General features: G+C 43.3%; 3 protein-coding genes across 5 annotated transcripts in view; all 3 read right to left on the minus strand.

Moving 5' to 3' along the window:
• The window catches only part of LOC124035291, a 13,715-nt gene extending 6,916 nt beyond the window's left edge, over window positions 1-6,799 (minus strand). Inside the window, exon 1 of the mRNA XM_046348752.1 lies at window positions 6,477-6,799. The gene's annotated coding sequence lies outside the window, so the exon portion shown is untranslated. The remainder of the gene's footprint in view (window positions 1-6,476) is intronic.
• Window positions 6,800-9,828: 3,029 nt separating this feature from the next.
• ckap2l (cytoskeleton associated protein 2-like) lies at window positions 9,829-50,230 on the minus strand. 3 transcript variants are annotated; one of them, XM_046351401.1, is made up of 9 exons: window positions 50,045-50,230; window positions 49,468-49,534; window positions 46,224-46,284; window positions 44,356-45,893; window positions 43,723-43,921; window positions 32,455-32,610; window positions 32,042-32,102; window positions 26,102-26,255; window positions 9,829-10,663 (listed from the first exon to the last, which is right to left on the minus strand). In XM_046351401.1, the coding sequence occupies exons 1-9, from the start codon at window positions 50,112-50,114 to the stop codon at window positions 10,327-10,329; spliced, it is 2,643 nt and encodes an 880-aa protein (XP_046207357.1). In that variant the 5' UTR covers window positions 50,115-50,230; the 3' UTR covers window positions 9,829-10,326. The 3 variants fall into 3 exon arrangements, 2 of the variants coding, with proteins under 2 accessions (XP_046207357.1, XP_046207358.1); XR_006838931.1 differs by lacking the exon at window positions 9,829-10,663 and adding an exon at window positions 38,629-38,728 and having other exon boundaries at window positions 26,174-26,255; XM_046351402.1 differs by lacking the exons at window positions 9,829-10,663; window positions 26,102-26,255 and adding an exon at window positions 38,629-38,728 and having other exon boundaries at window positions 31,963-32,102.
• Window positions 50,231-51,384: 1,154 nt separating this feature from the next.
• LOC124035292 (interleukin-1 beta-like) lies at window positions 51,385-54,745 on the minus strand. The gene is made up of 6 exons (XM_046348753.1): window positions 54,592-54,745; window positions 54,258-54,309; window positions 53,878-54,070; window positions 53,315-53,488; window positions 52,850-52,986; window positions 51,385-52,307 (listed from the first exon to the last, which is right to left on the minus strand). The coding sequence occupies exons 2-6, from the start codon at window positions 54,288-54,290 to the stop codon at window positions 52,077-52,079; spliced, it is 768 nt and encodes a 255-aa protein (XP_046204709.1). The 5' UTR covers window positions 54,291-54,309; window positions 54,592-54,745; the 3' UTR covers window positions 51,385-52,076.
• Between the last annotated feature and the right edge of the window lie 4,117 nt (window positions 54,746-58,862).

The following is a 58,862-nucleotide window of genomic DNA, read 5'->3' on the forward strand; positions in this document are numbered from 1 at the left end:
CACTGTGGATCCAAAGGGGCTAAATGAGGATTTTTCACTGTTCTTGTTTCTATAATGTTGTTGCCTTGTTCTTTGGGGTCTCTGTCTCTCCGGATTCACAGACACCCAAATATCAGCTATGTATAATTACAATAATTATAATTATTATTATAAATAATAATTTGACCTGTTGATTAACGAGACACACAATTTATTTTATTAAGTTGTGTAATAATTTACCCGAACGTATTATAATGATGTATTTCTTTACATGGTTGTGTCTCAATGAGCCACTAGGCTATAAATAGGAGCTATGTGCAATGGTCAGGTCGCTTTGAGGAAGACGTCAGCTTGACTTCGAGACGCCAGTCACCTGTTCGCATCCTGTACAATGGGTTAACGTGAGCAAAAATACATGAATCTCTTCCTTGTTTTTGTTGAGTGCTCCAACTCCATTTGAACTGGAATTAGTCATTTCCTTTGCTTGTTGACGCAGGAAAGCCCACCTGAATCTATTTCAATCCCACTTTGTAATGCAACAAAATGGGTGAATTTTTTTTTTGTGGGTCTCAGTAGGTTCTTGCATTACCCATAACACAATTACAAACTACTATCTCAACACTTTGTTTATGAACTCAGCAGTACATACATACTCTCCACATTATCTTCATTTTAAGATGGAATCAACAGTAGTGGGAAACAGCGTCACTGTCTACTCTGTCTACTGTCTGTTACTGTCTACTGTCTGTTACTATCTGTCACTGTCTACTGTCTGTTACTGTCTGTTCCTGTCTACTGTCTGTTACTGTCTACTGTCTGTTACTGTCTGTCTGTTACTGTCTGTCACTGTCTACTGTCTGTTACTATCTGTCACTGTCTACTGTCTGTTCCTGTCTACTGTCTGTCACTGTCTGTCACTGTCTACTGTCTGTCACTGTCTACTGTCTGTCACTGTCTACTGTCTGTTACTATCTACTGTCTGTCACTGTCTGTTACTGTCTGTTACTGTCTACTGTCTGTCACTATCTGTCACTGTCTGTTACTGTCTACTGTCTGTCACTGTCTGTCTGTTACTATCGTCACTGTCTACTGTCTGTTCCTGTCTACTGTCTGTCACTGTCTGTCTGTTACTGTCTGTCTACTGTCTGTTCCTGTCTACTGTCTGTCTGTCTGTCACTGTCTACTGTCTGTCACTGTCTACTGTCTGTCTACTGTCTGTCTACTGTCTGTCACTGTCTACTGTCTGTCACTGTCTACTGTCTGTTCCTGTCTACTGTCTGTCACTGTCTGTTACTGTCTGTTACTGTCTACTGTCTGTCACTGTCTGTCTGTTCCTGTCTACTGTCTGTTACTGTCTACTGTCTGTTACTGTACTGTCTGTCTGTCACTGTCTACTGTCTGTTCCTGTCTACTGTCTGTCACTGTCTGTTCCACTGTCTACTGTCTGTCACTGTCTGTCTGTCACTGTCTACTGTCTGTTCCTGTCTACTGTCTGTTACTGTCTGTTACTGTCTACTGTCTGTCACTGTCTACTGTCTGTCACTGTCTACTGTCTGTTCCTGTCTACTGTCTGTCACTGTCTGTCACTGTCTACTGTCTGTCACTGTCTACTGTCTGTCACTGTCTGTTCCTGTCTACTGTCTGTCACTGTCTGTTACTGTCTGTTACTGTCTACTGTCTGTTCCTGTCTACTGTCTGTCACTGTCTACTGTCTGTTCCTGTCTACTGTCTGTTACTGTCTACTGTCTTTCACTGTCTACTATCTGTCACTGTCTACTGTCTGCTACTGTCTACTGTCTGTCACTGTCTACTGTCTGTTACTGTCTGTCACTGTCTACTGTCTGTTACTGTCTGTCACTGTCTACTGTCTGTTCCTGTCTGTCACTGTTTAACTGTCTGTTACTGTCTATCACTGTCTGTTACTGTGTGTTACTGTCTACTGTCTGTTACTGTCTACTGTCTGTCACTGTCTGATACTGTCTACTGTCTGTTACTGTCTGTCACTGTCTATCACTGTCTGATACTGTCTGTCACTGTCTACTGTCTGTCACTGTCTACTGTCTGTCGCGGTCTACTGTCTGTTGCGGTCTACTGTCTGTCGCGGTCTACTGTCTGTTCCTGTCTGTCACTGTCTACTGTCTACTGTCTGTTCCTGTCTACTGTCTGTTCCTGTCTGTCACTGTCTGATACTGTCTGTCACTGTCTCCCGTCTGTTCCTGTCTACTGTCTGTTCCTGTCTGTCACTGTCTACTGTCTGTTCCTGTCTGTCACTGTCTGTTACTATCTGTCACTGTCTACTGTCTGTTACTGTCTGTCTACTGTCTGTTGCTGTCTACTATCTGTTACTGTCTACTGTCTGTCACTGTCTGTTACTATCTGTCACTGTCTACTGTCTGTTACTGTCTGTCACTGTCTACTGTCTGTTACTGTCTGTCACTGTCTACTGTCTGTTCCTGTCTGTCACTGTTTAACTGTCTGTTACTGTCTGTTACTGTGTGTTACTGTCTACTGTATGTTACTGTCTACTGTCTGTCACTGTCTGATACTGTCTACTGTCTGTTACTGTCTGTCACTGTCTATCACTGTCTGTTACTGTGTGTTACTGTCTACTGTCTGTTACTGTCTACTGTCTGTCACTGTCTGATACTGTCTGTCACTGTCTACTGTCTGTCACTGTCTACTGTCTGTCGCGGTCTACTGTCTGTTCCTGTCTGTCACTGTCAACTGTCTACTGTCTGTTCCTGTCTACTGTCTGTTCCTGTCTGTCACTGTCTGATACTGTCTGTCACTGTCTCCTGTCTGTCACTGTCTGATACTGTCTGTCACTGTCTGTCTGTTACTGTCTCCTGTCTGTTACTGTCTCCTGTCTGTTACTCTCTGTCTGTCTGTCACTGTCTGTCTGTCACTGTCTCCTGTCTGTTCCTGTCTACTGTCTGTTCCTGTCTGTCACTGTCTGTTCCTGTCTACTGTCTGTTCCTGTCTGTCACTGTCTGATACTGTCTGTCACTGTCTGTCTGTTACTGTCTCCTGTCTGTTACTGTCTCCTGTCTGTTACTCTCTGTTACTGTCTGTCACTGTCTGATACTGTCTGTCACTGTCTCCTGTCTGTTCCTGTCTACTGTCTGTTCCTGTCTGTCACTGTCTGATACTGTCTGTTCCTGTCTACTGTCTGTTCCTGTCTGTCACTGTCTGATACTGTCTGTCACTGTCTGTCTGTTACTGTCTCCTGTCTGTTACTGTCTCCTGTCTGTTACTCTCTGTTACTGTCTACTGTCTGTTACTGTCTACTGTCTGTTACTCTCTGTTACTGTCTCCTGTCTGTTACTGTCTCCTGTCTGTTACTGTCTCCTGTCTGTTACTGTGTCCTGTCTGTTACTGTCTCCTGTCTGTTACTCTCTGTTACTGTCTCCTGTCTGTTACTGTCTCCTGTCTGTTACTGTCTCCTGTCTGTTACTGTCTCCTGTCTGTTACTGTCTCCTGTCCGTTACTGTCTGTTACTGTCTCCTGTCTGTTACTGTCTCCTGTCTGTTACTGTCTCCTGTCTGTTACTGTCTCCTGTCTGTTACTGTCTGTTACTCTCTGTTACTGTCTCCTGTCTGTTACTGTCTCCTGTCTGTCACTGTTGTTGTAGTTATTGTTACATATAGAGACAGATATGACACTATTGAGCAAAGATAGGTGTACATTAGACCACAAACAGAAAGCGGACAGGAAACCACAGATTAAACAGACATAAGTGTAATGGCTGAAGCCATACGTGCTTTACTGTGCATAAGGGCTTAGGGCAAAGAGGAGGAGGTGACCCTTAAATACATGATCTATTATGGAAAGAGCAGGACATCATTATAAAGATTAGATAGAGAGGAACAAACATAAGTGCTTAGGGTAAAGGACATAAGTGCTTAGGTTAAAGGACATAAGTGCTTAGGGTAAAGGACATAAGTGCTTAGGTTAAAGGACATAAGTGCTTAGGGTAAAGGACATAAGTGCTTAGGGTAAAGGACATAAGTGCTTAGGGTAAAGGACATAAGTGCTTAGGGTAAAGGACATAAGTGCTTAGGGTAAAGGACATAAGTGCGTAGGGTAAAGGACATAAGTGCTTAGGGTAAAGGACATAAGTGCTTAGGGTAAAGGACATAAGTGCTTAGGGTAAAGGACATAAGTGCTTAGGTTAAAGGACATAAGTGCTTAGGGTAAAGGACATAAGTGCTTAGGGTAAGATAGACATATATTAATTAACTCCAACACCATCACTAAGTTTGCCGATGACACAAGATTGGTATGCCTGATCACCGACCACGATGAGACAGCCTATAGGGATGAGGTCACACCTTGCTGTGTGATGCCTGGACAACAACCTCTCCCTCAATGTGATCAAGACAAAGGAGAGGATTGTGGACTACAGGAAAAGGAGGACCGAGCACGCTCCCATTCTCATCAACATTGCTGTAGTGGATCAGGTTGAGAGCTTCAAGTTCCTTGGCGTCCACATCACCAACAAACTATCATGGTCCAAGCACACCAAGACTGTCGTGAAGAGGGCACGACAAAGCCTATTCCCCCTCAGGAATCTGAAAAGATTTGGCATGGGTCCTCAGATCCTCAAATTCTACAGCTGCACCATTGAGAGCATCCTGACTGGTTGCATCACTGCCTGGTATGGCAACTGCTTGGCCTCCGACCGCAAGGCACTAGAGTGTAGTGCGTACGGCCCAGTACATCACTGGTGCCAATCTTCCTGTGATCCAGGACCTCTATACCAGGTGGTGTCAGATGAAGGCCCTAAAAAATGTCAGACTCCAGTCACCCCAGTCATAGACTGTTCTACTGCAGTTTCTACCCCCAAGCCGTAAGACTACTGATCAGCTAATCAAATTGCTACCCAGACTATTTGCATTGCCCCCGCCCCCCCATCTTTTACGCTGCTGCTACTCTCTGTTATTATCTATGTAGTCACTTTAATAACTCTACCTGCATGTACATATTACCTCAATTACCTTGACTAACCGGTGCCCCCGCACATTGACTCTATACCGGTACCCCTTGTATTTAGCCTCCACCTTGACTCTATACCGGTACCCCCTGTATATAGCCTCCACATTGACTCTATACCGGTACCCCTTGTATATAGCCTCTCTATTGTTATTTTACTGCTGCTCTTTAAATATTTGTTACTTTCATTTGTTTTTATTTTTTAAATGTACTTGTCTATTTTAGTCTTAACACATATTTTTTTCTTACAACTGCATTGTTGGTTAAGGGCTTGTAAGTAACCATTTCACTGTCAGGTCTACAGCCTTTGTATTCCACGCATTTTTTAATTTTTAATTTAACCTTTATTTAACAAGGCAAGTCAGTTAAGAACATATTCTTATTTTCAATGACGGCCTAGGAACAGTGGGTTAACTGCCTGTTCAGGGGCAGAACGACAGATTTGTACCTTGTCAGCTCGGGGGTTTGAACTCACAACCTTCCGGTTACTAGTCCAACGCTCTAACCACTAGGCCACGCTGCCGCCCCAATTTGACAAATAAAGTGTGATTTGATTTGGTCATTCATGCTGAAAGGTTAAGCCCAGTGTAGCAATCTGCCAACCTCCTTAAAGGCAGGCATAAATACTCTTTAAAAAAAAAGTACATGCAAACACGCATCTGCCAGCTTAAAAACATTGTGAAGTTGGAATTCCCACCCAGTTGCCAAAATGAAATAAAAAATGGACGTCCTTAATGGCACTGCCCATGCTAATGAGTCACTTTGGCCACTATAGCTCTCTATCATTCTCTATGGTCTATTGTTTGTCTTTTAAACCATAATTTCCTCTCTTTGGTTTCAGCATTTTAAACACCTTGAGCAAATAATGTACTCACAGCATTCTATATTTTCGTGAAGCTTGCATTCAATGGCCTCTCCCTGTTGCACACATGAACCTTCCATTCCCTCCTGTCCCAAGGGGATTTATGCCTGATTTAAGATGAAATCAACAACCCTGATACTTTATATGGCACTTAATAGGCATTTACTACAGTACTTATTTATTTATTTAACCTCTTGAAATGAGAGAACGTGTTTTTTTAAAAATTAAGTTCAACATGAGCGCTTTATGACAGAATGTTATACTTCTCAAACGGCAGAGGTGGAACAACTCAACCAAGTTGTATTCTCCAGTAATCAATGTGTAAACTATATCATTAATAAAAATAACTCTGAACAGCAGGAAATATTGCAACTTGCACCTTTACATTTGATAACCTTTATAAACGTATATGATTAAATAACACGTTTCTTCATTTACACAAATGGCAATGAATCCAATCCATTAAATAAAATAATTGATAAAGAAAATACGTCTAGAAATGGTTAGTATTTCATTGGGATTCCTGGGGTCCAAAACAGGACAATGCTATGCTGCAAATATCACATTCTGTAGAATAAAAACAAAATCATTCTAAACGAATAAAATACACTTGTTAAAAAATAAGTTCGAGAAATTTACATACTTTCTCCGTTGCCTCGTCTTGTGGATGCTGAGTTGTAAAAGTTTGGTGCTGGAATGCTGTTGTGCTTTCTTGGTTATAGGATCTGCAATGTCTGTACGCTCACGGCGCACCCCAACAATTTTATAGAGCGCACACCGGAATGCGAAAGCATTCGCAAGCAAATGGCACCCAAAAAGATTGGTGAGTATCGACGGTAACAAGCAAATGGCACCCAGATTGGTGAATATCGACGGTTAAATCAACAAGTTAAACCAGAAACATAATTTATAGAAACTATATTGAGCATTCCAGGTACATTTTATATGGAAGGGTGGGACGGCAGTTTGGCATGTAAATGAGAGTATGTAGAGATGTCTTGTTTTGCCAGTCTTGGGTTAGAGTCAAACAGTTGCAACACACACATATATGATTGTCTTCTAGAATGACATTCACGGGTAAAACAGAATCTGGAATATGATGTATTTAGTGTGTCCTAAATGTATCAGCTCTGTAATTAACTTTGGAATGTAAAATGTGTATGTTAGTTTGTGAGAACTCACTAATTCCCCATCATTCATTCTGTTTGCTTCAGCACATCCAATTAATTGATTTCAATAGTTTGACAATTAGTCTGGTTCGGACAAGCCTCCTTCCGAGGCTTCGTTCATGGTGAGGTGTAAACACAAGTCTGGTTAGGACTAACAAAATGCTTTCACTTATAAAATAGACGGACACTGAAATTACCAAAGTTAATTATTTATTATACTTAAATACAGACATCATTCATGCCTCTAAATTACAAAAAAAACGACATTAAAAAATAAAGCAGGTACAGTTGAAGTCGGAAGTTTACATACACCTTTGCCAAATACATTTATACTCAGTTTTTCACAATTACAGACATTTAATCCAGTAAAAACCCCATTTTAGGTCAGTTAGGATCACCACTTTATTTTAAGAATGTGAAACGTCAGAATAATAGCAGAGGGAATTATGTATTTCAGCTTTTATTTCTTTCATCACATTCCCACTGGGTCAGAAGTTTACATACACTCAATTAGTATTTGGTAGCATTGGCTTTAAATTGTTTAACTTGGGTCAAATGTTTCTGGTAGCCTACCACAAGCTTCCCACAATCAGTTGGGTGAATTTTGTCCCATTCGTTAGGCAAGGGTAATTTCAGTGTAGGAAATGATGAAACAGCGTTACTGCCACCAGTAAGTACACAGTGATATATATCCCCTCGCACGGTCCCCGCAGCCAGACAACTTTTTCATGGCTTCTGGAGGGAAATGCTGTAGGAACGCTCAACCGGTGTCACTCATTCAGCAGACAGAAACTTTCAACCGGTTCTCGCCATTAAGCAGCGAGTCGGAGTCAGAAGCCGAGCCTTCTCTGGCCTCCACTCCTCCCAGTACGGGGTCAGACGCCGAAGCCTCCCACCATTATCTCTGACAAATTGAAAACCCTAGTCATTGGTGACTCCATTACCCGCAGTATTAGACTTAAAACGAATCATCCAGCGATCATACAGTATATTGTTTACCAGGGTGCAGGGCTACTGACGTTGAGGCTAATCTGAAGATGGTGCTGGCTAAAGCTAAAACTGGCGAGTGTAGAGAGTATAGAAATATTGTTATCCACGTCGGCAACAACGATGTTAGGACGAAACAGTCAGAGGTCACCAAGCGCAACACAGCTTCATTGTGTAAATTAGCTAGAAAGCCGTGTCGGCATCGAGTAATTGTCTCTGGCCCCCTCCCAGTTAGGGGGAGTGATGAGCTCTACAGCAGAGTCTCACAAATCAATTGTGAGGTTGAAAACTGTTTTCTGCCCCTCCCAAAAGATACACATTGTAGATAATTGTCCCCCTTTCTGGGACTCACCCACAAACAGGACCAAGCCTGACCTGCTGAGGAGTGACGGACTCCATCCTAGCTGGAGGGGTGCTCTCATCTTATCTACCAACATAGACAGGGCTTTAACTCCTCTAGCTCCACAATGAAATAGGGTGCAGGTCAGGCAGCAGGCTGTTAGCCAGCCTGTCAGCTTACTGGCGTCTGCCACTAGCACAGTCAGTGTAGTCAGCTCAGCTATCCCCTTAGCTATTCCTCATAATCCTGGACTATCGGACCACCGTTTTATTACTTTTGCAATCGCAACAAAAAAGCTGCTCAGACCCCAACCAAGGAGCATCAAAAGTCGTGCTATAAATTCTCAGATAACCCAAAGATTCCTTGATGCCCTTCCAGACTCCCTCTGCCTACCCAAGGACGTCAGAGGACATAAATCAGTTAACCACCTAACTGAGGAACTCAATTTAACCTTGCCCAATACCCTAGAGGCAGTTGCACCCCTAAAAACATTTGTCATAAGAAACTAGCTCCCTGGTACATAAATACCCAAGCTCTGAAGCAAGCTTCCAGAAAATTGGAACGGAAATGGCGCCACACCAAACTGGAAGTCGTCCGACTAGCTTGGAAAGACAGTACCGTGCAGTATCGAAGAGCCCTCACTGCTGCTCGATCATCCTATTTTTTCCCAACTTAATTGAGGAAAATAAGAACAATCCGAAATGTATTTTTGATACTGTGGTAAAGCTAACTAAAAAGCAGAGGATGGCTTTTACTTCAGCAGTGATAAATTCAAGAACTTCTTTGAGGAAAAGAACAATCATTAGAAAGCAAATTACAGACTCCTCTTTAAATCTGCATATTCCTCCAAAGCTCAGTTGCTTTTTGTTGCAAACCGTAGTCTGACTTTCTTATGGTGGTTTTGGAGCAGTGGCTTCTTCCTTGCTGAGCGGCCTTTCAGGTTATATTGTACACGTTTTACTGTGGATATAGATATTTTGAACCTGTTTCCTCCAGCATCAGTGTCCTTTGCTGTTGTTCTGGGATTGATTACACTTCTCGCACCAAAGTACGTTCATCTCTAGGAGACAGAATGCGTCTCCTTCCTGAGCGGTATGACGGCTGCGTGGTCCCATGGTGTTTATACTTGCATACTATCATTTGTACATATGAACGTGGTACCTTCAGGCGTTTGGAAATTGCTCAAAAGGATGAATTGTGGAGTTCTACAATTTTTATTTTATTTGTACAATTTTCCCATGATGTCAAGCGGAGGCAGAGTTTGAAGGTAGGCCTTGAAATACATCCACAGGTGCACCTCCAATTGACTCAAACAATGTCAATTAGCCTATCAGAAGCTCCTAAAGCCATCATCATTTTCTGGAATTTTCCAAGCTTTTTAAAGGCACAGTTAACTTAGTGTATGTAAACTTCTGACACAGTGAATTATAAGTGAAATAATATGTCTGTAAACAATTGTTGGAAAAATGACTTGTGTCATGTACAAAGTAGATGTCCTAACTGACTTGCCAAAACTATAGTTTGTTAACAAGAATTTTGTGGAGTGGCTGAAAAACATTTTTTTTTGACTCCAACTTACACTTAAGTAAACTTCCCACTTCAACTGTATGTACAATCTTTAAAAAAAACCTTACCACAGTTTGCATTAAAAAACAAAAGTCCATCTAAAAAGTCAATGGATGCTTTTGGTTTGACATACAAATGAGTAACTGTTGAGTTGGAAACCCATCTATGCATGACCCCCAGACAGATGGATCGACATGCTCTTCCTGCACGATTCTGTACAGAAAAGTTTAGATTGACAAACTCACCCTTGTTTTACTGCAGCTCGCCACTAAGAAATGTGACCATGCACTGAAGGACATACAACTGGACAGGTGTAAGCTACATTCCCAGATGGTGAGTGGGCATCATATCCAGCACCTCCCTATACCTGTACTGGTAGATCAGGCTAAAGCAGGAGAGGAAGCCACTTTACACTACTTGGACACAGCCCGTTAGTCTTCTTCCTCAGCGTAGACCAGCTGGATGTTGACCTTGTCTCTCAGCGCACCGTTCTCTCTGTACACGTACAGATGACCGTTTGGGACGGGCCCGGCGCTGCCTCCCCCCTCTTTGTCTCCCTCCCTCTCTCCTTCCCCCTCTCTCTCATCCTGCTGGGCCATCAGGTCATTGAAGGAGGCCACACATAGGTCGTGCTCCTGCAGGGAGGCGGGGTAGAAGAGCGCGGACCTCTCGATCCTCACCGAGCGCCTGACGGGCGTGAAGAATCTCAGCTCCTGTCCGTCCAACACGCGGGCCACCGCCGACTCCCTCTTCTGGCTCCTGAAACCACTGTGGGTGGGAGAGATCAGAGAGAACCGGTTACAGTATGAACAGTACATAAACATGGCGATGGCTTACAAGCCCAGAGCACACCTTAAATACAGTACATACACATGGATGGCTTACAAGCCCAGAGCACACCTTAAATACAGTACATACACATGGCGATGGCTTACAAGCCCAGAGCACACCTTAAATACAGTACATACACATGGCGATGGCTTACAAGCCCAGAGCACACCTTAAATACAGTACACACACAGTGATGGGTTTGAATCCCAGAACACGGGTTAAATAACAGTACACATGGTGATGGGACTGAAATGGCAGCTCTTGTCAATAGTTGTGCACTATATGGGGTAGGACTGCCCCCAATTAGTCGACAGGTCAATTGTTTGGTCGTAACGCTGTTGGTCGACCAAGATGTTTTTTTTTTTTAGTCCAGCAGTAACAAATATCTCTATACATTTGCACCCATCTCAGTGAACTAATCCATTGTGGAGGCCTAGACTAAAATGTGGTCGGAGGCTCCATATGGGAGGGTGGGACAATGCAGAGGGCTCTGTATATCTCCGTAATTGACATGATTAGTTGACGGCTAGGTGGGGGCGGTACATCCTGTAGAAAACACTCACTTCCTTGACGACAGCCCTGACTTCTGAGGCCGTTTCACTGTAAATGCTGCATGGCCGAAGCAGATGTCAGATTGACCATGTGTCCAGATGCACAATGCACTTGCCTCTCCAGAATGTCTCTCCTGCCAATATGTGCACATTCATTGTTTTATAACTTCATTGTGTGAATTGTTTGTGTTGATTGTTAGCGTCTATCAATTCCCCATTACACACATCCCCAGTTAATTCCTATAATATATCTAAATCTACAATGTTTGTTACTTTTCTGTTAATGCAATCGATATTATTATTCCAGTCTTCCAGCTATCATTGTCAGAGTGCACAACCTATGCTACACTTGTCATTAACACATTTAGGCTTATTTCCATTTACCAGTTTTGTCAATTTAGTCAGTGTCCTTTGAGGGGCCTCCTGTCAATGTTGAGTAGAAGTGGGCCTATAGACTACCTGGCCAGCAGGCAAACGTGGGCATATAAACTGTGCCCATTTGAGGATCTGATATTTCTTATTGGCTTAACGCACCACCACTAATGACCTGTGGAGATCAATGTAATGTCTTCACCACCACTAATGACCTAATGACCTGTGGAGATCGACGTAATGTCTTCACCACCACTAATGACCTGTGGAGATCAACGTAATGTCTTCACCACCACTAATGACCTAATGACCTGTGGAGATCGACGTAATGTCTTCACCACCACTAATGACCTGTGGAGATCGACGTAATATCTTCACCACCACTAATGACCTGTGGAGATCAACGTAATGTCTTCACCACCACTAATGACCTGTGGAGATCGACGTAATGTCTTCACCACCACTAATGACCTGTGGAGATCGACGTAATGTCTTCACCACCACTAATGACCTGTGGAGATCAACGTAATGTCTTCACCACCACTAATGACCTGTGGAGATCGACGTAATATCTTCACCACCACTAATGACCTGTGGAGATCAACGTAATGTCTTCACCACCACTAATGACCTAATGACCTGTGGAGATCGACGTAATGTCTTCACCACCACTAATGACCTAATGACCTGTGGAGATCGACGTAATGTCTTCACCACCACTAATGACCTGTGGAGATCGACGTAATATCTTCACCACCACTAATGACCTGTGGAGATCATAATGTCTTCACCACCACTAATGACCTGTGGAGATCGACCACCACTAATGACCTGGAGATCATAATGTCTTCACCACCACTAATGACCTGTGGAGATCAACGTAATGTCTTCACCACCACTAATGACCTGTGGAGATCGACGTAATATCTTCACCACCACTAATGACCTGTGGAGATCAACGTAATGTCTTCACCACCACTAATGACCTAATGACCTGTGGAGATCAACGTAATGTCTTCACCACCACTAATGACCTGTGGAGATCAACGTAATGTCTTCACCACCACTAATGACCTAATGACCTGTGGAGATCGACGTAATGTCTTCACCACCACTAATGACCTGTGGAGATCAATGTAATGTCTTCACCACCACTAATGACCTAATGACCTGTGGAGATCGGTAATGTCTTCACCACCACTAATGACCTGTGGAGATCAATAATGTCTTCACCACCACTAATGACCTAATGACCTGTGGAGATCCAATGTCTTCACCACCACTAATGACCTGTGGAGATCAATGTAATGTCTTCACCACCACTAATGACCTAATGACCTGTGGAGATCACGTAATGTCTTCACCACCACTAATGACCTGTGGAGATCAACGTAATGTCTTCACCACCACTAATGACTTATCTTCTTCACCACCACTAATGACCTAATGACCTGTGGAGATCGAGCGTAATGTCTTCACCACCACTAATGACTAATTGTGGAGATCAGTAATGTCTTCACCACCACTAATGACCTGTGGAGATCCACCACCACTAATGACCTGACCTGGAGATCTGTCTTCACCACCACTAATGACCTGTGGAGATCAATGTAATGTCTTCACCACCACTAATGACCTGTGGAGATCAATGTAATGTCTTCACCACCACTAATGACCTGTGGAGATCAATGTAATGTCTTCACCACCACTAATGACCTGTGGAGATCGACGTAATGTCTTCACCACCACTAATGACCTGTGGAGATCAACGTAATGTCTTCACCACCACTAATGACCTGTGGAGATCATGTCTTCACCACCACTAATGACCTGTGGAGATCCGTAATGTCTTCACCACCACTAATGACCTGTGGAGATCTGTAATATCTTCACCACCACTAATGACCTGTGGAGATCAACGTAATGTCTTCACCACCACTAATGACCTGTGGAGATCACGTAATGTCTTCACCACCACTAATGACCTAATGACCTGTGGAGATCAATGTCTTCACCAATGTCTACCACTAATGACCTGTGGAGATCACGTAATGTCTTCACCACCACTAATGACCTAATGACCTGTGGAGATCAACCTTCACCACCACTAATGACCTGTGGAGATCGACGTAATGTCTTCACCACCACTAATGACCTAATGACCTGTGGAGATCAACGTAATGTCTTCACCACCACTAATGACCTGTGGAGATCTTCTTCACCACCACTAATGACCTGTGGAGATCAATGTAATGTCTTCACCACCACTAATGACCTGTGGAGATCACGTAATGTCTTCACCACCACTAATGACCTGTGGAGATCAACGTAATGTCTTCACCACCACTAATGACCTGTGGAGATCAACGTAATGTCTTCACCACCACTAATGACCTGTGGAGATCCTAATGTCTTCACCACCACTAATGACCTGTGGAGATCAATGTAATGTCTTCACCACCACTAATGACCTGTGGAGATCGACCTTCACCACCACTAATGACCTGTGGAGATCGACATAATGTCTTCACCACCACTAATGACCTGTGGAGATCAATGTAATGTCTTCACCACCACTAATGACCTGTGGAGATCAATGTAATGTCTTCACCACCACTAATGACCTGTGGAGATCAAGGTAATGTCTTCACCACCACTAATGACCTGTGGAGATCAATGTAATGTCTTCACCACCACTAATGACCTGTGGAGATCCTGTGACCTGAGATCATGGTAATGTCTTCACCACCACTAATGACCTGTGGAGATCGACGTAATGTCTTCACCACCACTAATGACCTGTGGAGATCAATGTAATGTCTTCACCACCACTAATGACCTGTGGAGATCAATGTAATGTCTTCACCACCACTAATGACCTGTGGAGATCGACGTAATGTCTTCACCACCACTAATGACCTGTGGAGATCGACGTAATGTCTTCACCACCACTAATGACCTGTGGAGATCGACGTAATGTCTTCACCACCACTAATGACCTGTGGAGATCAACGTAATGTCTTCACCACCACTAATGACCTGTGGAGATCGACGTAATGTCTTCACCACCACTAATGACCTGTGGAGATCGACATAATGTCTTCACCACCACTAATGACCTGTGGAGATCAATGTAATGTCTTCACCACCACTAATGACCTGTGGAGATCAATGTAATGTCTTCACCACCACTAATGACCTGTGGAGATCAAGGTAATGTCTTCACCACCACTAATGACCTGTGGAGATCAATGTAATGTCTTCACCACCACTAATGACCTGTGGAGATCATGGTAATGTCTTCACCACCACTAATGACCTGTGGAGATCGACGTAATGTCTTCACCACCACTAATGACCTGTGGAGATCAATGTAATGTCTTCACCACCACTAATGACCTGTGGAGATCAATGTAATGTCTTCACCACCTCAAACAGCAGGCAAACAAAGTCTGTTTTTACATCCATTGAGAATGACAATAGTTCCTCAATATATTTCAAGCTCTTTCCCTTTCAATAACCACTCAGCTTGAAAGGGAAAAATGTAATGCTCTGAAACGTCATAAAATAGGCCGACTTAATTACTTGTTATCAGTGCAGGACTTGAACTGAAATAGGTTCCGGTATGGATTTTGGGTGCCGGTACTGTTTATATTTAGGTGCAGTTTATATTTAGTGTAATAATTTATAAAAAGAGGAAGAGGAGGTCAAGCAGTAGAACATTTAACGTTTCTCAGCTCTGGTGAGTTCCTGTTCCCTCTTCCTTGTTCGGGAGGCGTTCGGCGGTCGACGTCACCGGCTTTCTAGCCACCGCCGATCCACTTTTCACGTATGTGCCTATTCACACCTGGCTTCACTCAACCAATTACTCGTTATTATTTAACCCTCTGTTCCCCATGTTGTGTTCGTGAGTGATTGTTTATTTGTGATACGGGGCTTTCATGTTTGCCTTGTATATTTGTATTTTATGAGTAAAATACTTTGATTACTCATATCTGCTGTCCTGCGCCGGACTCCAACACCAGCTACACATAGGACCCCTTACACGAGCACATATAGCCAACAGCTGTGTCTGTCCCGAGCTCACTGGTGCAAGAAACCGAGGGTCCAGAATATATTATGCAACGTTGCATGTTCACGAGCCAAGCTTCAGGACAGACCCAAGAAAGCCAGCAGGAAGAGAATAGTTGTCGGGTTACGTTTTAATTGTTCTTTGTCTTATTAAAACACATAGGGTGTGTCTGTACGGAAAATACACGTTTAAAATGTAGACTATTCGATTTGGTCGAAAGAACAGACTACTTTCGGCCAACCAAGATGTTTGCTAGTCGGGGACAGCCCTAATATAGCGAATAGGATGCCAATCGGAACATAGACAAGGTGATTGGGGCGACAGGAAGCTTAGCGGGGCGGCAGGCAGCCTAGTGGTTAGAGCGTTGGGCCAGTATCCGAAAGGTTGCTAGATCAAATCCCTGTAAAAAAGCTGTAATTCTGCCCCTAAACAAGGCAGTCAACCCACTGTTCCTAGACCAGTCAACCCACTGTTCCTAGACCAGTCAACCCACTGTTCCTAGACCAGTCAACCCACTGTTCCTAGACCAGTCAACCCACTGTTCCTAGGCTGTCATTGTCAATAAGAATTTGTTCTTAACTGACTTGCCTAATTCAATAAAGGTTCAATAAAAATGGATGGGAATACGGGACATGGCCGAACCGGACCACCTGTTGCCAATGGCAGTGTTAGTGTCTGGGTACAAAGATGTGGTAAAATGAAGCCCTATTCAGTGTGGTAGCCCTTTACACTTGGATCCATATAAGAGTTGAAACATTTGGACACTGATAAGCACTTCAATTAAGCACAGTAACATATACATGACCACAGCGCAGTATTGTTTTTGACTAACAACAGTTGTGAATTGAAGTCAGAAGTTTACATACACTTCGGTTGGAGTCATTAAAACTACTTTTTTGAACCACTGCACACATGTCTTGTTAACAAACTGTCGTTTTTGCAAGTCGTTTAGGACATCTACTTTGTGCATGACACAAGCCATTTTTCCAACAATTGTTTACAGACAGATTATTTCACTGGATCACAATTCCAGTAAGTCAGTTTACATACAGTAAGTCAGAAGTTTACATACACTAAGTTGACTGTGCCTTTAAACAGCTTGGAAAATTCCAGAAAATGACATCATGGCTTTCAAGGCCAACCTTCAAACTCAGTGCCCTTTTGCTTGGCATCATGGGAACATCCAAATAAATCAGCCAAGACCTCAGAAAAAAAGTCTGATTCATTCTTGGGAAAAATTTCCAAACGCCTGAAGGTACCGCGTTCATCTGTACAAACACCATGGGACCACGCAGCCGTCATACCGCTCAGGAAGGAGACGTACTTTGGAAACGTACTTTCAATCCCAGAACAGCAGCAAAGGATCTTGTCAAGTCGCTGGAGGAAACAGCAAAACAAGTCCTATATCGAAATAACCTGAAAGGCCACTCAGCAATGAAAAAGCCACTGTTCTAGAACCGCCATAAAAAAAAGCCAGACTACGGTTTGCAACTGCACATGGGGACAAAGCTTGTACTTTTTGGAGAAATGTCCTCTGGTCTGATGAAATAACAATAGAACTGTTTGGCCATAATGACCAACGTTATATTTGGAGGAAAAAGGGGGAGGCTTGCAAGTCGAAGAACTCCATCCCAACCGTGAAGCACAGGGGTAGCAGCATCATGTTGTGGGGGTGCTTTGCTGCAGGAGGGACTGGTGCACTTCACAAAATAGATGGCATCACAAGGAGAGAAAATGATGTGGATGTATTGAAGCAACAACTCAAGACGTCAGTCAGGAAGTTAAACCTTGGTCGCAAATGGGTCTTCCAAATGGACAATTACCCCAAGCATACTTCCAAAGTTGTGGCAAAATGGCTTAAGGACAACAAAGTCAAGGTATTGGCGTGGCCATCAAAGCCCTGACCTCAATCCCATAGAAAATGTGTGGGCAGAACTGAAAAAGCGTGTGCGAACAAGGAGGCCTAGAAACCAGACTCAGTTACAAAAGCACAGTAAGGAGGTATGTGACAAATTCACCCAACTTATTGTGGGAAGCTTGTGGAAGGCAACCTGAAACGTTTAACCCAAGTTAAACAATTTAAATGGCAATGCTACCAAATACTAATTGAGTGTATGTACACTTCTGACCCACTGGGAATGTGATAAGACATAACTATTTATTTCAGATTTTTTCCTTTACTATTATTCTGAAAATAAAGTGGAGATCCTAACTGACCTAAAACGGGGCATTTTAACTAGGATTAAATGTCAGGAATCGTGAAACTGAATTAATGTATTTGGCTAAGGTGTATGCAAACTTCCGACTAACTGTGTGACGGCCGGCCGCCCAACAACCTGCCCGCTTGACCCTATCCCCTCTCTTCTCCAGACCATTTCCGGAGACCTTCTCCCTTACCTCACCCCGCTCATCAACTCATCCCTGACCGCTGGCTACGTCCCTTCCGTCTTCAAGAGAGCGAGAGTTGCACCCCTTCTGAAAAAACCTACACTCGATCCCTCCGATGTCAACAATTACAGACCAGTATCCCTTCTTTCTTTTCTCTCAAACTCTTGAACGTGCCGTCCTTGGCCAGCTCTCCCGCTATCTCTCTCTGAATGACCTTCTTGATCCAAATCAGTCAGGTTTCAAGACTAGTCATTCAACTGAGACTGCTCTCCTCTGTATCACGGAGGCGCTCCGCACTGCTAAAGCTAACTCTCTCTCCTCTGCTCTCATCCTTCTAGAGCTATCGGCTGCCTTCGATACTGTCAGATCCTCCTCTCCACCCTCTCCGAGTTGGGCATCTCCGGCGCGGCCCACGCTTGGATTGCGTCCTACCTGACAGGTCGCTCCTACCAGGTGGCGTGGCGAGAATCTGTCTCCTCACCACGCGCTCTCACCACTGGTGTCCCCCAGGGCTCTGTTCTAGGCCCTCTCCTATTCTCGCTATACACCAAGTCACTTGGCTCTGTCATAACCTCACATGGTCTCTCCTATCATTGCTATGCAGACGACACACAATTAATCTTCTCCTTTCCCCCTTCTGATGACCAGGTGTCGAATCGCATCTCTGCATGTCTTGCAGACATATCAGTGTGGATGACGGATCACCACCTCAAGCTGAACCTCGGCAAGACGGAGCTGCTCTTCCTCCCGGGGAAGGACTGCCCGTTCCATGATCTCGCCATCACGGTTGACAACTCCATTGTGTCCTCCTCCCAGAGCGCCAAGAACCTTGGCATGATCCTGGACAACACCCTGTCGTTCTCAACTAACATCAAGGCGGTGGCCCGTTCCTGTAGGTTCATGCTCTACAACATCCGCAGAGTACGACCCTGCCTCACACAGGAAGCGGCGCAGGTCCTAATCCAGGCACTTGTCATCTCCCGTCTGGATTACTGCAACTCGCTGTTGGCTGGGCTCCCTGCCTGTGCCATTAAACCCCTGCAATTCATCCAGAACGCCGCAGCCCGTCTGGTGTTCAACCTTCCCAAGTTCTCTCACGTCACCCCGCTCCTCCGCTCTCTCCACTGGCTTCCAGTTGAAGCTCGCATCCGCTACAAGACCATGGTGCTTGCCTACGGAGCTGTGAGGGGAACGGCACCTCAGTACCTCCAGGCTCTGATCAGGCCCTACACCCAAACAAGGGCACTGCGTTCATCCACCTCTGGCCTGCTCGCCTCCCTACCACTGAGGAAGTACAGTTCCCGCTCAGCCCAGTCAAAACTGTTTGCTGCTCTGGCCCCCCAATGGTGGAACAAACTCCCTCACGACGCCAGGACAGCGGAGTCAATCACCACCTTCCGGAGACACCTGAAACCCCACCTCTTTAAGGAATACCTAGGATAGGATAAAGTAATCCTTCTCACCCCCCCCTTTAAGATTTAGATGCACTATTGTAAAGTGACTGTTCCACTGGATGTCATAAGGTGAATGCACCAATTTGTGCATAAGAGCGTCTGCTAAATGACTTAAATGTAAATGTACACACACACACCCTTTTTCAGGACCGTCTTTCAAAGATAATCAAACATCCAAATAGCTTCACAGATCTTCATTGTAAAGGATTTAAACATGGTTTCTCATGCTTGTTCAATGAAACAAACAGCTTACAGACGGTAGGAAATTAAGGTCACAGTTATGAAAACTTAGGACAGTAAAGAGGCCGTTCTAGTGACTCTGAAAAACACCAAAATAACGATTCCCAGTGTCCCTGCTCATCTGTGTGAACGTGCCTTGGCATGCTGTAAGGAGGAATGCACATGTGCCTTGGCATGCTGTAAGGAGGAATGCACATGTTAGCAGGGTAATAAATTGCAATATCCGTACTGAGAGACACCTAAGACAGTGCTACAGGGAGACAGGACGGACAGCTGATTGTCCTCACAGTGGCAGAGCACGTGTAACAACACCTGCACAGGATTGGTACATCCGAACACCACACCCACGGGGCAGGTACAGGATGGCAACAACAACTGCCTGAGTTACACCATGAACGCACAATCCCTCCATCAGTGCTCAGACTGTCTGCAATAGGCTGAGAGGCTGGATTGAGGGCTTGTAGGCCTGTTGTAAGGCAGGTCCTCACCAGACATCACCGGCAATAAAGTCGCCTATGGGCACAAACCCACCGTCGCTGGACCAGACAGGACTGGCAAAAAGTGCTCTTCACTGACAAGTCGCGGTTTTGTCTCACCAGGGGTGATGGTCGGATTCACGTTTATCGTCGAAGGAATTAGCATTACACCAAGGCCTGTACTCTGGAGTGGGATCGATTTGGAGGTGGAGGGTCCATCGTGGTCTGAGGCAGTGTCATCGGATTGAGCTTGTTGTCATTACTTGCAATCTCAACGCTGTGCATTACAGGGAAGACATCCTCCTCTCTCATGTGGTACCCTTCCTGCAGGCTCATCCTGACCCTCCAGCATGACAATGCCACCAGCCATACTGCTCGTTCTGTGAGTGATTTCCTGCAAGACAGGAATGTCAGTGTTCTGCCATAGCCAGCAAAGACCTCTGGGACCTGTTGGATAGGAGGGTGAGGGCTGGGGCCATTCCCCCCAGAAATGTCCAGAAACTTGCAGGTGCCTTGGTGGAAGAGTGGGGTAACATCTCACAGCAAGAACTGGAAAATGTGGTGCAGTCCATGAGGAGGAGATGCACTGTAGTACTTAATGCAGCTTGGTGGCCACACCAGATACTGACTGTTACTTTTGATTTTGACCCTCCCTGTGTTCAGGGACACATTCTATTTCTGTTTGTCACATGTCTGTGGAACTTGTTCAGTTTATGTCTGTTGTTGAATCTTATGTTCATACAAATATTTACACATGTCAAGTTTCCTGAAAATAAAAGCAGTTGACAGTGAGAGGATGTTTCTTCTTTTGCTGAGTTTATATAGAAATATAGGCCTAAGTAAGTTACTGTTTGAAGACTTAACAGGACGCATTCTTAGGTCTACAGCTCCATGGCGGTTATACAAGGCCTACTAATGATAACGACATTACTTATTAATAATCATAATGATGATAATAATAAGAACGAGAACAAGAAAAAGGAGGGTATAGGAGCTAGAGCTGTGTACATGTGATAAACAGGTGCAGTTAGATTACAATCATATTTTTCTTCCTGTTTGGAACAGTGTAAACACTAAATAAATAACAAATACCAGGCTGTGTTAGTGGGGAGAAAAAATGGTCAAGCTCAACCATGATTAAAAACAGCCAAATCTGTGAAAATATCTTTATCCGACATTTTGCCGTTGCAAAACACTCAAACAGGCAACAGAAGCAAGATTGGTACTGTATATCTACAAAAATAAGACAATCGAAAGTTGGGACACAATCCTACTCATTCAAGAATAATAGTGAAGACATCCAAACTATGAAATAACACATATGGAATCATGTAATAACCAAAGAAATGTTAAACAAATCAAAATATTATATATTTGAGATTCTTCAAGGTAGCCACCCTTTGCCATGACAGCTTTGCAAACTCTTGGCATTCCCTCAACCAGCGTCACCTGGAATGATTTCCCAACAGTCTTGAAGGAGTTCCCACATATGCTGAACATTTGTTTGCTGCTTTTCCTTCCCTCTGTGGTTCAACTCATCCCAAATCATCTCAATTGGGTTGATGTTGGGTGATTTGTGGGGCCAGGTCATCTGATGCAGCACTCCATCATTCTTGGTCAAATAGCCATTACACAGCCTGGAGGTGTGTTTTGGGTCATTGTCCTGCTGAAAAACAAATGATCGTCCCACTAAGGTGGGATGGCGTATCGCTGCAGAATGCTGTGGTAGCCATGCTGGTTAAGTGTGCCTTGAATTTTAAATAAATCCCTGGCAGTGTCACCAGCAAAGCGCCATCACACCACCTCCTCCATGCTTCACGGTGGGAACACACGAGGAGAGATCATCCGTTCACTGACTCTGCGTCTCACAAAGACATGGCAGTTAGAACCAAAAATATACAATTTGCACTCATCAGACCAAAGGACAGATTTCCACCGGTCTAATGTCCATTGCTCGTGTTTCTTGGCCCATGCAAATCTTTTCTTATTGCTGTCCTTTAGTAGTGGTTTCTCTTTGCAGCAATTTGACCACAAAGACTTGATTCAGGCAGTCTCCTCTGAACAGTTGATGTTGAGATGTGTCCTTTACTTGAACTCTGAAGCATTTACTTGGGCTGCAATTTCTTCAGGCTGTTAACTCTAACTTATCCTCTGCAGCTTCCTTTCCTGTGGCGGTCCTCATGAGAACCAGTTTCATTATAGCGCTTGATGGTTTTTGCAACAGCACTCTAAGTTTTAAACGTTTTTGAAATGTTCCAGATTAAAAAAGACATGGAGGTCAGTCAAAGTAATGATTGACTGTTGTTTCTCGTTGCCTATTTGAGCTGTTCTTGCTATAATTTGGACTTGGTCTTTTACCAAATAGGGCTATCTTCTGTATACCACCCCTACCCTGTCACAACACAACTGATTGGCTTGAATGCATTAAGAAGGAAAGAAATTCCACAAATTAACAAGGCACACCTGTTCATGTGCAAAGCTGTCAAAGGCAAAGTGTGGCTACTTTGAAGAATCTCAAATATATTTAGATTTGTTTAACACTTGTGGTTACATGATTCCACATGTTATTTCATGGTTTTGATGTCTTATTATTCTACGATGTAAAAATATGTAAAAAATTCAAACTCCTGTAATGAGTAGATGTGTCCTAACTTTTGACTGGTATTGTATATGGGTAATTTGTAAAAGCCAGGCACATTTAACAGTTAGGTTATTTATTATAGACCTAATTAATTTGGGGTTTGCCCACTCCACAATTTTCTTAGACATTAAGGCTAAGTCATATGTGCACAGGACTAGTAGTGGCGCGGCAGGGTAGCCTAGTGGTTAGAGCGTTGGACTAGTGACCGGAAGGTTGCAAGTTCAAATCCCTGAGCTGGCAAGGTACAAATCTGTCGTTCAGCCCCTGAACAGGCAGTTAACCCACTGTTCCTCAGCAGTCATTGAAAATAAGAATTTGTTCTTAACAGACTTGCCTAGTTAAATAAAGGTAAACTAAAAACTTTTTAAAAAAAAGTATTACAGGAGAATGTTGGTCATGCAATTATTACTCCAGAATGTCTGTTATTCCAGAGGACAATACAGACAGGATTCTTTTTTTCCGAAACCGCACCCTGTATTTATAATCATTTTCTCCAAGACAATTGACAGTTATGCCAGAAGCCTGGATTTGATCTTTCTGGGCATGAAGAGATTTCAACAAGTCCAGACAATAACAGGGCTACACTGATAACTCGAGTTCCCTAGTTTCCTTTCAATTGTGGAAGTGTGATCATAATCATTAGGATATTTTTGTGCTCTGCAGTAAAAAGTTGTCCCATAGCCTTCAGATGTGAGCTAAACGTACACTTTGCGTGCATTTTAAGGCTATGGATGAGAAAGTGAATACATAATTTCCAAACATTTAGGTAGGTTGTATGCTGCTTCGCAATCTATTAACAGCAAGGGTTACAGAATAGGCTATGGGTAACAGTTCGTTCTACAGAATAGGCTATGGGTAACAGTTCGTTCAATTTATCAAATCAATTATAGTTTTCTTGCTCAAACCGTGAGTAACACCTGTCAAACTCAGACATTTCTGTCAAAAACACAAGGATGTCGAGAGAACCTTTAGAGTTCACCCAAAGAAATGCAGGTTATTTTGGCTGGAATTGTTACTCCTGCCCTGTACAAATGACTGACATGGCAGATTCGGACGGGACTAAAATGACAGATGTGGTGTTTGTGCACATAATTAAAATCCCCAGACCACCCCCAGGAAAACTAATCCAGTCCGAATAGGTATTTAAAAGGAAAGGCAGTTTCCTCCGCCACATTGTTCTCAATCCCAATATGCTGGTTAATTCTGCTATTATGCACATAGTAACGGCACACTGAATATTATGTTTCTGAACCGTGGACAGCGACCAATACAAAGTGGGAGAAAGCGTATTATAAAATAATATTAGATTTTAGTGTTGCACCATTATTTTTACATAACCAAACACAATTTCAGTATCACGCTGTAAGAGTGATGACTGTGCCACCCCCGTGGCCTCCAATGGATTAGTCCAGAGACAGGCGCGACTCAGACAGGTGTCTTGTGCACAATGGGGAAAAAAATAAAAATAGCGACTGCTCGACTAAAGAAATCTTGGTCGACCAAGAGCCTATCGACCAAACAATCAAACCAGTTGACTAAATGGGGTCTGCCGCCTTGGAGAAACCAGTTAGACCTATCACTCACATCGGTAATCATGAAGTGCTTTGAGAGGCTGGTTATGGCAAACAACCCCATCATGCCTTACCTACTCCGATATGTATACTTACCCCCACAGATCCATTGATGGCATAATCTGAATTTCACTCCACACTGCCCTCACACAACTAGATAAGAGGAATACTCACGGTGCATTCGGAAAGTATTCAGGTCCCTTCCTTTTTCCGCATTTTGTTACTTTACAGCCTTATTCTATGAAATATATGTTCCTCAATCGACACACAACACCCCACAATGACCAAGCAAAAAAAGGTTGTCATTTTTTCATAATTTACTAAATTTAAACAACTAATTAAATACTGTATAAAACACCTTTATTTACATAAGTATTCAGAACCCTTGATATGAAACTCAAAACTGAGCTCAGGTTCATCCTGTTTCCATTGATCACCCTTGAGATGTTTCCACGACTTGGAGTCCACCTGTAGTATATTCAATTGATTGGACATGATTTGGAAAGCTACACATCTGTCTATATAAGATCCCACAGTTGACAGTGCATGTCAGAAAAAAAACAAGCCATGAGGTCGAAGGAATTGTCCATAGAGCTCCGAGACAGGATTGTGTCGAGGCACAGATCTGGGGATAGGAACTAAAAAAAGTATGTTCTGCAGCATTGACGGTCCCCAAGAACACAGTGGCCTTGATCATTCTTAAATGGAAGAAGTTTGGAACCACCAAGACTAGAGCTGGCTTTCCGGCCAAACCGAGCAATTGGGGAAGAAGGGCCTTGGTCAGTGAGGTGACCAAGAACCCGATGGTCACTCTGACAGAGCTCCAGAGTTCCTCTGTGGAGATGGGAGAACCTTCCAGAAGGACAACCATCTCTTCAGCAATCCACCAATCAGGCCTTTATGGTAAAGTGGCCAGACAAAAGCCACTCCTCAGTAAAAAGGCACGACAGCCCGCTTGGAGTTTGCCAAAAGGCAGCTAAAGGACTCTCTGACCATGATGAAACCAAGATTGAACTCTTTGGCCGGAATGCCAAGCGTCATGTCTGGAGGAAACCTGGCACATCCCTACGGTGAAGCATGGTGGTGGCGGCAGCATCATGCTGTGGGGCTCTTTTTCAGCAGCAAGGACATGGAGACTATTTAGACTTGAGGGAAAGATGAACAGAGGAAAGTACAGAGAGATCCTTGATGAAAACCTGCTTCAGGACAAGTCTTTGAATGTCCTTGAGTGGCCCAGCCAGAGCCCGGACTTGAAAATGATTAAACATCTCTGGAGATTCCTGAAAATAGCTGTGCAGTGATGCTCCCCATCCAACCTGACAGTTTGAGCGGATCTGCAGAGAAGAAGGGGTCTGAATACCTTCTGAATGCACTGTAGGTAAATTTCTACTTTTTGTAAGGTTTTAACACAGGCAAGCACCTGCCAGACTAGAGATACAAGTCTCTGCTTAAGGTAAAATGACTGTATATATAAACAAGTAATGGGGCTGCCTTTTTGTTTTTCAAATATCAGGTTGTAGCTTTAAAATGGTTGATGGTAACCCGGATCAGAGAAAGATCAAAACAGGAGGAAGAGGCCATAGGCAGTCAGGTCAGAGGTCATAGAGTACCCTGGAGTGGCGGTGATCTTGTACTTGACCACAGACGAGCCTCCTCGGTCACCACGGATCAGGGCTTTGACGGCTGTGGGTGTGGCCATGGGTTCTGGTGTAGAGTGAGGCTCCATAAAGTCATCCTGCTGCGCCGATGTTACGGGAGACTGACCTGGAAGTAGTAGCAATAAGAAGAAGAATGTTATAGTCACCTACTGAGATGTGTGCACACACAAGTCCCCTTTCAAATATATCCACCCACCTCTTCAGGATATCACAATGTCCTGGCGTCGTAAACTCATTCATGACACCACCACCGAAACTATATTCTATTTGATGGATTCTGACTTCTTAACTGGAAATATGAAATATACTGGAGAGGATTTTTTTTTTTTATTTAACCTAGGCAGGTCAGTTAAGAACAAATTCTTATTTTCAACGACGGCCTAGGAACAGTGGGGCAGAACGACAGATTTTTACCTTGTCAGCTCGGGGATTCGATCTAGCAACCTTCCGGTTACTGGCCCAACACTCTAACCACTAGCCTACCTGCCACCCCAATCAGTACTCCAATTAGTTGTCGGGTTGTAATTTGAAATACTTGCTACAAAAGAAGTGAATGGTTATCTGTAGGAGGAATGTATAAGGTGGAGTCAATTAAGGTTGGATATGAGCCAGGGCTTAGAATGTTACTGGGTAAGGGAAAGGCAATAACATGGCTGCGATCACTGATAAGGGTGGAGAGCTGTAGATTAGTGAGGAATGTGGGCTGAGCTCAGGTCACATTAAGAGAAGGAACAGTTTATTACCCACATCACTTTACAGCTTTATTGCTAGACAGGAAGATGTTTAGAGGGAAGAAGACTTCATCTAAATTAGGGGTATATTAGAGGTCGACCGATTATGATTTTTCAACGCAGATACAGATACCGATTAATTGGCCGATTTAAAAAAAAATGTATTTGTAATAATGACAATTACAACAATACTGAATGAACACAAATTTTAACTTAATATAATACATTATAAAATTAATTTAGCCTCAAATAAATAATGAAACATATTCCATTTGGTTTAAATAATGCAAAAACAAAGTGTTGGAGAAGTAAAAGTGCAATATGTGCCATGTCAGAAAGCTGACGTTTAAGTTCCTTGCTCAGAACATGAGAACATATGAAAGCAGATGGTTCCTTTTAACATCAGTCTTCAATATTCCCAGGTAAGAAGTTTTAGGTTGTAGTTATTATAGGAACTATAAGTCTATTTCTCTCTATACCATTTGTATTTCATATTCCTTTGACTATTGGATGTTCTTATAGGCACTTTAGTATTGCCAGTGTAACAGTATAGCTTCCGTACCTCTCCTCGCTCGAACCAGGAACACAACAACAGCCACCCTCGCAGCAGCGTTACATGCAGAGCAAGGGGAACAACCACTCCAAGTCTCAGAGTGAGTGATGTTTGAAACGCTATTAGCGCGCACACCGCTAACTAGCTAGCCATTTCACATCATATTGTTACACCAACCTAATCTCGGGAGTTGATAGGCTTGAAGTCATAAAGAGCAGAGCTGCTGGCAAAACGCACAAAAGTGCTGTTTGAACGAATGCTTATGAGCCTGCTGGTGCCTACCATCGCTCAGTCAGACTGCTCTATCAAATCATAGACTTAATTATAACATAACCCACAGAAATACAAGCCTTTGGTCATTAATATGGTCGAATCCGGAAACTATCATCTCAAAAACAAAACGTTTATTATTTCAGTGAAATACAGAACCGTTCTGTATTTTATCTAACAGGTGGCATCAATAAGTCTAAATATTCCTGTTACATTGCACAACCTTCAATGTTATGTCATAATTATGTAAAATTCTGGCAAATTAGTTTGCAATGAGCCAGGCTGCTCAAACTGTTGCATATACCCTGACTCTGCGTGCAATGAACGCAAGAGAAGTGACACAATTTCACCTGGTTAATATTGCCTGCTAACCTGGATTTCTTTTAGCTAAATATTCAGGTTTAAAAATATATATTTCTGTGTATTGATTTTAAGAAAGGCATTAGTGTTTATGGTTAGGTACTTGTTGGAGCAACGACAGTCCTTTTTCACGAATGAGCACTGCATCGATTATATGCAACGCAGGACACACTAGATAAACTAGTAATATCATCAACCATGTGTAGTTATAACTAGTGATTATGATTAAGTTTAATGCTAGCTTGCAACTTACCGTGGCGTCCTACTGCATTCGCGTAACAGGCAGTCTCCTCGTGGAGTGCAATGTAATCAGGTGGTTAGAGCGTTGGACTAGTTAACCGTAAGGTTGCAAGATTGTCAGCTCAGGGGTTCCAAGGTAAAAATCAGTCGTTCTGCCCCTGAACAGACAGTTAACCCACCGTTCCTAGGCCGTCATTGAAAATAAGAATGTGTTCTTAACTGACTTGCCTCGTTAAAAAAAAAAACATCTATTTAAATCGGCGTCCAAAATGACCAATTTCCGATTGTTATGAAAACGTGAAAATCGGCCATTCCGATTTAATCGGTCAACCTCTAGTATATATACACACACTTGTGCTGGTGGGAACATGCCTTGCTCTGACCAGCTGTCTGACCTGTTGGGTGAATAAACTTGGTTTGGGCTTTAATAATCATCTGTGAGTTTTTACACGGTTCATTTAGAACCTAACATACTATACGCTTGGAAAGTGGAGATATCATAGAACGTCAAAATGTATAAAATCGCTGGACACACCTTGCATTTTGGCAAGACACTGTCACACCTGCTAGCAAAGATATTTGTGGTGGCTAAATCACAGGAAATTGTGAAAGTATGTATTTCACCTGCGTTCTGGTAGAATGCATTCAGTTGTGCAACTGATAACTCTTTGTAACCCCTTTCCCTTTCTAGTCAGAACCTGTCCCAACTGACACAGGTTAAGACATTTAAGATGGAACATTGGTACACTGTGGGAGGTATGAAGGGCTGCACACTGTTTTTATGCTCCAAATTCACTGCTTTATTGACAACGTTTAGATTCTAAACGGATATAAATCTGTATGACCATATGTACCTCTATCACTGATAAACGACCCAGGGCCAATTGTGCGCCACCCTATGGGACTCCCAATCGGGGCCGGTTGTGAAACAGCCTGGAATCGATTCAGGGTGTCTGTAGTGACACCTCTTACACTGAGATGCAATGCCTTAGACTGCTGTGCCACTTGGGAGCCCAAAACTATGTGCAAAATGTGAATTGGTTTCCATACCCACCAACGGTTGTGACAAGAGGGAACACAGCTTCAACTGGAAGTGACTTTTTCATAGCAGGTTAGGATAATTAATGTGGCAGGTTAGGTGACTAAGGTTAATAATAGGAAAAGGATTAGGGTTAGCTAAAACATTCTCCTAACCTGCTACGAAATGTCACTTCTGGTCGTAGCTGTAATCCCTCGAGTCACAACCGTCGGTTGGGGCAGGTACCCTAGCGGTTAGGAACGTTGGGCCACTAATTGGGACAGAGAGGAGTCTTCAGAACAGGCAATCTACCTTATCCAGTTGTTGCCCTAGTGCAAACATCCAAGCCGGATAGGTTTACACTAGTTACAACAGCCATAAAATTGTAAATTGGTTATATCGGGGGAAGAAAATATGGAAAACAAAAATGTAATTTTTGTTCATCATTTTAGGTTAAGGTTAGGTTTTTAACATCAGATTTTAAGAAGATACATTTTTAGAAATAGGCAGAGTTAATGACTTTGTGGCTGTGGTAACCAGTGAAGATCAGACAACGTAGTAGCAAGCTAGCGAGCGAGATGGAGTTATTATTTTTTTTGAGTGCATTTCACAAGTGGCTAGTTTGCATCATCTACTTTCACAAAAATGTTTCCTTCAAACGTTGGTTTAGAATAGCGACAATTTCAAGTTCTCATAACAATCGGTAACAGGCCTTTTTGGACGGAGATTACATTGCAATCCACGAGGAAACTGCGTGGCAGGCTGACCACATGTTACGCGAGTGCAGGGTAAAAAGGACCTTGTGGCGACAAGGAGCCAAGGTAAGTTGCTAGCTAGCATTAAACTTATCTTATAAAAAACAATCAATATTAACATTATCACTAGTAAACTACACATGGTTAATGATATTACTAGGTTAACTAGCTAGTCCTGCATTGCATTTACATTACATTTAAGTCATTTAGCAGACGCTCTTATCCAGAGCGACTTACAAATATAAGTCAATGCGGTGCCTGTTAATTTTATCATCGAATCACAGCCTACTTCAACTTCGCCAAAGTGGTAAAAAATGTACCTGACAAACATCAACGCCTATCATAAAATCAATACACAGAACTATATTTTTTTAAACCTGCATATTTAGTTAAAATAAATTAATGTTAGCAGGAAATATTAACTAGAGAAATTGGGTCACTTCTCTTGCATTCAGTGCAAGCAGAGTCAGGGAATATGCAACAGTTTGGGTCGCCTGGCTCGTTGCGAACTGTGTGACCGAATTTCATTTCCCAGAATTGTACATAATTAGGACATAACATTGAAGGTTGTGCAATGTAACAGCAATATTTAGACGTAGGGTTGCCACCCGTTCGATAAAATGAAGAATAAACGTTTTGTTTTCGAAATGATAGTTTCCAGATTTTACCATATTAATGACCAAAGGCTCGTATTTCTGTGTTTATTATATTATAATTAAGTCTAGATTTGATAGAGCAGTCAGGCTGAGCGGTGGTAGACAGCAGCATGCTCATAAGCATTCATTCAAACAACACTTTACTGCGTTTGCAAGCAGCTCTTAGCAATGCTTGAGGCACAGCGCTGTTTATGACTTCAAGCCTATCAACTCCCGAGATTAGGCTGGCAATACTATAGTGCCTATAAGAACATCCAATATGAAATACAAATTGTAGAGAGAAATAGTCAACGCGTCATAATTCCTATAATAACTACAAACTAAAACTACTTAACTGGGAATATTGAAGAATTGGGAATATTGAACCACCAGCTTTCATATGTTATGAGCAAGAAACTTAAAAAAGAAAAAAAAGGGAAAAAAAGAAAAAAACAGCCCCAAAGCATGATGTTTCCACCCCCATGCTTCACAGTAGGTATGGTGTTCTTTGGATGCAACATTCTTTGTCCTCTTGGTCGACCTCTACTCCTGACACGAATAATAACAACGACGACATCCATACTTAACCCCTCTCAATGATATTATTCACTAGTAACACGAGTCAGAAACCTGCTCTCTTGTGAAATCAAACGTCTCGGTGCTTTCAGCAGATGTTCAGTAATTATGAACCACAGCTATTTACTGCATGTCTGGACACTTTCCCCCCCATTATTACTTTTCCCCCATAAATCCATGACGACAACATGATTAACATACGATAAGACTACTGGAACTGACTCAACACATGGAACAGCAAGGCAATAGCTATAATACATTCTTTTAGGATTTGAGCCTCAGTTGGATTCCTTCCACAAATCTTGACAGTGGAAAGAATATTTACTTCATATTTTCTATAACAGAAAATACAGCAGCAACTTGATTTGAACATTTTCAAGATGTGTGACCCTGGTACGGCCAACAGAAAGAGAAAGCCATGGACAGAGCAGTGTGTCTTCCTAGATCTACGTGCTGGTTTTGGCAGGAACAAAGTATCAAACAAGTGTAAAAACTGCCACATTAGTGAGACAGACCTTGTAGGGGCATGAAGTTTAGATGGGGAATCAAATGCAGACTGGTTCAAATTTCTATCTCAATTTGTCTTTCCTCACTTCCTTCTCAACCATATTGGAGAAGGTCCAAGGTCCCTCCCCTCTGACCTTCTCCAATACCTTTTGAGAAAGTGGCAAGGAGATAGGATGTGAGGAATCGAGATTAATCGAGACAGAGACACTTATTGGGGATGTTGCTGCCTTTCTAGTTTCCTCATTACCTTTTGTCTCTTCCTTCTTTTTCAGCATCTCAAACACAACAGTCCGCAGCTCGTCTACTGGCTGAAAGAGAGGAAATAGATGCCAAACCATCATATTGCTAGTTTAAATTAAATAGATACCAAAGTAGGCAGCTCTAAATTTAGTTTAGAGAATTCTTCAAAGGTCTAATCAAACACACACACACACAGAGCTAGAGAGAGAGGATTGATGTTGCTAGACTAAGATTCCCCATGGTGGGGAAGGAGAGAGAATGATAAAAGAAAAACAGAGCAGAGGGATGAGAGAGTAATTTTCACCTGTAGGAAGACTAGGCCTGCCTCCTCTAACAGGGGCAGCAGATAGAGAGGCATGGGGTATAGAGATGGAGAGGTATAGAGAGAGCGAGGGGTGAGGTAAAGGGAGTATGCTATACCTCTAACACCACTCGTACAGCCTCTTCAAACAGCGGCAGCACCTCCAGGTTGCCCTGGCGCTCCATCAGACGGGCCTGGCAGATCCAGTACTTGGAAAACTTCTCGGCCATGGGCACAGTGGACAGCATCTCCTGCACCTGGGAGGACTGGCAGCCCTATAGGGGGTGGGGGAAACAGTCAGAAACACAGAAAGTCAGACACCGGAGCAGTCAGTCAGACACAGGAGCAGTCAGTCAGACACAGGAGCAGTCAGAAACATAGATGGCGTCGATAGAGGGCAGCCGTGCTTCTAGCCCCTTGGCCACTCTACTTGCCTAATAATGTAGGAAATAATACAAAGTAAATACCGCAAATGTTGTGTTATTACATACAGCCCGGGAAGAACGTTTGGATATCAGAGCTAACTCACCATATATCTTATGTCCATATTCTTTATCCCCTTACACTTGTGTGTATAAGACAGTTTTAGAATTGTTAGTTAGATTACTTGTTGGTTATTACTGCATTGTCGGAACTAGAAGCACAAGCATTGCGCTACCCTCGCATCAACATCTGCTAACCATGTGTATGTGACTAATCAAATTTGAGGAGTACAACTTCCCAAATCTTATCCTTTGTTCAAAACCCCCCCAGGCAATTGAACTGATTCCAAAGGCTGATTCAAAACATTACCAGTGGAGAAGACGTACTCTAAGTAAACTTCTAGTCCCACTCAGGGGGCGTGCATACCACCCACAACTTCAGAGTATATTACGAAATGTTCAGTGTCTGGATAATAAAGTTGACGAGCTCAGGGTGAGGATTTCCTTCCAGAGAGACATCAGGGATTGCATCATACCGTGGATAGATGGGAGCAGTCGCGCGAGCCACCGCATTTAACCATGGCAAGGTGACTGGGAATATGGCCGAATACAAACAGTGGAATTATTCCCACTGTGATAAAACAGGCTAAACATCAGTATAGACAAAGCAGAGTCAGACACAGAAAAAGTCAGACACATTTAAGTCTGTTTACCCAAATCTTTAAGGCTGTTAACAAATTACACAAATATTAGGTGAGCTATTATCAGTAGCCTACAGCTAATGATGGCCTAATGTGCTATTCAGTAAAGGGGGGCCGTCAGGCAGACCAGGCTGGAAAGATGAGGGGTCAACCAACTCTTCTGTTTGGTCTCGAGGTTTACGGTGTGTGTTGGAAAAGATCAAACAACAGAAAGTAGTGAGGTTACGTCCAAATTATCTTGGCTTCCTCCCAAAGTATGCAAGTGTTCCCTTTCACTGACTTGAAAGGAAATTAATGGCTTCACAAATTTGGAAATAACCGCACACCTCCGGCGAAAGGAGATATCGTGACGCACACCTCCTTTCCAGGACAACCACAGGTCATGTTACTAGACTGGAAAACAGAGCAGAGACAACCATAGTCAGTTTACAATACCATGGGAACTTTTTTGAATGGTCTTCAAGCAACAAAAAAAAAACACAAAATGGCTAGTCACTTTCCCATCGCATTACTGTAAACAACTTAATGGCTTCAAAATTGCTACGGGAAACTATTTGTTATTGCTTCCATGTGAACTTGAGGAAGTTCTATTCATGCCAGGGCTGGGAATTTCCAGGTACCTAACAATACTATACTTATCCCAATTATATTACATGTTCCAAACATATTGCTCACCATATGTCTGCTGCAAAGGGACAAGAGAGCCATGAGAAAACGACTTTTGATAAGTCATGGAAAGAAGTGCTGAAAAGAAAATGGGCTCACTATTTAAAAAGATAATGGAGAACAAGCTATGAAGGAAACATTTTGGTGAAGGTACAGCCAACTAGCGCAAAAAACATATTGAAATATATAACCAAATTGATCATTTATGGATCATGTTCCCCCTCACTAATCTTGCTACGAGAAATTAAAATCGCACACCTCACACACAAAATTCCTCCATGGCAAAAAAACCAAGGAGAAGTCCATCAGGTGACGTTAGTAGCCCTAGGTTATGTAAAATCTGCAAAATAATAAACAGCCCTTTTTCAGGACCCTGTCTTTCAAAGATAATTAGTATAAATCCAAATAGCTTCACAGATCTTCATTGTTTATTTTATTTTTTATTTAACTAGGCAAGTCAGTTAAGAACAAATTCTTATTTTCAATGACAGCCTAGGAACAGTGGGTTAACTGCCTGTTCAGGGGCAGAATGACAGATTTGTACCTTGTCAGCTCAGGGATTTGAACTTGCAACCTTCCGGTTACTAGTCCAACGCTCTAACCACTAGGCTACCATGCCTACTTGTTAATGCACTAATAGCTTACAGACGGTAGTCAATTAAGGTCACAGTTATGAAAATGTAGGACACTAAAGAGGCCTTTCTACTGACTCTGAAAAACACCTAAAGAAAGATGCCCAGGGTCCTTACTCATCTGCGTGAACGTGCCTTAGGCATGCTGCAAGGAGGCATGAGGACCGCAGATGTGGCCAGGGCAATAAATTGAACTTCTACTTTTAAAAATCCACCTCTCTAAAAACAAGTCTCTCACCGTTGCCGCCTGCTATAGACCACCCTCTGCCCCCAGCTGTGCTTTGGACACCATATGTGAACAGATTAGAGGTCGACCGATTAATCGGAATGGCCGATTAATTCGGCCCGATTTCAAGTCTTCATAACAATTGGAAATCTGTATTTTTGGGCGCCGATATCCGATTTTAAGATTTTTTTTTATACCTTTTATTTAACTAGGCAAGTCAGTTAAGAACAGATTCTCATTTTCAATGACTGCCTAGGAACTGTGGGTTCACTGCCTTGTTCAGGGGCAGAACGACAGATTTTCACCATGTCAGCTCAGGGGTTCCAATCTTGCAACCGCAGTTATCTAGTCCAACGCTCTAACCATTGCACTCCACGAGTAGCCTGCCTGTTACGCGAATGTAGTAGAAGCCAAGGTAAATTGCTAGCTAACATTAAACTTATCTTATAAAAAACAATCAATCATAATCACTAGTTAAAACTACTTATCCAGTTTAGCAGGCAATATTAACCAGGTGAAATTGTGTCATTTCTCTTGCGTTCATTGCACGCAGAGTCAGGGTATATGCAACAGTTTGGGCTGCCTGGCTCATTGTGAACTAATTTGCCAGAATTTTACGTAATTATGACATAACATTGAAGGTTGTGCAATGTAACAAGAATATTTAGACTTAGGGATGCCACCCGTTAGGTAAAATACGGAACGGTTCCGTATTTCACTGAAATAATAAACGTTTTGTTTTTGAAATTATAGTTTCCGGACCATATGAATGACCAAAGGCTCGTATTCCTGTGTGTTATTATGTTATAATTAAGTCCATGATTTGATAGAGCAGTCTGACTGAGCGATGGTAGGCAGCAGCAGGCTTGTAAGCATTCATTCAAACAGCACTTTTGTGTGTTTTGCCAGCAGCTCTTCGCAAGCACAGTGCTGTTTATGACTTCAAGCCTATCAGCCTAATGGCTGGTGTAACCGACGTGAAATGGCTAGCTAGTTAGCGGGGTGCGCGCTAATATCGTTTCAAACGTCACTCGCTTTTAGATTTGGAGTAGTTATTCCCCTTGTGCTGCAGGGCCACGGCTTTTGTGGAGCGATGGGTAACGATGCTTCAAGTGTGGCTGTTGTCTTTGTGTTCCTGGTTCGAGCCCAGGGAGGTGCGAGGCGAGGGAAGGAAGCTATACCAGCGTACACCTCATTTGGCCGCCTTTCGTTCCAGTACTCTGCTGCCTGTGACTGGAACGAACTGCAAAAATCGCTGAAGTTGGAGACTTTTATCTCCCTCACCAACTTCAAACATCAGCTATCCGATCAGCTAACCGACCGCTGCAGCTGTACATAGTCTATTGGTAAATAGCCCACCCATTTTCACCTACCTCATCCCCATACTGTTTTTATACTGTTTTTTTTTTTTTTTTTTACTTTTCTGCTCTTTTGCACACCAATATCTCTACCTGTACATGACCATCTGATCATTTATCACTCCAGTGTTAATCTGCAAAATTGTATTATTCGCCTACCTCCTCATGCCTTTTGCACACATTGTATATAGACTGCCTTTTTTTTTTTTCCTACTGTGTTATTGACTTGTTAATTGTTTACTCCATGTGTAACTCTGTGTTGTCTGTTCACACTGCTATGCTTTATTTTGGCCAGGTCGCAGTTGCAAATGAGAACTTGTTCTCAACTAGCCTACCTGGTTAAATAAAGGTGAAAAATAAAAATAAAAATACAATTACACTGGCAATACTAAAGTGTCTATAAGAACATCCAATATTGAAGACGGATGTTGTGACGACCATCCCACTCTGTCTGCCTTATTCTCTCTTTGTTGTTTCCTTATTAGGATGCCGTTGGGCGGAGTTGGGAGGGTCGTCAGCTACATGGGAAACACCTGGGCCCGGTGTCTCCCAGGATAAATACACCACTTCCCCATTCATGGAGGAGACGCTCTCCATGCAGACACCTTTATAGATTTTGTGTTTCTTGGTGGTTTTTGAGTTGTTTGCTTTAGCATCTTTTCAACACCCTGCATTATCACATTCATGCAAGCAAAACACTCACTTACACTACTGATTACACACACCATTGTTTATTTTTCTTAGTTGCTTTAGTTAATAAATATATATTTTGTTACGCCTTATCTCCACGTTGTCTCCCTTTTGTTAACGGGCTTTGAGCCGGTTCGTGACAATGTGAAAAGGAACCACCAGCTTTCATATGTTCTCATGTTCTGAGCAAAGTACTTAAACGTTAGCTTTCTTACATGGCACATATTGCACTTTTACTTCTCCAACACTTTGTTTTTGCATTATTTAAACCAAATTTAACATGTTTATTTATTTGTGGCTAAATTTATTTTATTGATGTGTTATATTAAGTTAAAATAAGTGTTCATTCAGTATTGATGTAATTGTCATTATTACAGATAAATACATTTGAAAAATAAAAAAATTGTTCGATTAATCGGTATCAGCTTTTTTTTTTGGGTCCTCCAATAATCGGTATAAAAATTTTAAAAACATAAATCGGTCGACCTCTACTACAGAGCTATATCTATCCCACCCTGCCTTTCTAAGGTCTTCGAAAGCCAATTTAACAAACAGATTACCGAACATTTCGAATACCACTGCACCTTCTCCACTATGCAATCTGGTTTCAGAGCTGGTCATGGGTGCACCTCAGCCACGCTCAAGGTCCTAAATGATATCTTAACCGCCATCGATAAGAAACATTACTATGCAGCCGTATTCATTGACCTGGCCAAGGCTTTCGACTCTGTCAATCACCACATCCTCATCGGCAGACTCGATAGCCTTGGTTTCTCAAATGATTTCCTTGCCTGGTTCATCAACTACTTCTCTGATAGAGTTCAGTGTGTCAAATCGGAGGGCCTGTTTTCGTCCAGTCTCTCTGGGGGTGCCACAGGGTTCAATTCTTGGACCGACTCTTCTCTGTATTCATCAATGATGTCGCTCTTGCTGCTGGTGAGTCTCTGATCCACCTCTATGCAGATGACACCATTCTGTATACTTCTGGCCCTTCTTTGGACACTGTTAACAACCCTCCAGACGAGCTTCAATGCCATACAACTCGACTTCCGTGGCCTCCAATTGCTCTTAAATACAAGTAAAACTAAATGCATGCTCTTCAACCGATCGCTGCCTGCACCTGCCCGCCCGTCCAACATCACTACTCTGGACGGTTCGGACTTAGAATATGTGGACAACTACAAATACCTAGGTGTCTGGTTAGACTGTAAACTCTCCTTCCAGACTCACATCAAACACCTCCAATCCAAAGTTAAATCTAGAATTGGCTTCCTATTTCGCAGCAAAGCATCCTTCACTCATGCTGCCAAATATACCCTTGTAAAACTAACCATCCTACCAATCCTCGACTTTGGCGATGTCATTTACAAAATAGCCTCCAGCACTCTATTCAACAAATTGGATGCAGGTTATCACAGTGCCATCCGTTTTGTCACCAAAGCCCCATATACTACCCACCACTGCGACCTGTAAGCTCTCGTTGGCTGGCCCTCACTTCATACTCGTCACCAAACCCACTGGCTCCAGGTCATCTACAAGACCCTGCTAGGTCAAGTCCCCCCTTATCTCAGCTTGCTGGTCACCATAGCAGCACCCACCTGTAGCACGCGCTCGCTCCAGCAGGTATATCTCTCTGGTCACCCCCAGAACCAACTCTTCCTCTGGCTGCCTCTCCTTCCAGTTCTCTGCTGCCAATGACTGGAAAGAAGTACAAAAATCTCTGAAACTGGAAACACTTCTCCCTCACCAGCTCACAGATTAATGCACCTGTACATAGCCCATCTATAATTTATCCCCAATAGCTACCTCTTTCCCTACTGTATTTATTTATTTTGCACCCCATTATTTCTCTCTCTACTTTGCACATTCTTCCACTGCAAATCTACCATTCCAGTGTTTTACTTGCTATATTTTATTTACTTTGCCACCATGGCCTTTTTTCCCCTTACTTCCCTTATCTCACATTGTATATAGACATATTTTTCTACTGTATTATTGACTGTATGTTTGTTTTACTCCACTGTGTTGTTGTATGTGTCGAACTGCTTTGCTTTGTCTTGGCCCGGACGCAATTGTAAATGAGAACTTGTTCTCAACTTGCCTACCTGGTTAAATAAAGCTGAAATAATAATAATATATATTTTTTTATGTCCGCACTGTGACGCCTAAGACAGCGCTACAGGGAGACAGTGGCTGACCACGTAACAACACCTGCACAGGATTGGTACATCCGAACACCACACCTGCGGGACAGCTACAGAATGGCATCAACAACTACTTTAGTTACACCAGGAATGCACAATGCCTCCATCAGTGCTCAGACTGTCTGCAATAGGCTGAGAGAGGCTGGACTGAGGGCTTGTAGGCCTGTTGTAAGACAGGTCCTCACCAGACATCATCGGCAACAACGTCGCTGGACCGGACAGACTGGCAAAAAGTGCTCTTCACTGACGAGTTTTGTCTCACCAGGGTTGATGGTTGGATTTGCGTTTATCGTCGAAGGAATGAGCGTTACACCGAGGCCTGTACTCTGGAGCGGGATCGATTGGGAGGTGGAGGGTCCGTCATGGTCTGGGGCGGTGTGTCACAGCATCATCGGACTGAGCTTGTTGTCATTGCAGGCAATCTCAACGCTGTGTGTTACAGGGAAGACATCATCCTCCCTCATGTGGTACCCTTCCTGCAGGTTCATCCTGACATGACCCTCCAGCATGACAATGCCACCAGACATACTGCTCGTTCTGTGTGTGATTTCCTGCAAGACAGGAATGTCTGTTCTACCATGGCCAGCAAAGAGCCAGGATCTCAATCCCATTGAGCATGTCTGGGACCTGTTGGATTGGAGGGTGAGGGCTAGGGCCATTCCTCCCAGAAATGTCCGGGAACTTGCAGGTGCCTTGGTGGAAGAGTGGGGTAACATCTCACAGCAAGAACTGGCAAATCTGGTGCAGTCCATGAGGAGATGCACTGCAGTACTTAATGCAGCTGGTGGCCACACCAGATACTGACTGTTACTTTTGATTTTGACCCCCTTTGTGCAGGGTCACATTAATCCATTTGTTAGTCACATGTCTGTGGAACTTGTTCAGTTTATGTCTCAGATGTTGAATCTTGTTATGTTCATACAAATATTTACACACATCAAGTTTCCTGAAAATAAACGCAGTTGACAGTGAGAGGACGTTTCTTCTTTTGCTGAGTTTATATAGAAATATAGGCCTAAGTAAGTTACTGTTTGAAGACTTAACAGGACGCGTTCTTAGGCCTACAGCTCGAAGGGGTGGTTATACAAGGCTGCTATACAAAGCCTACTAATGATAACGACATTACTTATTAATATTTACATGTTAAGTTTCCTGAAAATAAACGCAGTTGACAATGAGAGGATGTTTCTTTTTTTGTTGAGTTTACGTACATGTCTTACACAACCTGGAAGAGTTGCACCACAAATGAATAGCACCTGCGGAACAATATACCTGTTCCGTCAAGTGTCTTGCTCTCGTAGTGAAGGCAGAGGCTGTGTTCCAAATGTCACCCTATGCCCTACATCAGTGGTTCTCTACTAACCACACCCGACTCACTGAATCACCAAGGTGAGCCATTTGGCGACAGCAAAATTGCGAAACATCTGTGGGTCCCTAAGGAAAGGGTAGAGAACCACCGCACTAAGTAGTGCACTACTTTTGACCAAAGCCCTGTCTGTTTTACTAGGCCATTATTCCCTGAATAATAGAAACTACATCATCTGACCTGACCATGTGTTGGACTAATGGCGACACACAAAGCACACAACACACAAAGCAACTGGCCAAGCAACCTCGAACCACATTGTGTAAGAAGGGCTGCGTCTACATTCAGCTGCTGTGCTGGTCTCTTCCACTGAAATGCACCACCCCATCGGTCCCAGAGGAATGTCACAGAAGGGATCCAGTAACAGTCACTCATCCAGAGCGACTTACAGTAGTGAGGGCATATATTATTGTACTGGTACCCCGTGGGAATTGAACCAACAACCGTTGCAAGTGCAATGTTTTACCAACTGAGACACACGGGACGTGGTCTAGACTGGACGTTAGACAGGCAGAACAGTAACTGGAAAAGCAGTGGAAACTAGAGGTCGACAAATTATAATTTTTAAAAGCCGATGCCGATTATTGGAGTACCATAAAAGCCGATACCGATTAAATCGGCAGATTTTTTTTACATTTGTAATAATGACAATAACAACAATACTGAATTAACACTTATTTTAACTTAATATAATACATCAATAAAATCAATTTAGCCTCAAGTAAATAATGAAACATGTTCAATTTGGTTTAAATAATGCAAAAACAAAAGTGTTGGAGAAGAAAGTAATATGTGCCATGTAAGAAAGCTAAAGTTTCAGTTCCTTGCTCAGAACATGAGAACATATGAAAGCTGGTGGTTCCTTTTAACATGAGTCTTCAATATTCCCAGTTAAGAAGTTTTAGGTTGTAGTTATTATAGGAATTATAGGACCATTTCCCTCTATACCATTTGTATTTCATTAACCTTTGACTATTGGATGTTCTTATGGGCACTTTAGTATTGCCAGTGTAACAGTATAGCTTCCATCCCTCTCCTCCCTGGGCTCGAACCAGCAACACAACGACAATTAGGGCGTGCTAACTGGCCAACCATTTCACTTCGGTTACACGAGCCTCATCTTGAGAGTTGATAGGCTTGAAGTCATAAACAGCGCAATGCTTGACGCACAACGAAGAGCTGCTGGCAAAACGCATGAAAGTGCTGTTTGAATGAATGTTTACGCGCCTGCTTCTGCCTACCACCGCTCAGTCAGATACTTAGAAATTTGTATGCTTGTATCCTCAGTCAGATTATATGCAACGCAGGACACGCTAGATAATATCTAGTAATATCATCAACCATGTGTAGTTAACTAGTGATTATGATCGATTGTTTTTTATAAGATAAGTTTAATGCTAGCTAGCAACTTACCTTGGCTTACTGCATTCGCATAACAGGCAGCCTCCTTGTGGAGTGCAATGAGAGAGAGGCAGGTCGTTATTGTGTTGGACTAGTTAAGGTTGCAAGATTGGATCCCCCGAGCTGACATGGTGAAAATCTGTCATTCTGCCCCTGAACAAGGCAGTTAACCCACTGTTCCTAGGCCGTCATTGAAAATAAGAATGTGTTCTTAACTGACTGGCCTAGTTAAATAAAAAACAAATGAGCAAAATCGGCGCCCATAAATACAGATTTCCGATTGTAATGAAAAGTTGAAATAGGCCCTAATTAATCGGCCATTCCAATTAATCGGTCGACCTCTAGTGGAAACACACTGGTTGCTGGTATGAGAAAGCTAACAGAATTTCTACAGGGTTCATATAGACAGTGGCAAGTCAAATTCAAGGACAAAAATTATACAAAAAATGCAATAGTTCCTACTTGCCACCAGATGGCATTTCCCCATGAAGAAATGAACCTAGTATTCATCACTCCCTTACAAGTTCTACTCAACAACATGTACATGAGGGGTAAAGTCAGTACTGATGATTTTGTCATTTGAGTAGTGATGATGAGAGTTTAGGGATATTACCTATTCACATTCTTCTGTAGCTCAGTTGGTAGAGCATGGCGCTTGTAACGCCAGGGTAGTGGGTTCGATCCCCGGGACCACCCATACGTAGAATGTATGCACACATGACTGTAAGTCGCTTTGGATAAAAGCGTCTGCTAAATGGCATATATTATATTATTATTATACATTACTACACAATTCTATTTAATTACTATTTTTAATGGGAATTTGGTAATCTACTACTTAATAGCTACGAAAAAGTGTCTTGCTGACGACTGGCAGCTTTAGTGTTGCCGGTCGGGAGAATGTGCGGGTGGGCTGAGTGAGGTGGGCTGAGTGTTGCCGGTCGGGAGAATGTGCGGGTGGGCTGAGTGAGGTGGGCTGAGTGTTGCCGGTCGGGTGAATGTGAGGGTGGGCTTAGTGTTGCCGGTCAGGAGAATGTGCGGGTGGGCTGAGTGAGGGGGGCTGAGTGAGGTGGGGCTGAGTCAGGGGGCTGAGTGAGGTGGGGCTGAGTGAGGTGGGGCTGAGTGAGGGGGCTGAGTGAGGGGGCTGAGTGAGGGGGGCTGAGTGAGGTGGGGCTGAGTGAGGTGGGGCTGAGTGAGGTGGGGCTGAGTGAGGGGGCTGAGTCAGGGGGCTGAGTGAGGTGGGGCTGAGTGAGGTGGGGCTGAGTGAGGGGGGCTGAGTGAGGTGGGGCTGAGTGAGGGGGCTGAGTGAGGGGGCTGAGTGAGGGGGGCTGAGTGAGGGGGGCTGAGTGAGGGGGGCTGAGTGAGGGAAAACGCGATGTGAACAGCCACAACGCCAACAGAGCAACAATCAACCCCCCCAGTTGTTATTGATTTATTTTACCTTTATTTAACCAGGCAAGTCAGTTAAGAACAAATTCTTATTTTTCAATGACGGCCTAGGAACAGTGGGTTAACTGCCTGTTCAGGGGCAGAAGGACAGATTTGTACCTTGTCAGCTCGGGGATTTGAAGCTCGGGGATTTGAGTGACTTGCGGTTACCCCAAGTCACTCAACCAGCCTGAAGACGGCTCCAGGCAGATCACAATTGACAGTTGATTAGTCATACATTTTCAACTCCTGTCAATTCATGTAATCTAACCCAACCCATTCCTCTACCACACCTCATTCAGCAGTTTGATGCAGTCAGCCAGGCACCGGTCCACAGCTTCAACCAGAGACCTGGCCTCAACTTCCTCCTCCATACCGTCCCAGTAAGCCTGAGGAATGGCCAAGGTGCGCCGCACCCGAGGAGGCCTCACCGGCATGGGGGGACGCTTGTAGGAGATGCCCCTGTTCTCACGCCATTCCTGGAGCTTCTGCCTGAAGACACACACAGAGTGGAATATAAGGTTGTTCAGTAAAATGTTGGGGTAAAGTCAGATGTTTGTAGTCCAATTCAACCACAATATTAAATGAGGTGCTGGGTGGAAAGAATATGGTGGTATAATGGAAAAGACCCAGCACATTCACATGCTACGATACCAACACACATACCTTTTACTGAAGTGAAATGACAATGTTATCTTGGTGTTATTTTGTTATTTCAACAAACAAAATCACAGTAGTTATGTGCACTGTGTAATTCAAGGCCTTATAAAAAAATAATAAAAAATTCAACCAGTCTAGAGTTTAATATTTTAAGACTTCAAGTTGTTCTGTATAAGATTGTCTGCTAAAATCACAAAAATTGAAATTTACCTTATTCTACCTCCTAGTACTTATCTAATTGACAATAAAAAAATTAAAAAACTGACATTCTCTCTTCCTGGGCAGCTGTCATCTTCCTGCGACCCTCGGTCTTGGGCACGACCCTGGCCTGGTCTCTGGGTGTCTTAAGGCCAACACCAGCCTCCCACCCCACCTCCTCCTGGCCATGGCTGGACTTTTTGGCAGAGCGAGGCACCGTCTGGGGGATCCACACACCACTTGCTGTGCTGCTGTGAGGCCTAGGCCAACACGCCGGAGATGTTGATGAGGGCGATAGAGCATTGGGTTCATTCTTGGTGTCGGTGTCTGCCGACCCGCTCTCCATGTCTCGGTTTTCCTCGGCGCTGCTTTTCTGTCCCATCGCAGCCACAGCTGCATGCATGGCCCTACTCAGAGCCGTGTTCTGCCATTGGCTTCCTGTTATCCCGGTGGAGGCTCGAGAGGCAGCCTTCCATATCCGAGTGCTGGCTCCTGCTCCTCTAGCCTCGGCCCTGTGCTGTGATCCAGCCCTCTGAATATCACCTGGCTTCGAAGCTGCAGTCTTGTGCCCAGGACCAGCAGGGCCTTGGATGATGGGTTTAGGTCCAGTGACAGGTTGTTTCTGCCCTGCTGGTTTACTGGATCTCTCTGGGAGTGGTTTGGAATCAGTCCTGCTCACAGCTTGGCTCCTCCTTTGCCCATTGTCCGCAGCCAAGGCAGTTGTCCTCTGGTTAGTCTCACTCACGCCAGTGAAGGGATTTGTTCTCCTCTGAGTAGTAACTGGTGGCTTTTGGGTCACAGCTGGGACTGGGCTGGTGCTTGGGCATGCTCTGTTCAAGACCAGGGGGGTGAAGGAGACTGATGCTGGAGCAGGGACGGTGGTGCTTCTAGGCTGCATCTGGACAGACACAAGACTTGTCTTGGTTTTAACCAATGTGCTCGGACTCATTCTGGCACTACCGGTGTTGGGCCGCGTGCCGGCTGTGTTGGGCCGCGTCCCGGCTGTGTTGGGCCGCGTGCCGGCTGTGTTGGGCCGCGTGCCGGCTGTGTTGGGCCGCGTGCCGGCTGTGTTGGGCCGCGTGCCGGCTGTGTTGGGCCGCGTGCCGGCTGTGTTGGGCCGCGTGCCGGCTGTGTTGGGCCGCGTGCCGACTGTGTGGAGAGTGTTAGCGGGTTTCCCAGTAATATTTGACTTTGGTCTGGTTGTGTTGGCTGAATGTGTTCTACCAGCGCTTGCCAGGGGTATGGCTGAGCTAGGGCGTGTGTTGCCGACTTTAACTGTTGGATTAGGCTGGGGTCTGGGTTGGTTGGTGGTGCCTGGGCATCTTTTGGTAGGGACAGTGGATTGTGATCTGGCTGGAGCCGTCTTCAGGCTGGTTGAGTGACTTGGGGCAACCGCAGAAGGCTTTGTAATGCCTTTGAGCACGTTGAGACGTGCGGTACTCGATGTTGCAGAGAGGAGACCGTTGGCGGAGCTCTGTTTGTTGGTGGTACTGCAGAAGGTGCCTGTGGTTTGGGAAACGGCGTTGGCCATCAGAGGTTGAACCTTCACCACTCTCTTTTTCATCTTGAGAGCATTTGGACCCCGGTTCTCTTTTCCCGGGTCCAGCTGTAATTACAAAACAATATCAGTTGATATAGTTCGTAACTATTTCCTGCTTAAAGACACCTCAACGTGTCAGTTAAAAAGTATTTTAGATGTCACTTAACAGATGCAGTAGTGAGTACACACTTCTTAATTTAAAAAATGTCCATACTGGTCCCTCGTTGGAATCAAAACCACAAACCTGACATTGCAAGCGCCGTGTCCAATCAAATGAGCCACACGGTACCTACTATAATTGAAGCCTCACTATATAATTGATAGTGAGCAAACTGCCAGGTTTGCTTTGCGAGAGATGGTGTCAAGGAGAGGAAAGTGATTGGCTACAATACTTACATCATCCTTCACGGTAGACATGGTGATCTGCTTTGCTTTAACGGCATCTCGAAGATAAGGTCTGAAATCAGTCAAGTGTGATGGGACATTATTTACAAAAGACTATGGATAAAACATATTGCAACTAGTTAATACTAGGTCTTTCACTTGCTGCAATACAATACCAAGTCTAGAAAAACAGGGCAATTCAAGAGGGAGCACCAAAATGAATGTGAAAACGTCATTCTCGTTGCCTGATGTCATTATAAATTACATATAATTCATAGAATTTATTTATCAAGCCCTTTTTTTCTCCTTTTACATCAGCCGATGTCCCAAAGTGCCAATAATCATTAGATTATAATATTGTAGAGAACAACGTTAACATACTAGTACTTGACAGTGTTGATGAAATAAGAACGTTCATTTGCTGTGACCGTTACTAGTTTAAACGGCGCCTCTCTTGGTTGTATCCCTTTCATTTAAGGGGTTGTGAGATGGTATCATTTGGAGATGATTCACCTCCAGATCCTTGGCTTTCATCATTTCAGTAAAGCAGAAGCCAAGGGATTCGTAAAAACAGAGGTTACAAATGAGTGGCAAGAGTTGTGGATCAGGTAGAGTAAGGGAAGACACCTGTATAAGATCCAGGAAAAGGTGGGGACTGGGACACACAAGGCTGAGACTGGGACACACAAGGCTGAGACTGGGACACACAAGGTTGAGACTGGGACACACAAGGCTCAACAGTACGTTGAAAGTGGTGGGGAAACATGATCATCGTCACACCTCTCAGATGGAGACAGTTGAACATGTTCTCTTTCAGTGCCAGAAATACATGAGACAAAGGGAGCGGTTGTTATTAGATTTGAGGAATAATGAGTGTTGAATAGCCTGGATTAAGTGAAATCTTCAGGGGATGAAGTATTTAATTATGTATTTTGTTTCCTTAGGTGGAGAAGATTATTGGGTAGGATTTAGACCTTCACTGTCTCTGATCCACACCCCAGTCCAGTTGGTGGCATTAATGCAGTTTAAAGTTGGTTACCAACCGCCATGTAAAATTCACAGAATAATAATAATAATATACAATGCAAACAAGAACCGATTGTCTTTGCGGAGGATGGATATTGCAATTCAGTCCGTTAGGGTTAATAATTTATTTACAAAGCTATTCCGTTTTCTATTCAGCAGATTTAATTTTGAAAAATGCCATGTTTTCACTCACGAACCTGCAGCCACTAGATGTTTTTTTTTTTTTCTTTTTCACCTTTATTTAACCAGGTAGGCTAGTTGAGAACACCTTTATTTAACCAGGTAGGCTAGTTGAGAACACCTTTATTTAACCAGGTAGGCTAGTTGAGAACACCTTTATTTAACCAGGTAGGCTAGTTGAGAACACCTTTATTTAACCAGGTAGGCTAGTTGAGAACACCTTTATTTAACCAAGTAGGCTAGTTGAGAACACCTTTATTTAACCAGGTAGGCTAGTTGAGAACACCTTTATTTAACCAGGTAGGCTAGTTGAGAACACCTTTATTTAACCAGGTAGGCTAGTTGAGAACAAGTTCTCATTTGCAACTGCGACCTGGCCAAGATAAAGCATAGCAGTGTGAACAGACAACACAGAGTTACACATGGAGTAAACAATTAACAAGTCAATAACACAGTAGAAAAAAGGTAGGCGAATAATTACAATTTTGCAGATTAACACTGGAGTGATGATAAATGATCAGATGGCCATGTACAGGTAGAGATATTGGTGTGCAAAAGAGCAGAAAGGTAAATAAATAAAAACAGTATGAGGATGAGGTAGGTGAAAATGGATGGGCTATTTACCAATAGACTATGTACAGCTGCAGCGATCGGTTAGCTGCTCAGATAGCAGATGTTTGAAGTTGGTGAGGGAGATAAAAGTCTCCAACTTCAGCGATTTTTGCAATTCGTTCCAGTCACAGGCAGCAGAGTACTGGAACGAAAGGCGGCCAAATGAGGTGTTGGCTTTAGGGATGATCAGTGAGATACACCTGCTGGAGCGCGTGCTACGGATGGGTGTTGCCATCGTGACCAGTGAACTGTGATAAGGCGGAGCTTTACCTAGCATGGACTTGTAGATGACCTGGAGCCAGTGGGTCTGGCAACGAATATGTAGCGAGGGCCAGCCGACTAGAGCATACAAGTCGCAGTGGTGGGTGGTATAAGGTGCTTTCGTGAAAAAACGGATGGCACTGTGATAAACTGCATCCAGTTTGGTGAGTAGAATGTTGGAAGCAATTTCGTAGATGACATCGCCAAAGTCGAGGATCGGTTGGATAGTCAGTTTTACTAGGGTAAGTTTGGCGGCGTGAAGGAGGCTTTGTGGTCCTTCTGTAGCTCAGTTGGTAGAGCATGGCGCTTGTAATGCCAGGGTAGTGGGTTCGATCCCCCGGGACCACCCATACGTAGAATGTATGCACACATGACTGTAAGTCGCTTTGGATAAAAGCGTCTGCTAAATGGCATATATTATTATTATTATTGTTGCAGAATAGAAAGCAGACTCTTGATTCGATTTTCGATTGGAGATGTTTGATATGAGTCTGGAAGGAGTTTACAGTCTAGCCAGACACCTAGGTACTTATAGATGTCCACATATTCAAGGTCGGAACCATCTAGGGTGGTGATGCAAGTTGGGCATGCGGGTGCAGGCAGCGATCGGTTGAAAAGCATGCATTTGGTTTTACTAGCGTTTAAGAGCAGTTGGAGGCCACGGAAGGAGTGTTGTATGGCATTGAAGCTCGTTTGGAGGTTAGATAGCACAGTGTCCAAGGACGGGCCGGAAGTATATAGAATGGTGTCGTCTGCGTAGAGGTGGATCAGGGAGTCGCCCGCAGCAAGAGCAACATCATTGATATATACAGAGAAAAGAGTCGGCCCGAGAATTGAACCCTGTGGCACCCCCAGAGACTGCCAGAGGACCGGACAGCATGCCCTCCGATTTGACACACTGAACTCTGTCTGCATAGTTTGTCAGTTCGTAGTTAGCAGCTGCCGCAGAGCAATGACCAGATTTGGATCATAACAATTCCATTAACGCTAAATTCTCAGAGTAAATCTTCGGCAACTTTTAAACCATATATGGTAGACATGGGGTTTGGACTATTGTTTGTTTGACTGATTTTGTATAAACATATAGACATTTGTATAAACCTTGAATGAATGAATCATCTTATATAGGCTATATAATGGCCAAGAAGATAGCCGTCAAGCCATGATGATATCTTACTTTGGGTTTGGTGGCTTCAGTCTTCCTTTTGCTGCTAAGTACTCTATCAACTGCTGCTTGCGCAATTCTGTGAAAGACAAGAAGCAACTTTAAAACAAACCCTAAATTTACTCCTCCACTATTTGGTCAATGGTGGTAAAGATAGCTAGCTAATTAACATTACCACTATTTGGTCAATGGTGGCAAAGATAGCTAGCTAGTTAACATTACCATTAAATTAGCCGGCCAAAGTCAGACAGCTAGCCCTAGCTGCAACATTGTTGTTCTAACAGGTGATGGTTCTAGCTAGTTACGCTAACGTTACTCGTTTAGGGAGTCAATAAGACAGCCCAATGTCCCAAAAGACTATAAGTTTCCTCTGAACTAAGCTAACGTTAGTGTGTACCCAAGCCTATATCTAGTTTTTCCACTGCAACTTGACCGAATGATAAATAAAAAACGTATTGTTTACATTGTATTATGACTAACGACAACTATAGTTAGTAAGCTGAAGAAGACTGCTAACAAGCTAGCAGGCATTGTTAGCAAGCAAATAATAGAGCTTGCGGAATATTAGTTAATGTTAGCTACACCATACCTTTTCTGTTAAGTTGGGCAACAATTTCTTCCGCGTCCATTGCTATTTGTAATCTAGTCACTTGAGACATGTTATTTTAGTGTAGCTAGCTAAATTTTTCGCTATTTTAGTGGAACACAAGTTATGGTTTGCTAGCGAGCTAACATAAACAAACCGACTTCATCTATTTCGTGGTCTGTTTTGAAATTGCCGGGGCAACGCAACTCTTCTCCCATTGGCTCGTTCAAATATTTGAAAAAGAAAAACCACGCCCAATCAGACAGCTACTCCAATGCTTCTTTTAATTCTGTAGGTTTTATATGGATGGTAACATTGAAAGTGGTGGGGAACATCTGACTGGGAGGTGTGATCATTGTCAGGAGGAGATGATGGAACATGTGGAACATGTGCCAGAAATATGAGACAAAGGGAGCGATTGTTATTAGATTTGAGGAGTAGTGGGGTTGAAGAGCCAGGATTAAGTGCATTTTGGGGGAAATCTTTAGGTGATGTAGTTTTTAATTATGTTTTTAGTTTAGTTAGGGAGACGAGATTATTGGGTAGGATTTCAAATCATCCCCTGAAGATTTCCCCAGCAGTTCACTTAATCCAGGCTATTCAACCTCATTACTCCTCAAATCTAATAGCAATCGCTCCCTTTGTCTCATGTATTTCTGGCACTGAAAGAGAACATGTTCAACTGTCTCCATCTGAGAGGTGTGACTGTGATGATCATGTTTCCCCACCACTTTCAACTTACTATTGAGCCTTGTGTGTCCCAGTCTCAGCCTTGTGTGTCCCAGTCTCAGTGTGTCCCAGTCCCCACCTTTTCCTGGATCTTATACAGGTGTCTTCCCTTACTCTTCCTGATCCACAACTCTTGCCACTCATTTGTAACCTCTGTTCTTACTAATCCCTTGGCTTCTGCTTTACTGATGAACAATTCCATCTCAACATTAGGATGTTTAAGAGCCTGAATGTTCTCTTGATAAGTGAGTGAATTGGACCATTTTCCAGTCCTGCTAAGTTTTCAAAATGTAACAAGTACTTTTGGGTGTCAGGGAAAATGTATTGAGTAAAAAAGTACAGTATTTTCGTTAGGAATGTATTGAAGTCAAAGGAAAAGTTGTCAAAAATATAAGTACTGAAGTACAGATACCCCAGAAAACTCCTTAAGTAGTACTTTAAAGTAGTTTAACTTTACACCACTGATATTATTACTGGTATAATGTAGGTATACCTCTCATATTTGTTCTTGGTGTGGTTCTGGTATTTGATGGATGTTGTCTGATTCTTCACATTGTTCTTCCAATAACCATGTTATTACAGTAGCCAACCATAATAATCGATGACAGAGAACATCAATTTTCATTTGAATATTTATTCAAAGGAGCAGATATGTAGGACAATTCAAATGTTTGCATGCATCAATGAATCAGTGCAACATCAACATATTGACAAATAAATACAATGATAAATAAGTATAATCACTGAAATATAAATACATGAATAAATAGTAGAACAATATTATGATTAGTAGAGTAGATGTAATTACAGTTAATTTTGGCATTCAGCAATAAATACGGTACAATAAATATCATGGGCGCTTGCCACAATCTGACTCAACGGCGCCATCTAGTGGTAAACTTTGACCAAGTCAATACACCACAATGGTGAATTGCTCTAGTAGTACACACACACACACACACACACACACACACACACACACACACACACACACACACACACACACACACACACACACACACACACACACACACACACACACACACACACACACACACACACACACACACACACACACACACACACACACACACACACACACACACACACACAACCTGAAGAAGTTATTGTGTCTTACAAACATACAAATAAAAGTGACAATCCAGCCCTGACCACAAAGGTCCTATAGAATCACATATAGAATCTATATTGCCTAGTTAAATAAAGGTTCAACAAAAATAAAAAATAACATTGAATTATATAGGATCTCTATGAGAGATCTGTGGTGTCCGTTTCGGCACCCACCTTAGTTGTGGCGCTGGACAGTGAATGTGGTGAAGCGGTTGGGGGTTGCCCTCTGGCACATGTTCACCATCTTGGTGTTGTCCTGCTGTATGGCCGTGCTGATGAACCAGTTCCTGTAATGGGCAGACTCCAGGGTACTGATGTCAACTCCGGTGTCCTGTTTGTAGAAGAGGAAGCGCACCATGTCGCTCTCATGGTTGATGGACTTCAGCTGCTCCTTGTCTGCCACCTCCTGGAGAGAGAGAGAGATAGATGGTCAGGGGTTCAAATCAATGGTCTGACTCAAAACGGACTTAAAGGTCAAATGTCATACACCAGGGGTCAAATGTCATACACCAGGGGTCAAATGTCATACACCAGGGGTGGATAGAAATGTTACTCTGGCTATTGGTTTGAGTTTGTGGCTGTTGGAACCAATGACTTATATAATCAACACATAATTGGTTGGAACAAGCCGACACACTGTCACTCTCCAGGACTAATAGTCATCCTCGCTGCATCCCATTCCCAGTCACATTTCACCAGGGTCTCTCTTGGTCTCTCTGGCAGTTTCCTTTAATTACATTGCATCTCAACCTTTTACATTCCACATATGATTCAGACACAATGATGATGATGTCACCATTCTTCAGCTCAGACACCATCTCCATGGCCATCTCTACGTGGTGCATGATACAGTCCAGGTCTGACTCAAACAACTCCAGCCTCAACAGCCAATTATCCTATCTATCAATACTGAATCACAATAGATTCAGCAGTAGTAGTGCTATTTACCTCTAGGTGCAGGGTGGGCGTGCCTTCTGATGTGATGCAGGATAGGTAGAGGTTGGATCCCTTGATGCCCAGGGCTACAGGTCTTGCTTTAGTCTCACTGGGGACAGGCGTGATGTACGTAGACAGGTTCAAATGCACTGAGGAAAGAGGAAAGGAGAAGAGAGTCAGTCAGCATCATTCATCAGAACTCAACTCTGAACTAAGTACGCTACCTATCTGTCAGTCTCAGGGTGGGGTTGGTTTTAACCTCTCCACTGAATCTCATATTGCTCATATGTACCTAACCTTTCCAATTATTTCAGATTCATAGGAAGTGCCCCTGCTTAGTGCCCCAAGGCAAATTGTAATTTCATTAATTTAATGATCTATGGTCACCAAAGAACACACTCAAAATTCTTTGGCAAAATGTAACGCACTATGTTAAGACAAATGCAAATTGGTACAGAGCCTTGGTTGTTAACATACCTTTATGGTAGCTGCTGCCTCCCTGCAGCATCATAGCATGCAGCTCCATAGACTCTTCGTTGAGCACCCAGCACTTATTCTCAGAGTCAGTGACACTACACTCATACTCTCCTTTACTGCTGAACCCTGCAGCTCTGCTGCTGGCTTCAGTGCGCGCCGACTCCAACTCCAACACTATATGTTTTGATGAGGAGAGAGAGAGAGAGGAGAAAGCATGTAGGAGATGAGTGAATGACTTGAATAAATACGCTTGATTGAATTCCAGAACTACTAGTCCGTGAGTTGTGCTAAGATATCCACACTAGCAGTATGCCAGTTAGAATTAAGCGATGTGTTGGGCATGCATTCTAAGTGTTATTCTATAGTGTGAACATTGGAACATAGCCCAGTAGTGATAGCGAATGGTATTATAGTGGTACACATTGAAAATACCCTGTTCTGTTTGTGCTGTCTTGTCAACTCCTATGGTCATTGTCATCAGAAGCAAGACAGTACAATCAGACATGGGGCCAGGCTCGCCCCAAAGGGGCTCCTCTAATCCAGTCCAGTGATCTTTGACCTACCTTCCACTGCGCTCTCCAGCAAGAAATTTAACAGGCTCTCATCTCTTCCCAGGGTAAACCCCTTGCCACCATTTAGCCTCTCCATGGCGATGATGAGGTTGGCCACACAGCGCAGGGTGATGGGGTGATGGGATATCTCCACATCCAGACCCTGAGGCAGTTTGGAGCTCCATGCTACACTGGCAGAGGTGTTCTGAGCAGGACAGAGAAAGTCCTTTTAACATTCATCTAACATTGTTGCATCAGTGTCTGGAGAATTGTGGTTGGTCTTTTTTGTTCCTTTCTCCTGTTTTAACATTTACTGTATAATAACATTTGAATGTCTGTCGTGCCTGAATATTGTAGGTCTGTCTTATCATCATGTCTAAGTTGGGACTCACCTTCATTAGACTGCAGTTTGACTCAAATTCCATATTGTCTTTGTAGTTAGATCTGGAAAATAAAAACAGATCTTTTAAAACTCCTGTCCATCATAGATTGTATCATGCTTAGTCAGTTGCTTAAAGATGGCCAAGATCTGAAAACACATTCAGAGATCTGGTGTAAACAGGCAATCATATATACAGTTAGTCCTAAATAAAAGTTTTTACTAAACACTATACAGAAATAAAGACTGCCACAACAGATCAACAACATAATACATGGTCAGCCGTACAGTAAGAGTAAGTTTATGGTTGCCAATGTGAATAAAAGCAGACTCTACATTTCATTTACCTGGATGAATAGGTTTGTAGTTGGCTGTTTGGTAGTTTGTAGATAGAAGGTACAAACGTCTTGTTTCTAGTCCTTGGTCCTTGTTGTGAGTCCCAACTTGTTCTCTGAACAATGTTTTCTGACTACATGTGGTAACCTGTATGTCTTATATACATCCTGGGCACACTCTCCAGAAATTCCCCTCTACGTACACAGGAGGAAGGACGATGGTTTAGTCTCACCAGACCAATGAGTGACAAGGTATTTTCTAATGACTTTGGTGATGAAATACTGGACTCACACCCAACAGGATGGGGGGATGGGGTTTAATTGTTTTGTAATATTGCCAATATACTTTATTCAAAGAATTCATGTTGTGTTTTCATGCTGTTCTTGGCCAGGATTCCCTGAGAAATTGTATGTCAGATCTCAATATTACTGGATGAACAAAATATTAAATATTGTTCATGTCAACGCTACGTAAAATGAGTTACGAGACACATGTACATGTCTGTATTATAATATACCTTCCATAACTTCCTTTTCTACAGGACTTCTCATACATTATGCTACACTTTAACGTTAAACGTGTTGATAACGGCTATTTTCTAAGACGGTTTTCAGTGCCAGTTCTATCTTGTATGGCTCCCTGGATGAACCTCTCCTTCAACCCCCACCAAAATAGAAACGCACCGTTCTCCACTAACCTTCATTTTATTCAGACATTTGGAACAACACAAATAAATAAATCATAACATATAAAACTATATAAATACAAAAATAAGACAACAAAAAAAGAAGTAACAAAGACAAATAGAAACAAATATGTGTTGATTTGGCTCCCGATCATCAATACATTACTCATCCCACAACACTGAGTCATGACTAAGCCAATTCACCTTGGTAGTGTGCAGACTGGTTTTATATTATTCTTAACGATTTCACACAAACCAGAAAAAAATGCAACAATATGTCTGTGAAACTATATATTCACAGTATTATGAATGAATTGTGGTTTATTTGGTAGCATTTCATAGTGTGACAGATTTTACTAATTTCATTAGTACTGTACAAAGTTAGAGGCTCGCTATTTGATATATTCACCCGCTCCCCTACCTCGGGCTTCCAGTGGGGAGACCTCAGGTCAACCTACCCCCGCCCCCCTACCTCGGGCTTCCAGTGGGGAGACCTCAGGTCAACCTACCCCCGCCCCCCTACCTCGGGCTTCCAGTGGGGAGACCTGAGGTCAACCTACCCCCGCCCCCCTACCTCGGACTACCAGTGGAGAGAACTGAGGTCAACCTACCCCCGCCCCCCTACCTCTGGCTTCCAGTGGAGAGACCTGAGGTCAACCTACCCCCGCCCCCTACCTCGGACTACCAGTGGAGAGACCTGAGGTCAATCTACCCCCGCCCCCTCCCCATCTCGTACTTCTGAGTGGGAGACCTTCCCAGGCAGTAACCTGCCTAGCTCACAAACTCGAATCAGGGCACCCACTTCGACAAGGTTAACTGACCCACAATCCCACACAGTGACATGATATCATTGACGTGACCTGCAAATGAGCGATAGAAAACCGATCGCGCGAATGTCACTGTTCCAAATGTTTTTGTGCGGGCGCCCCGTGTCGCCCCCGGCAAGATGCCGACCTGGACGGCTGCCCATGTCACCTATACCTAAATCCACTACTGGACGGGTCTACACTGGAAATGACTGTGATATCATCTGTGGTTGTTTTTTCCTACTAAACTTAGATGAATGCACTGACTGTCAGTCGCTCTGGATAAGAGCCTCTGCTAAATGACTGAAATGTCATATAATGCAAATGTAAGTGCTAATACAATATGCTGTGTTTTAATCATTACCTTTTTTCCTAAAGTCCTAGGAAACTAAACTTCAACCATTTCTAAAGATGTCTGAGTTTCTATGTTTCCCTTTGACATCAACATTTTGGTTCTATTCTTTAATTTCCTAATATTGTCAATCAAATATTCTGCGATGCCTGCTTACATTTCATGGACTTTCAGATGTGAGAAAATTCCTCACCATATTGTGAAATAACAAGGAACTGACTACATTATTTCCTCACTTCCTGTATGATGTCACGAGAGTCTAGAATCTGGCAGCTGGATAGATTTCCAGTTCAGACGAGCAGACTCTTGGGCTGTGTCCAACTTCCTACTACTATATTAGCCTTTACCCTTGCCAATAAGGTGTTAGACATTGTTAAGACTCGTTCAGGGGAATCTCCCCAATTCACTAAAATATCAGGACTATGTCTATAATATGTAGGCTCCCTATGGAGCTATGCTTAATATCCGGTCAGTATGTTCAATAATATACCACAAAACAAGTATTATTCTAGTAAATTGTGTTTGGCTCAATAAAACCTGGAAAGAATAACTACTGTACTCTGAAAAAAAGGTGGTGTAACAGTAAATCAATCCTAACCAGCCCTGTAAACTGGGTGAAACACATGGCATTAGAATGTTGACTACAGCCCAGAACCATCCCAATGTATATCTGGGGTGTGTCTGAAATGCCAATCCTATTCCCTGTACAACACGCTACTTTTGACCTGGGCGTATAGGGGAATATGAACCCTGGTCGAATAAAACATTTGTTCACTACGTAGGGAATAGGGCTCCATTTCAAACGCATCCTGGGTCTTTCGCTGTTATGGATCTTACAGAACCGGATCAGCAACGGAATTCCCAGTGTTGCAACGTGTGGGAACACGTCAAGGATTTCTCAAGATGATACTTGACTACCCTGCTTTCGCTCTCAACATTGGAATGTCACTTTCTGATATTATCATTCATGATCGACAGCGATGGCTTATTTTTAAATTAGGTATGCCTAGTTTGGTTTTTGAGGGTATTCAAAAATAGAAAAATGTCCTAACAATATACAGTGGGGCAAAAAAGTATTTAGTCAGCCATCAATTGTGCAAGTTCTCCCACTTAAATATGAGAGAGGCCTGTAATTGTCATCATTGGTACACTTCAACTATGACAAACAAAATGAGAGAGAAAAAAATCCAGAAAAATCACATTGTAGGATTTTTAATGAATTTATTTGCAAATTATGGTGGAAACTAAGTATTTGGTCAATAACAAAAGTTTCTCAATATTTTGTTATATACCCTTTGTATTTACTAGCTAGTCCACTCCAGGACCTTGAAATGCTTCTTACGAAGCCACTCCTTCATTGCCCGGGCGGTGTGTTTGGGATCATTGTCATCAAGGCGGTGGCCCGTTCCTGTAGGTTCATGCTCTACAACATCCGCAGAGTACGACCCTGCCTCACACAGGAAGCGGCGCAGGTCCTAATCCAGGCACTTGTCATCTCCCGTCTGGATTATTGCAACTCGCTGTTGGCTGGGCTCCCTGCCTGTGCCATTAAACCCCTACAACTCATCCAGAACGCCGCAGCCCGTCTAGTGTTCAACCTTCCCAAGTTCTCTCACGTCACCCCGCTCCTCCGCTCTCTCCACTGGCTTCCAGTTGAAGCTCGCATCCGCTACAAGACCATGGTGCTTGCCTACGGAGCTGTGAGGGGAACGGCACCTCAGTACCTCCAGGCTCTGATCAGGCCCTACACCCAAATAAGGGCACTGCGTTCATCCACCTCTGGCCTGCTCGCCTCCCTACCACTGAGGAAGTACAGTTCCCGCTCAGCCCAGTCAAAACTGTTCGCTGCTCTGGCTCCCCAATGGTGGAACAAACTCCCTCACGACGCCAGGACATCGGAGTCAATCACCACCTTCCGGAGACACCTGAAACCCCACCTCTTTAAGGAATACCTAGGATAGGATAAAGTAATCCTTCTCACCCCCCCCCCCCTTAAAATATTTAGATGCACTATTGTAAAGTGGCTGTTCCACTGGATGTCATAAGGTGAATGCACCAATTTGTAAGTCGCTCTGGATAAGAGCGTCTGCTAAATCACTTAAATGTAATGTAAATGTAATGCTGAAAGCCACGTTTCATCTTCAATGCCCTTGCTGATGGAAGGAGGTTTTCACTCAAAATCTCTCACGATACATGGCCCCATTCATTCTTTCCTTTACACGGATCAGTCGTCCTGGTCCCTTTGCAGAATAACAGCCCCAAAGCATGATGTTTCCACCCCCATGCTTCACAGTAGGTATGGTGTCCTTTGGATGCAACTCAGCATTCTTTGTCCTCCAAACACGACGAGTTGAGTTTTTACCAAAAAGTTATATTTTGGTTTCATCTGACCATATGACATTCTCCCAATCTTCTTCTGGATCATCCAAATGCTCTCTA

This window comes from Oncorhynchus gorbuscha, linkage group LG05 (assembly GCF_021184085.1).
Source record: "Oncorhynchus gorbuscha isolate QuinsamMale2020 ecotype Even-year linkage group LG05, OgorEven_v1.0, whole genome shotgun sequence".
Taxonomy (NCBI): Eukaryota; Metazoa; Chordata; class Actinopteri; order Salmoniformes; family Salmonidae; genus Oncorhynchus; species Oncorhynchus gorbuscha.

Bases quoted from the DNA above. Each gene is read 5' to 3' on its own strand.
- ckap2l (XM_046351401.1), bottom strand. From the start codon at position 50,114: ATGTCTCAAGTGACTAGATTACAAATAGCAATGGACGCGGAAGAAATT. The intron at 43,922-44,355 runs GTCAGTTTTTTA...GTGTGTCTTCAG, and splicing joins GCTGCCCAGGAAGAGAGAAT to GCAGAAGCTCCAGGAATGGC. The intron at 10,664-26,101 runs GTACTCTATGAC...TCCCACCCACAG, and splicing joins AAGATCACCGCCACTCCAGG to TGGTTTCAGGAGCCAGAAGA.
- LOC124035292 (XM_046348753.1), bottom strand. From the start codon at position 54,290: ATGGAATTTGAGTCAAACTGCAGTCTAATGAAG. The intron at 54,071-54,257 runs GTGAGTCCCAAC...TGTCCTGCTCAG, and splicing joins CAAACTGCAGTCTAATGAAG to AACACCTCTGCCAGTGTAGC. The intron at 52,987-53,314 runs GTATGTTAACAA...CTCTTTCCTCAG, and splicing joins AGGCAGCAGCTACCATAAAG to TGCATTTGAACCTGTCTACG.